At 43.4% G+C, this 56,545-nt stretch overlaps 2 protein-coding genes across 5 annotated transcripts; both read right to left on the reverse strand.

The window, feature by feature from the left end:
• Positions 1-15,607: 15,607 nt before the first annotated feature.
• Positions 15,608-24,418, reverse strand: LOC306916961 (uncharacterized protein). 2 transcript variants are annotated; one of them, XM_079495064.1, is made up of 6 exons: positions 24,263-24,418; positions 22,199-22,337; positions 20,420-20,562; positions 18,947-19,057; positions 17,336-17,458; positions 15,608-16,496 (listed from the first exon to the last, which is right to left on the reverse strand). In XM_079495064.1, exons 1-5 carry the CDS (start codon positions 24,312-24,314, stop codon positions 17,343-17,345), a joined length of 561 nt encoding a protein of 186 aa, XP_079351190.1. In that variant the 5' UTR covers positions 24,315-24,418; the 3' UTR covers positions 15,608-16,496; positions 17,336-17,342. The 2 variants fall into 2 exon arrangements, with proteins under 2 accessions (XP_079351190.1, XP_079351189.1); XM_079495063.1 differs by lacking the exon at positions 24,263-24,418 and adding an exon at positions 23,293-23,453.
• An 8,966-nt stretch (positions 24,419-33,384) lies between these two features.
• LOC306916940 (uncharacterized protein) lies at positions 33,385-54,312 on the reverse strand. 3 transcript variants are annotated; one of them, XM_079495041.1, is made up of 9 exons: positions 54,239-54,312; positions 54,072-54,153; positions 44,023-44,199; positions 40,753-40,880; positions 38,974-39,101; positions 38,221-38,357; positions 36,712-36,822; positions 35,083-35,205; positions 33,385-34,246 (listed from the first exon to the last, which is right to left on the reverse strand). In XM_079495041.1, the coding sequence occupies exons 4-8, from the start codon at positions 40,846-40,848 to the stop codon at positions 35,090-35,092; spliced, it is 588 nt and encodes a 195-aa protein (XP_079351167.1). In that variant the 5' UTR covers positions 40,849-40,880; positions 44,023-44,199; positions 54,072-54,153; positions 54,239-54,312; the 3' UTR covers positions 33,385-34,246; positions 35,083-35,089. The 3 variants fall into 3 exon arrangements, with proteins under 3 accessions (XP_079351167.1, XP_079351165.1, XP_079351166.1); XM_079495039.1 differs by lacking the exon at positions 54,072-54,153 and having other exon boundaries at positions 54,239-54,274; XM_079495040.1 differs by lacking the exons at positions 36,712-36,822; positions 54,072-54,153 and having other exon boundaries at positions 54,239-54,274.
• Between the last annotated feature and the right edge of the window lie 2,233 nt (positions 54,313-56,545).

Below are 56,545 nucleotides of genomic sequence, written 5' to 3' on the forward strand. Positions count from 1 at the left end.
TTCCTGTCAGCCTACTGTCTGTCCCTCGAAGGCGAAAGCCACAAAAAAAAAACATTCAAAAAAAATAATAATATGGCAGGGCTTGACATTAAAACCCATTTAGACCGTACGACGTGTGGGAACGTCATAACTACTCCAACCGACGGGGTGCTAGGACGTGTGTACATGTCCTAGGACGTCCTAGGACGTCCTAGGACATCCTAGGACATGGGACGTGTGTACACGTCCTAGCACATTTTTATTGATATCAAACGAGAGAAGAATATTCTGGGTTTTTTTCGTTTTTTTTAGTTGGCCTCCAAGGCCACCATACTCTTCGCACATCCGCGGCCCCGTTCACTTTCCTGTTTACCGCTGCAGAAAGAATCCCTCTTATTTGCTAATCTAGGGAGCTCTCAGTGGTTTTGATCAGATGGATATACTAAGCTCTTCATTTATGACTTCTGACCTGTGCTTCTCGGTCAAAATATGAACGCGAGTGATCATCGAGCGATTTTATCGTAATGATAGCGAGGTAAGCAAGCAAAAATATGTCTCACGATTTATGTCCGGAACGGAAGAGGGGGGCGGGGGCATATCTTCCCGGCACCCCAAGCTTTTATTTTGAAAGAAATCCCGGCGCTGATTGTGTTGAGGCAGTAATAAATCTTTCCGGACAAGTGCAATAATTGTACTCCTGATTTCACTTTTTGACTCCTATAGCAGCCAACGATATTGTCTGGCACTATTGTGGGGCCTTCCTATAATTATCACCTTCCCAATAGCGCTGGAATGTCTGTACATTTCATGTATTCCAAACACACAGCCATAGATCGGTTAGCAGACTGACCTCGTTGGCGTTTAAACTACACACGGCGTACAAACTGCGTGTCTATAGGCTACTACTAACACAGTAATTAATTCTCAACATTAGAGTCAGATATTGTCTTCTAGTGGTGGATGGAAAAACTTCATGAAGGCTTTAAGGTAGAAGTGTACCTGCGCAGGTTGTCGGGTCCCAGCGTGTACGGCCGCGAGTGAGGAGGGGTCCTCCGACGCACCGCCGCCCCCACGCCGTCTCTGGGCCGGACGCTGTCGGGAGGCGAGGGAGTCGAGGAGGAGACGGCGGAGGCGGCTGTCGCCATGGTTACCACCGCAGGGGAAGGAGGGGGAGGCGCGGGGGGGGGGGGGGGGGGGGGGGGAGAGTGCAATACAGGCAGCTGTGAAACCACCTCAGGGACTGGATGTCGGCCGATGGTGTTTCTCTAGGAGGACTGCTGCTGATTGTGTTTTCATGAAATAAAGACACTCAGGCTTTGTACAAGGGAGTGCGGATATTCCCTCCTTCCATTGATCTTCAAGAATCTGCACCCATCAGAAACTGTCAACTTGACTCCCTGAGTAGAACACGCCTTCACCTAGAACGCTTCTGTTGTAGGCCAATGGCTGACAGCTCCTCTGTGAGTGACAGCTCTCTGTGTGAGTGACAGCTCTCTGTGAGTGACAGCTCTCTGTGAGTGAAAGGTCTGTGTGTGAGTGACAGCTCTCTGTGAGTGACAGCTCTCTGTGTGAGTGACAGCTCTCTGTCAGTGACAGCTCTCTGTGAGCGAAAGGTCTGTGTGTGTGAGTGACAGCTCTCTGTGAGTGACAGGTCTGTGTGTGAGGGACAGCTCTCTGTGTGAGTGACAGCTCCTCTGTGAGTGACAGCTCTCTGTGAGTGACAGGTCTGTGTGTGAGTAGCCTGGAACTCACCTATGCTTTTTATGGCATAGGCAGCTCCCGGCAGGATCCGCCGGGAGAAACTATGCGCAGCTGCGTGACATGAGACTAATTACTTAGAGCGACAGAGAGAGAGAGGAGTGTGTGTGTGTGTACTGTACATGTGTGCGTGTGTGTCAATTTAACAAAGGTGCAGACGATCAGAAATCAGCAGAGAGTGAGCGATGTTTGCGCTACTCTATGCCGAATTGAAGTGGACTCGGACCCAGACTTTTTTTTTCTCCCTGGAAATAAAAACGTCTGGGTTTCCGAGGCTAGTATGTGAGTGACAGCTCTCTGTGAGTGACAGGTCTGTGTGTGAGTGACAGCTCTCTGTGAGTGACAGGTCTGTGTGAGTGACAGCTCACTATGAGTGACAGCGTCGACGAGCGCTTCCAAACCAAACTGAGGTCAGTTCACCCTGGCGTGTGGGCCGGGGTGCCGCCGAGCAAGGCACTTGATTCAGGACAACGTGGTTCTTCGGAAGAGAAGCGTCTTGGACTCCTCATGCATAGAAGGAAGCATGAGGTCAGTCCGTTGCTCCCCCCAGGTTGGCAGAGGGAGTTTTACATTAGATAATTAGACACTGGGGTGAAAAAAAAAAGGGTTACAAAAAATGGCCGTCCGAAGCATCGTTCAGTTTAGTTTCCTGTCCTTGAACAAGGCATTCCGTACGCTTCCTCTCTCTCTTCCTCTGTCTCCTCCCTCTCCAGAGTAACAGCGTCCTGTCTGCGTGTGACACAGCCTGGACGCTCATTTACCTGTCTGCGTGTGACACAGCCTGGACGCTCATTTACCTGTCTGCGTGTGACACAGCCTGGACGCTCATTTACCTCCCGTCAGTGAGCGGCCGTCACAGGGATAACCCTAACCCTAACCGTCACAGGGATATTGGTAACTCCGTCACAGGGATATCGGTAACTCCGTCACAGGGATATCGGTAACTCCGTCACAGGGATATCGGTAACTCCGTCACAGGGATATCGGTAACTCCGTCACAGGGATATCGGTAACTCCGTCACAGGGATATTGGTAACTCCGGCGTTACCTCGACCACAGTCTGCTGCACGCAGTCCGGAAAATACACGCCAACGGCGTCCGCTCCTAGTTAGTGAGCGCCCAACGCTTTGTCGAAGAGAGGCCACTGTGACAGGAGGAGGGTGGTCCACGCTGGTCCACGCTGGTCCACACTGGTCCACGGACCACACAGGACGCTGGCCGAGGGAGGGAGGCAGCACAGCTGCACAGGAGTAGAAGAAGGGACGATGGCAACAAGGAGAAAACAACGTCAGAAAGAGAGAACAAGGTGTTCACACACACCTCTCTCCTGACTCTGAGACCTGTACTGACTCTGTTCTCACAGTGAGAGAACAGGTGTTCTCACAGTGAGAGAACAGGTGTTCTCACAGTGAGAGAACAGGTGTCACAGTGAGAGAACAGGTGTTCACACAGTGAGAGAACAGGTGTCACAGTGAGAGAACAGATGTCACAGTGAGAGAACAGGTGTCACAGTGAGAGAACAGGTGTTCACACAGTGAGAGAACAGGTGTCACAGTGAGAGAACAGGTGTTCACAGTGAGAGAACAGGTGTTCACACAGTGAGAGAACAGGTGTTCACAGTGAGAGAACAGGTGTCACAGTGAGAGAACAGGTGTTCTCACAGTGAGAGAACAGGTGTTCTCACAGTGAGAGAACAGGTGTTCACACAGTGAGAGAACAGGTGTTCACACAGTGAGAGAACAGGTGTTCACAGTGAGAGAACAGGTGTTCACACAGTGAGAGAACAGGTGTTCTCACATGCTACAATCCTTTGAACATATCCGATCTACAAGCTCACAATGCATTGCACTGCGACGCATTGTGAGCTTGTAGATGAAATAGGGCTGAAGTGGTTAATGTTTGTTTTGTAGTAATAATCAAAATCTACAAAGTTACCTAGTAGCAACTAAAGCTGTCAAAGTTACCTAGTAGCAACTAAAGCTGTTAAATAAATGTAGTAAAAGTACAATATTTGCCTTTTGCCTCTGAGAGTAGATATTATATAGTAGATACTACTACTGCAGTAGAAGTAGAAGTACTCTGAGAGTAGATATTATATAGTAGATACTACTACTGCAGTAGAAGTAGAAGTACTCTGAGAGTAGATATTATATAGTAGATACTACTACTGCAGTAGAAGTAAAACTAGTGGAAATTGTAAATATTCCAGTAAAGTACAAATACCTCAAAAGTTGTACTTAGGTATTCAGTCCTTAAGTAATGTTACTTTCCACCACTGAGCATGTCACACGCACACGCACACACACACACACACACAGGTGAGTGACGCTGAGACTATACAGTCATCACCATATCATGTGAAAGCAGGGACTCACAGCTTCAAATGGACATATTGGTTGTTCAGTTTGACCCACCAGTTTTGGAGATATGGCTTATAGAGTAATGTCTTGCAGAGAAACAGCGAGTTGAGAAAACAGGCTTGAAAGGTTCACTTCTGTGGACTCTAACATTACACCTAGCTACATGTTTAAGCATTTATTTCATATTTACATGTCTTCTGTGGTCTCTAACATTACACCTAGCTACATGTTTAAGCATTTATTTCATATTTACATGTCTTCTGTGGACTCTAACATTACACCTAGCTACATGTTTTTAGCATTTATTTCAGACATGCTCTAGTATGTGAAGAGTCTGCCTGAGCTATTAACTCATTTTGGATAAAATATCAATAAATTCAGTTTTTCTCCTCTGGTGAAAAGCTGGAGGTTGCACGATGGCAGCTCTCAGTCAAATCAGGTCACATATCATCATATCATCATATAATAAATCACATCATGTCAGGTGGAAAGGAGCCCCAGAATGATCTGCATTTGGACCCCCCTCTGAAAATATTATAATAAATAGCTATTTTTCAATAGCTAAAGTATAACATAATGCTTAAAACACCAAAAGGGGTTCCTTCCTGTCCTGAATTGGTTAAGGATAAGGGGTTTAGCTGGTTAAGGATAAGGGGTTTAGCTGAATGGAAATCTCTTCAGTGAAAATATACACAGTATCCATCCAGCCTGATGGGTTTGAGTCCCGATCCTGACGAGGGGGTCTGTAGACTAATGCATATCAAACTGGGGGTCCTTAGACTAATGCATGTCAAACTGGGGGTCCGTGGACTAATGCATGTCAAACTGGGGGTCCGTGGACTAATGCATGTCAAACTGGGGGTCCTTAGACTAATGCATGTCAAACTGGGGGTCCGTGGACTAATGCATGTCAAACTGGGGGTCCTTAGACTAATGCATGTCAAACTGGGGGTCCTTAGACTAATGCATGTCAAACTGGGGGTCCGTGGACTAATGCATGTCAAACTGGGGGTCCTTAGACTAATGCATGTCAAACTGGGGGTCCTTAGACTAATGCATGTCAAACTGGGGGTCCGTAGACTAATGCATGTCAAACTGGGGGTCCGTAGACTAACGCATGTCAAACTGGGGGTCCTTAGACTAATGCATGTCAAACTGGGGGTCCTTAGACTAATGCATGTCAAACTGGGGGTCCGTGGACTAATGCATGTCAAACTGGGGGTCCTTAGACTAATGCATGTCAAACTGGGGGTCCTTAGACTAATGCATGTCAAACTGGGGGTCCTTAGACTAATGCATGTCAAACTGGGGGTCCGTGGACTAATGCATGTCAAACTGGGGGTCCTTAGACTAATGCATAGTCCTTGAAATATATAGTCCTTGGTTTCTGTTGTGTTTGAACAATAATAGCAATTCAAAACAGTTGTCCTCAAAACCACACCTCCAGTCGCTGTCATAAGAACGGGAGGTGCGCTCATGAACACGGCAGCAGAGCCTATTTGTGCACGGCTGCACGCGCACCTGCAGTCCATCAAGTATAATTTATGCTTCGTCCTGCGATGGTGTCGCGCACGCAGACCTCTACACTCACAACAGTCGCATCTGCGATGTGATGTGAGCTTGTAGATCAGCTGTTCTGTGCGCAACACTGTTGGGCTTTGAAGTATAAATGTCTCCTAGGGTGCATCTCACTAGCCAACTCACAAGAGGAGGTTGAATGGACTGAAACCAGCGCTCCCCAAAACAACAGGTTTGGAGATCTGTTGGGAATTGATTACATGAAACAGTCACCCGTGCACCCAGTCCCAATGTTTGTAAACAAATAATTGGTCTATACACAGTGTGAGCTTGTAGATCAGCAGTTTCCGCCTAGTTGGACGTGTCCACAATATCCATGTACGGACGCTAGCCGGGGTTCATTTGGTTAATAATACCTGAATAATGTAACGTGTGACGACGGTAGAGTAGCCAATCTCTCTCTCACCCTCAATGCACAGTGCACGCACGCACGCACACACACACGCACGCACACGCACGCACGCACGCACGCACATTCCAGAAATAGCCGTAGCGTGATGGCAGAACAATGAAGCTGTCCTGTCAGAAGGACAGCTTCCTGTCCCCCCCTCTGCTATCCTGATTCCTGAATCTTCCACAGTTCACATGCAGCCTTCTGGATACGTAGGGACGGGTCATGCTATGACAGAAATATGCAATGTGGCCCTCTGGAGTGAGTGTGGAACTATAGTGGCCCTCTGGAGTGAGTGTGGAACTATAGTGGCCCTCTGGAGTGAGTGTGGAACTATAGTGGCCCTCTGGAGTGAGTGTGGAACTATAGTGACCCTCTGGAGTGAGTGTGGAACTATAGTGACATGTACAAGTACACTCATTAGGCGGAATGTCCCATTTCAGGTTTTCAAATGTAGGCCTATAAAACAAATCGTTTTAAAATATCCAATCTACAAGTGCACATTGCGTTGCGATGATGCGACTCATTGTGAGCTTGTAGATCGGCTATTTTAAAATGGCCGAAATGTGTATTTAATGTATGTTTTGTAATAATAATCAAAATCTACAAAGTAACCAAAGTTGTCAAATAAATGTAGTGCAGTAAAAGTAGGCTACAATGTTTGCCTCTGAAATGTAGAGTAGAAGTACTCAACATTTGACATATTCAAGTTAAGTACAAATACCTCAAAATTGTATAAAAGCTAAAACATTCTCCTCACAGTGAATCTGCAGCACATCTTCAGTCACTAGTAGAGCACCACTTTCTTTCTTTCTTTCTTTCTTTCTTTCTTTCTTTCTTTCTCTTTACTGACAGAGCACAGAGAGCAGCAGACAGGCGTCATCAAAAGCCAATACAAAACAGGAGCAAAACAGGGACCCCCTGGAACTCCCTCAAGGACCCCTGGGGGTCCCCAGACCCCAGAGGAACCACTGAGCTGTACAGTACAGTAAATGGTGCATTTATATAGCGACTTTATCCAAGGCACTTTACATAGATTGTGCATTACATTCACACACACATTCACACACCGATGGCGGCGGAAACCATGCAAGGCACCAACCAGCACATCAGGAGCAATTAGGGGTTCAGTGTCTTGCTCAAGGACACTTCCACACTAACTCTGGGGGAGCCCGGGTTCGAGCTGGCAACCTTGCGGTTACCATCCAGCCACTCTACCCCTGAGCCACCGCCGCCCCGTACAGCACAGCACAGCACAGCACAGCACAGTAGGCTACAGTACAGTACAGTAACGGTTTAATCAGCTACAGTACAAATAAGATTCCAACCATAACAATGCGTCCTGTAATGGAAACAATAAGCCAAAATATGACAAATTAGGCAATGATGTCATTGCATAAGTAGCATAATTATGAATTATATTGATTGAAACCTTCATGTATTCTCGAAAAGACTATTGATATGTTCACCCTTATTTGCAATGCTGCCGAGATTAGCCTATACACACACGCACGCACGCACACGTTGCACACACACACACACACACACGCAAAATCAAAACAATTGGAACGTAAATAAAGCACAAAACCAAATCTACAATAATATACTGTACAGACACAGAAAGAGTGAAATAGAACAACGGAAAGTGAATAAAGTTGAAAACAGTTCCATATTGAGGAGGTTTAAATTAAGTCCTATATTCATATCAGGCTCCATCATCTCACTTACCGTAATAGAAGATTCTTCTCCAACAGCAGCGACCACTTGTTTCTGTCACTGTCTTTGATAAGGAGCTGATGGCGCTGGCTGGGAGTCCGCGGACCACCACATCACGGTGGGCCGTGGACGGACCGCACCGCGCCGGGCTCCGGAGCTCCGAGGCCGGGCAGCAGCTCCTCTACGTCCCGCTGTCAGCAGCCTAACTGTCGGATGGATGGAGGAGGAGGATCGCTCCTAGAACAGCCGCTGTGCTTCAAAATACTCCATTCTGTTGTTTAATAATAATAATAATAATAAGGTCCTGCTACATGATAGTCATCATAATGATCAATAATCAGTTTGTTTGATCGTCGAGTCTTTTCTTGTTGTTGTTTTGTTGGGGGGAAAAAGTGTTCATTTCTTATTTATTTTGCGGAGCAACATCCGCCCTGCCCGTTACGAGGCTTCCGCTGCCACCGGTGTGTGTGTGTGTGTGTGTGTGTGTGTGTGTGTGTGTGTGCGCGTGCGTGCGTGTGCGTGCGTGTGCGTGTGCGTGTGTGTTGTGGTTTTCAACCAGTGGTCCGTGGACCACCAGTGGTCCTTGAGGGGGTTCCAGGTGGTCCCCATGCAGCTAAATGATGGAGAGTTGGTAACCAAATGGACCCTTATTAGATATTTAACTCTTGATTGTGTAAAATGTTGTTAACCATCTGCATTAATTAATTTACCAGAAGTCGACGCAATTAGAGAATGTAGAATAATTGTTATTTTGATCAACGTTTGAAATGAAATGAAATGAAATGAAATCTATATTTACCCAGGGTATCTGGGCTAAGCTCAAGAACTTGTTTCCAGCCAGGCCCTGCTCATAGAACGCATTTCATCGTAGTGGTTGATGCCTTGTTCAAGGGCATTTCAGCGGTGGTAATTTTAACGTGTCGGACGGCTGGTTCGAACTGGGAACCTTCCGGTATCTAGACCGCGCCGCTATCCGTTCGGCCACCGCTGCCACGTTTGCCTGTTATCTCTCCTATTAAATGGTACCAACATCATGTTATCTCTCCTAATGGTACCAACATCATGTTATCTCCTAATGGTACCAACACCATGTTATCTCTCCTAATGGTACCAACACCATGTTATCTCTCCTAATGGTACCAACATCATGTTATCTCTCCTAATGGTACCAACCTCATGTTATCTCTCCTAATGGTACCGTACCAACATCATGTTATCTCTCCTAATGGTACCAACACCATGTTATCTCTCCTAATTGTACCAACACCATGTTATCTCTCCTAATGGTACCAACATCATGTTATCTCTCCTAATGTTACCGTACCAACATCATGTTATCTCTCCTAATGGTACCAACACCATGTTATCTCTCCTAATGGTACCAACACCATGTTATCTCTCCTAATGGTACCAACATCATGTTATCTCTCCTAGTGGTACCAACACCATGTTATCTCTCCTAATTGTACCAACATCATGTTATCTCTACTAATGGTACCATACCAACATCATGTTATCTCTCCTAATGGTACCAACATCATGTTATCTCTCCTAATGGTACCGTACCAACATCATGTTATCTCTCCTAATGGTACCAACATCATGTTATCTCTCCTAATGGTACCAACATCATGTTATCTCTCCTAATGGTACCAACACCATGTTATCTCTCCTAATTGTACCAACATCATGTTATCTCTACTAATGGTACCAACATCATGTTATCTCTCCTAATGGTACCAACACCATGTTATCTCTCCTAATGGTACCAACATCAATACAGCATGGAATTGTGGACAAGATCTGATCCAATAACAACAACAATATGCTTTAGTTTTGGGTCTGAGAGGCTAAATGTCATCAAATGGTGGTCCGTGGCTCAAATGGGTCTGAGAGGCTAAATGTCATCAAATGGTGGTCCGTGGCTCAAATGGGTCTGAGAGGCTAAATGTCATCAAACGGTGGTCCGTGGCTCAAATAAATGTCATCAAATGGTGGTCCGTGGCTCAGATGCCTTGATATGAAAAGGGTTGACAACCACTGGTGTTAAGGCGTCTATAAACCACTGGTGTAAGTTAAGTTAAGTTAAGGTGTAAGGTGTCTATACTGCTCAAAATAATAAAGGGGAATCTCAGTTCTTATATCTTCTGCTTATAGACGAGTCTGCAGAGCAGGGCCCTGTTAGGCAATCATAGCTGTGGTGTCAAATGAAGCACAGTTTGACACTGACACTGTGACAAAAAATAATCGATCTACAAGCTCACAACGTGCGAGGAAACCTATACAATATGCATAGTTCTATGGTTATAATTATATGAAGCTGTGAGGATCCTTATAACCTTATATAACTGTGAGAAACTACTGTTTTGTTGTTGTCAAACATTTCCATATCATCCTGAACATATTTCTGCTGTTAGTTTGAGACAGATTCACACACCAAGGATTGATTGATTGATGTATTTTTATTTTTATTTTTTTTACTACTACTAGTAGTAGTAGTAGTAGTAGTATGTATGTATTATTATTGTATGCTCTATTGATGAATTGAATATTAGGACCACAATGAAACAGTGTGTTATCCTTTCAGCCAAAGTGTCTCACTTTAAATCTGTGCTATTGTTTTTTTCAACCTAACTAAAAGAAATAGCTAAATAAACAAATTGACTAACTAATTTTAAATAATCCATTCATTAACATAATTTAATAATATTTACTTTCGCCCGGTACATTTATGAACCTTCGTATGACGGTGCAGAGCGCCGAAAATAGCAGATCTACAAGCCCCCTGTCGCGGATGCAACGCAACCTTTACACTGCTTTGAGCTGCGCTGTGATACAAAATGTACTGAAAAGTGGATAATAGCGCCATCTGGTGATAATAGCGCCATCCGCCTCCCGACCCCCGAAAATGATCTCGCTTTTATCTGAACTGTCAAAGCGCTTATTTAAATGGTGAATGATTAAGCCCCTTACGCCTATAGCCTGCTACAATTGCAAATAGGCAAGCTGTATGATTGTCATTGTCACTTGGAAATAAAGGCGTGCAGTCCATGTGCCTTTTTTTTTAAATAATATCACAGTGATTCTATAGGCATCTGATGTCACGCTCATGCCGCATGCGATGCGCTCCCAAATCATCTCACAAGTGCGCTCGCATAACAAGGCCAGTAAAGCACTGTTTGATTAAGCACAAACTAATACATTGTAAACATGTTATATTGTTTTTAATTGCGCGATTTTAATTACTTGTAAAGTTGGAAATCTCTCTTTTTCTTTTTACATGTATATACATACAGTTTTATATTAACATTTTAGGAGTGAAAACATATGTTTAGATGCCTGTGACAGCGTGTCAGCAGTTCAGACAATGCTGCTCCGCTGTTCTACGACAGAAAAACAGGTGAGGACAAAGCGTACGACAGCTCCCGACCAGACGTGAGTTTTGTCCTGGCTCAAGTTCAAAATCAAACGTTGGCGCAAATGGTAAATGCCGAAAATTGCGGTAATTTCGGCGTACACCCATATTTTGGCGTACGCACGGTTGATAAATGAGGGCCTAAGCCTCTAAAAACTACATGTTCCACAGACCACGGGACGCTAAAGAACTACATTTTAAACCTCTAAAAACTACATGTTCCATACACCACGAGACGCTAGGAGAACTACATTCCAAGTCTTTAAAAACTACATGTTCCATACACCACGGGAAGCACTAAACAACCTTTATTTATAACGGCGCCCTTCGTACTAGATGTGACTCAAAGAATCCGGTTCCGCAGCCAAACACCAAACGTGTTGATTAAACCACGGAAGGTCCAAAACAAAACCCATCATTTAGACATTTGAAACATTAAATTATTAAAACAAAATCCCCTCACCCCTCACCCCCCCCCCCCCCCTTAACCCCCAGTAAAAAATAAAATAAAAATGGTCTATAGAATGGTGAGGTCTATAGTAATGTAAAGCAGTGGTTCCCACACTTTTTCATCATTAGACCCGCGGACCCCCATTTGAAAATATATGCCAGGGACCCCCCCATAAGAGAAGATTTTTTACGGCTCTAGCAGTGGTTCTCAACTCGTTTAATTTCAAGGACCCCCAGTTTGACATGCATATTAGACTATGCTACGGACCCCCATTTAATGGCATTTTTTATCTCTGATACCTACCCCAATTTATATTGTCATGATTTTTAGTGAGGACCTATTATATGAAGATAGGTTGAAAAGTGAGAGGGTGTTGACCTGAGACCCATTCTAAAAAAAAGTATTCTAAATCAAAACAATGTTTCAATGTCAGTGCGGTGCTCAACCTTTTTCATGTCCCCCCAGAATTATCTGAATTTGGTTGCGAACCCCCATCTGAAAATATGTTGTTCCAGCTATTTTTCAATAGCTAAAGTAATTATAACATAATGCTTAAAACACCAAAGGGGTTCCCGTTCAGAATGGGTTAAAGGGCCACTTCACCCCTGTTGCAACCAGATCTTATTTGAATGATGTTTGGGAGACAAGAAACACTTTCCTGGGGGGTTTTATGTGGGTATTATGTGTTTTTAGATATTTCAGTATTTCAAAGTGTCCATGGGCTCCATGATGTCATGGACACTGGGATCACTTATGTCCTGGACTAGGCCAAGGTTAATTAAATAAGGTTAGGAAGCGAATACCGTACGGTGGACTCCATGTTGCTCCCTGGAAGGATAGAAACATGTACAGTTGAGACCGGGAAGTTGTACATGCACAAATCATAGATATGGCACAAATGGCCCAGCAGATGGCGTGATATGCCACTGAAAGCAGGGATGCTTGTACATATCATGTCACGTCATTGCATTTTACCTTTTATATTAAAGTTTTAACAGCGAGTGGATCAGTAAGTACCAGCATGGAGCATCACACAGACAGTAGTGTTGGTCGGATGTGACATATTTAGAAGCATCTCTCCTTTCACTGGCATCACGCCATTTGTTGGGCCATTTACAATATTTACAATGTAGGCATTTAGCTCTTAATCCAGAGCGATTTACAATAAGCAACAAAACAAAAAGCATGGCAATACATCACATACATAAAAAGTAGTTATCATGAAACATGCGTAAGCTAAGGGCGTAACATTGGGATATCTATTTAATGAAACTATATATAAACTATACATACTATACTATACATATACTATAAAGTGCTATGACTACATAAAAAGCAAGTCTGTATAAGTCTGTATAAAATGCTATCTAAGTATACATAAAGTTCTATCTAAGGGGCTAGGGTAAGTGCTACGGGCCATGGTGGAGTCTGAAGAGGTGGGTTTTCAGACTACAGCGGAAGATTGGGAGTGATGCTGCAGTTCTGATTGTGATGGGAAGTGCATTCCATAGTTTTGGAGCCAGAAGGGAGAAGAGTTTGGGACGTGTGGAGCGTTAATTTTGTGCATGTACAACTTCCTGGTCTCAATTGCGCATGTTTCTTTCCTTCCAGGGAGCAACATGGAGTCCAACGTACAGTCGATCGCTTCCTAACCATATTTAATTAACCTTGGACTAGCGGCTACATGTTGTCTCAGTAAAACAGCCCTCCCCCTATCCACAAGGAGGAGCAGTGGACCAAAGCATTATGGGAATTGTAGTCCAGGAAGGAAGTGAGCCCTGCAGTGTCCATGACTAGCCTGGCTAATAAGCCAGACTAATATCACACAACACTGTCGCGGTATATCAGTCTGGGCTGGCTCCACTTGGATTTCATTTCCCGGGGGGCGGGTTCAAACATTTTCTCTTTGACGCAATTGGTCAGAGCTACTGTCAGTCAAAAGTCTCAAGCATGGAACGTCACTGTACCAAAGCCCGCCCATATTGCATACCGTGTCCCGATTGGTCCGACCTGTTCTCGATTGTAGGAAAGAGGCGTGCTACTGAGCCTCGCCAGACCGAAATCCGCTGGTAGGCAACTTTTTTTTGCCAACGGCTGATTCGGTCTGGTTTATTAACCAGGCTAGTCCATGACACCATGGAGCCCATATGGACACTTTGAAATACTATACATATCTAAAAAAAAAAACACATAATACCCACGGAAAGTGTTTCTTGTCTCCTAAACGTCCTTAAAATAAGATCTGGTTGCAAAAGAGGTGAAGGTGAACTGACGTCGACCCGAAGGGGTCGAAAGGGGTCTCTTCAATAAACGTTTGGAGCACCAGACCGGTGTGGGACCTTCATCTACTCCTATTAACCCCTTTTGGTGTTCATAGCATTATGTTGTACTTTAGCTGTTGAAAAATAGCAGACCTACAAGCGCGGCACTCGGTGCCACGCTACGAGCTTGTAGGTCTGCTATTTTTGAAAAATTGTGAAAACGTGGTCCAAATCTTTGAATATATTCTTTCAGAGCGAACATTTTTAACTCAAATCTTTGCTTCTGGGAGGGGGGGTCCCTGGAACAACATGTTTTCAGATGAGGGTCAGCCGCCATTTACATATCATTTTTGGGGTCCTTGACATGACATAGTTTGAGAACCACTGACATAGAAACATAGGGGTTTTCAGAAAACTGTCAGGATTACCTAGGTTAACCTACCAGGCTTATGCTTATTTATGTATGTAGTAGGCTAGCCAATATATTTACAAAACAAGTTCACACACACACACACACAGACACACACACACACACACACACACACACACACACACACACACACACACACACGAGATGCTCACTTTAGGTCCTATCTCCTAATTATTACTAGTATACAATTTTAGCACCATAGATCAGTGCTTCCCACACTTGTTCATGTCAAGGACCCCCCATAAGAGAAGATTTGTACAGTTTAATTTCAAGGACCCCCCATAAGAGAAGATTTGTACGGCTCTAGCAGTGATTCTCAACCAGTTTAATTTCAAGGACCCCCCATAAGAGAAGATTTGTACGGCTCTAGCAGTGATTCTCAACCAGTTTAATTTCAAGGACCCCCCATAAGAGAATATTTGTACGGCTCTAGCAGTGATTCTCAACCAGTTTAATTTCAAGGACCCCCCATAAGAGAATATTTTTATGGCTCTAGCAGTGATTCTCAACCAGTTTAATTTCAAGGACCCCCCATAAGAGAATATTTTTATGGCTCTAGCAGTGATTCTCAACCAGTTTAATTTCAAGGACCCCCCATAACAGAATATCTTTACGGCTCTAGCAGTGATTCTCAACCAGTTTAATTTCAAGGACCCCCCCAGTTTTACATGCATTTAGGCTATGCGGACCACCCATTTAATGGCATTTCTATCTCTGAGACCCCAATTTATATTGTAAAATCAATGTTAATTTAACTCTGAGAGTGTACAGTACAAATGGAACCAAATGGTACACACCATTTGTACACACTCAGAGTTACAGACCCATAAGTGTCCATTTGGTTCAAAACTATCATTTAGCTGGGTATACCCCTGGAGCTCCCTCAAGGACCCCTGGGGGTCCCCGGACCCCACTTTGGGGTCTATATAGTTCTTTGACTATATAGAAGTGTCTATTTGTATGTCTCTAAATGTTTTGATGAATTGAACATGGTGGACCCTCTTGTAAACAAGTGTAATGCTTAATTGGGTCGTCCACTCACAGTTAACAGTCTTTGTATTAAGTTTGTGCTTGAAATGTACTGTAATTCTGCAAATTCTGCAAATTTCAATCAATCAATCAATCAATCAATGAGGCCTAAGTCTGAACTCAGTAACCTGATCTATAGCCACCCATAAGTCACATGTCAAACTGTCCAAAGAGTCTACTGCATGAAAAGCACTGGCATAATTACAGACAAAGAAAATACAGTATTGCCTTTTGGGATGCGTTTATTTAGACTAAAAACTACAACACAAGTTACAACAAATGTGTTTGTGTGTGTGTGTGTGTGTGTGACGTGTGTGTGACGCACGTCTATTCTACGTCCGAGCATAGACATGGTAACGCCCCGCCTGCCTCTGATTGGCCTACCGACACTGCCCGTCTTGCCTGTCCTCCGAGATGCAACGGTACTCCGTGGTGGGAAATAAGTGCAAGAGAATGGCAACACGCGACAGTAACTTATTTGTATTGTAACTTTAATTTTTGTCGAAGCGGCAACTGGCAAACTAATATTGTTTGTGCCGTTTGCTTTGATTGAATAATTGATTGAACACGTATGTACTATGATTTGATTTGGCTGTGTTCTAAATTAAAGTGTTAGTGTTGATTATCGTGTATCAATCTAATTATAGTAAACTAATACTATTATAACTAAAAAAGATAAAGATCAAGGTATTAATCTAATTATAGTAAATTAATACTGTTACACTAAAAAAGATAAAGATCAAGGGGAAAGAGACCCTTTTACAGTACAAAAATTATTCAAGTTTACACATATGTATACAAATAAACAGACCAACAGAATACACAATATTAGTATATTATTGCCTCTCCTACAAAAATAAAAGTTACTGTCGTGTGTGCCAAGCTGTCATTCTCGTACTTGCATTATTTATTTATTTCCCACCACGGAGTAACCTCGTGGCAGGCAGACTATCCAGCATGTATCTTCCACCTCAGAGGAAACTCTGGTAAGGCCGGCAGTGTCGGTAGGCCAATCAGAGGCAGGCGGAGCGTTGTGTGTGTGTGTGTGTGTGTGTGTGTGTGTGTGTGTGTGTGTGTGTGTGTGTGTGTGTGTGGATGATGGAGGTCTTCATCCAGCAGGATACACACCTGTAACAACAAACAATAAAACATCACATTATCACATTATTAATGAAATTATTAGGGATAGTTCAGATTTTCTTTTTAACTTAGGCTGTGTGAAATTCTTGCCATTAATATAGTGGTTGCAACTGTATTGATTGATTGCCCGAGTCGTGGGAGTTTTGGTCAATATTAAGTAGTCCTGGTCATTTTGTGGGGGGCACATGGAGGGGGCCACACAATAAAAGTAAATGAATCCACAAAACTAACTTTCTAAAATATTAGTGCAACTTTCGTTCATTTTTTACCCCTCTAAAACACAGAACTGTTTTGTGTGTGCATCACTACGCCCAAAAAGTAGTTCTGTGTGATAGAGGGGTCAAAGTTGAACGGAAGTTGCGCTAATATTTTAGAAATAGGTCCACAATACAAATGACGTTAGTTTTGTGGATTAATGTACTTTTACTGCGTGACCCCCACACAATGACCGGAACTACTTAATATTGACCAAAACCAGAGCAGAACTCCCACCACGGGACTCGGGGGGAATCAATTAATACAGTTGCAACCACTATATCAATGGCAAGTATTTCATACAGCTTAAGTTAAAAAGATCTGAACTATCCCTTTAATAAAGTAAAACATGCATTGACACAACTTCTAATAAATCAATGTCACTGATTTTAATTGCAAAAACAAAAGTTACTAAGGCCTCATTCACACATACCACACACCAATCAAGCAAATGTTTGGCATTTCTTTTTTTTTCAGGCCACCACAATGCTTTTCCAATGGGAGTCACATGGTTCGATCAAACATTTGTCAACTAGTAAAAATCACTAGAAGTGGACGCCCATCTGTCTGACCTTTGACCTAGCATATTCCTTTGTTGTCCAGGAACTTGACCTTGTCTCTTGGGATGTCGTCGTCCAGCAAGACGTGAGCCACGAACATGTCCTTCACGGCATCACTCACAGTGGGGGTGCGGCCTGCAATACGCACAATAAGCTCCTCCTCCTTTACATACGTATATCCAGAGCATATCTTTACCCATTTTGGGCGGGAACCCCTTTTGGTGTTAGCATTATGTTATGCTTTAGCTATTGAAAAATAGCAGATCTACAAGCTCATAGCTCGCCACCGAGTGGCGCGCTACGAGCTATGTAGGTCTGCTATTTTTGAAAAATCGAAGAACGACTGACATAGAAACATAGCTTTTTCAGAAAACTGTCAGTATTTAGAAGACATTTTTAGAATCTGATCTCAGGTCAAAATGGGTTAAAGGACATCTCCACCACTTTTCAATATCTTCATATAATACAGGGGTGGGCAACTTTGACGATGGCGAGGGCCAATATATTTCCACACTCACTCCAGAGGGCCAATATATTTCCACACTCACTCCAGAGGGGCCACAGTGCATATTACTGTCGTAACAAAAATGATCTACAAGCTCAAAACGCGTCGCATTGCGACACGTCTTGAGCTTGTAGATCAGCTATTTTTGCTATATTTGAATTGAAATTTGTTGCTATTTTTTTAATTGGAATCCTGAAAAGTAACCTTTTTTATTGAATTTCAAATGCATTTAGTTATAGTTATGTTAACTTTATGAACTGTTAACATACCGGTAACTACATTGGACACAAAAAGACAATAACATTTTAATACTAGTCATTAAGTACTAGTCATTTAATACTAGTCATGAAGTAATTAAAGCAGGTTTGGAATTGTAACAGCTGAAATCAATACTATTAACATGCAGGCCGCATTAAGTGAAGGTTGCCCACCCCTGATATAATAGGTCCTCACTGCTGTTTTCGCTATTTTTTGTCCAAAAGTGCCCTCCTAAAGGGATAGTTCAGATTGTTTTAACTTAAGCTGTATGAAATACCAATAATATAGTGGTTGCAACTGTGTTAATTGATTGCCCGAGTCCCGTGGTGGGAGTTCTGCTCCGGTTTTGGTGAAATATTAAGTAGTTCCGGTCATTTTGTTGGGGGGGCTTCAGGGGGCCACGCATTAAAAGTAAATTAATCCACAATACTAACGTCAATTAATTTACTTTTACTGCGTGGCCCCCTGTGCCCCGCCCCCCCCCCCCCCCCACCCACCACAAAATGACCGGAACTACTTCATATTGACCAAAACCAGAGCAGAACTCCCACCACGGGACTCGGGCAATCAATTAATACAGTTGCAACCACTATATGAATGGCAGGTGTTAGCATTATGTTATGCTTTAGCTATTGAAAAATAGCAGATCTACAAGCTTGTAGGTCTGCTATTTTTGAAAAATCGAAGAACCACTGACATAGAAACAGGATGTAGAAGACATTTTTTAGAATCTGATCTCAGGTCAAAATGTTTTTTTTGTAAAAAAAAATCTGAACTATCCCTTTAACGGGATTTGGGCCCCTGCCTCTCCGACACTCTCTGCACGTCCCTGCATGGTCAGAGGGCAAAGGTCAACTCACTGTAGAGCTCGTCGATGAAGTCGTCGTCAGCCGCGTCATCGACGGCAGTGTGGATCACAGCGTAGCCGAGGGCGGGGCTGTACTGCTTCACGACCACCGCGTAGCTCTTGGCTGTTCAACACACACACGCACACGCACGCAGTGGTGGAAAAAGTACTCAATTGTTTTACTTAAGTAAAAGTACCAATACTGCAATTTAGAACTACTTTGTTACAAGTAAAAGTACGGAATTGAAAATGTACTTGAGTAAAAGTACAAAAGTATCGGCATCAAAATGTATTTAAAGTACTAAAGTATTCATATTGCAGAATGTCCCATTTCACAAGTTCAAAATGTGTAGAAAATCTATTGAAAATAGCTGATCTACAAGCTCTCAATGCGTCGCGTTGCGACGCATTGTGAGCTTGTAGATCGGCTATTTTCAAATGGCCAAAATGTATAGGGTTGAAGTGGTTAATGTATGTTTTCTAATCAAAATTAAAATCGCCAAAGTAACTAGTAACTAAAGTTTTCCAATAATTGTAGTGAAGTAAAAGTGCAAATTTTGTCTCCGAGATGTAGTGGAGTAGAAGTAAAAGTACTGGAAATTGGAAATACTCAAGTATTGTACTTAAGTACAGTACTTAAGTAAAAGTACTTAGTTACTTTCCACCACTGCACATATTCAGTAGGTGCACGATTATGAAATTATGACCGATAACCTTTTTCACATGAAGTGCCATGTTTTCATTTGTGTGATAGTCAGTGTGCCATAAAATTATGACTGTCCATATAGGATACATATAACAAGCTTAGAAATATTTTCAGGATGTAATGATCATTAAACTCAGAGCAATAACCCACCTAATCCCTCCTCAGTCATGAGTTAGAAGTTTGAATGAATGTACAATTATGTGCAGGATGTAAATTATCATGTAATTTGTAGATGCGAATGGACTTAATTTAACTGACTACACTTTTTTGGAATATTTAATTTTAAAAGAAAAACCTTCTCTCTCTCACACTTATGCCAGTGTGCCAGTGATCACCCTCCCCTGTGCCAATGTTGGCACCCGTGCCTAAGGTTGCCTACCCCTGGGCTACAGTACAGTATGTTCAATGGCAGCTCAAACAAAAATAGTCGTAACTCGCTCAAATCTGGACAGATTTACAAACGGCTTGGTTTATTACAAACGTTGTCAACGTGGCTATGATTCAAATCAGGACGCTTATCTGCTTAATGTTATTTTTTTTATATGAACGTCATATAAAAACATAAATCTGCATGTTGATATCAATCAACTCAGTGCATACATAACTGGAGGTTAACGGTTAGTTAGGTAAAATTCAGTGCACGTAACCGATGATCCCAGAGCTCTCTGTATGTGCGCTCTCTCTCTCTGTGTGTGTGTGTGTGTGTGTGTGTGTGTGTGTGTGTGTGTGTGTGTGTGTGTGCGTGCGTGCGTGCGTGCGTGCGTGCGTGGGCGTACTCACGTCGGATGTGATAAGTGAAGCGGCCAGCTGTGGTTCTATCCTTAAGAAAGACTTGACTATGGCTTTTGCAGCTGGGACCTGCACTACGATGAAAACTGAATGAAATAAAAAGGCAAACCCACCATCTAGAAGATATACGGACACTAGAGAGAGAGAGAGAGAGAGAGAGAGAGAGAGAGAGACTGTAGTCATCCATTATTAAATCCCACGCCCACATTTTTCCGTGCACATTTGAGCACATGAATGGCACATTTTTGGCTGAATAGACCTTTAGCTAAGCCCCGCCCCCTCTGCCCATTGGTTGGACACTTTCCAGCCGGGCTCATTCATATACACTAGTATACACATTAAATACTGGTTCGTTTTTTTGGAACCAGAACCTTCAAAATCTCTTCCAAATCCGTCAACAAGGCCTGCCGTATAACCCATTTTGACCTGAGATCAGATTCTAAAAATGTCTTCTACATCCTGACAGTTTTCTGAAAATGTTTTCTGAAAATGTTTCCATGTCAGTCGTTCTTCGATTTTTCAAAAATAGCAGACCTACAAGCTCGTAGCGCGGCACTCGGTGCCGCGCTACGAGCTTGTAGATCTGCTATTTAAAACCTTTGCTTCTGTAGAACGCCACAACGGTAAGGCCTTCCGGTCTGATTTACGGATATGTTATAGAGCTCCACGAGACGCACGCGTGGAACTGTAGTACGTCCTCGGGCGACCTTTCTAGTCGACATGGCGCGCGCGAACGTTCCACTACACCGAGTGGCGCGCTACGAGCTTGTAGATCTGCTATTTAAAACCTTTGCTTCTGTAGAACGCCACAACGGTAAGGCCTTCCGGTCTGATTTACGGATATGTTATAGAGCTCCACGAGACGCACGCGTGGAACTGTAGTACGTCCTCGGGCGACCTTTCTAGTCGACATGGCGCGCGCGAACGTTCCACTACACCGAGTGGCGCGCTACGAGCTTGTAGATCTGCTATTTAAAACCTTTGCTTCTGTAGAACGCCACAACGGTAAGGCCTTCCGGTCTGATTTACGGATATGTTATAGAGCTCCACGAGACGCACGCGTGGAACTGTAGTACGTCCTCGGGCGACCTTTCTAGTCGACATGGCGCGCGCGAACGTTCCACTACACCGAGTGGCGCGCTACGAGCTTGTAGATCTGCTATTTAAAACCTTTGCTTCTGTAGAACGCCACAACGGTAAGGCCTTCCGGTCTGATTTACGGATATGTTATAGAGCTCCACGAGACGCACGCGTGGAACTGTAGTACGTCCTCGGGCGACCTTTCTAGTCGACATGGCGCGCGCGAACGTTCCACTACACCGAGTGGCGCGCTACGAGCTTGTAGATCTGCTATTTAAAACCTTTGCTTCTGTAGAACGCCACAACGGTAAGGCCTTCCGGTCTGATTTACGGATATGTTATAGAGCTCCACGAGACGCACGCGTGGAACTGTAGTACGTCCTCGGGCGACCTTTCTAGTCGACATGGCGCGCGCGAACGTTCCACTACACCGAGTGGCGCGCTACGAGCTTGTAGATCTGCTATTTAAAACCTTTGCTTCTGTAGAACGCCACAACGGTAAGGCCTTCCGGTCTGATTTTCATATGTTATAGAGCCCAGCAACACCGGCCGACACCTCCAAGGCTTCCTGGGTGATGGCGAGGAGGAGGAGGGCTGCCACGTCACCTCACAGTCCAACTGTCTGTATGTACGCCTCTGCTGTGCCTGAGGGAGGCACGCGCGCACACACACGCACGCGCACACACTCACCTGCCCAGGCCATTGATGCCAGACGACCCTCGGGCCAGGCACTGCAGCCTCAGCCTCTCCACGGGATCTGAACTCACACACAGACGTCTCTTGGCGTCCAGCGCCATCTCTCGGTCGTGCCTCGACGTCCTGGCCATGGCTGAACACACAGAGCACATTAATATAATGTGTAACATTATAGTGGATGCAGTTAGCTTAATGCTAATTCCGATTAGCATAGTTAGCTTCTTATCCATGCTACTGGTTTAGCACAATACAAACTCGGACTCATTACATAACATGCAAATCACACCACCACTCAATATAAAAATAAAACGTTGTCTTATAAAGCAGCATATATGTTGGAGAGGATTTGAAAGGACTGTAATATATGGACTAGTTCTGTGTTAGTTGTAAGTCATTCGCCCCCGGGGCGTCGGTCAGAACACAATGGACAGGAGAGTGAAGGGGGTTTATGGTAGTTTACTGTATAGTTGTAGGCACAGGCATACAGGCATGGCAATGTGGTGGTATACAGCACTGAGTGCGTGTCAATGTGGTTTCTGCAATAAATACAGACACAAACAATAATAAGTATGAGTACAGAATTACCATACACTATAACAGGATACTGGAGCACATTAATATCATCATAACATTAGTACACACTACACCTTTCTATGTAAGCTGCCCAATAAGATCAACCATGTATCAATGACTCCATTAATAAGTCTCTGCGGCCCAAATCTGCACTAAATTGGCTTAATTGAACATCAAAGGGCCGACCGCAGCTGCGGGACGTTGCACAATGGCGGCGCCCGTGATATACACATGACCAAACAATTCACAGACCTAACGTGCTGAACACGGAGCTTAACATATACATACACGTCGGTTCTTCCTAAATGCACTCTCCTACATGTTACGGAAACATAGGGAAATATAATGAAGTGACGTGCCGAAGGCACGCAATGTAGGACATTGAATGAAGGAACCAAGTAATCAATCACTGTCACTCAAACCAGCGACGGACTAAACACACAGAAACAGCGGTGACTAAACAGCATACAGAGATGACAATCAGCAGGCATCACTGAACTAAATAATACACTTACAGTAGTCAAAGACGCACACTGGCACTGCAGTGCTGCACAATGAAGAAAGAATTAGGAGACGAGTGAACTTGTGAGACTTGCATTCACCGCTCCGCTCTGACTGGAATAATGACACACAATGCATTGCGCACTTAGGCTGAGCTCACACCTTTCATGCAATTCTCGTGCTCGTTGGATGCTCGTTGGGTAGTGTCATGGCCGCCCAATGTATTTCCAATGGAGGTCACATGGTTTGACACAACATTGTGTTGTGTGAGGGGGAGGGGCGCACGACTGCGCCCCTCCCCCTCACACAACACAATGTTGGGTCAAACCATGTGACCTCCATTGGAAATGCATTGGGCCGCTGGGCGGCCATGACACAACACCCAACGAGCACAGAGAATTGCATGAACCGTGTGAGTGCACCCTTAAGGTGGCAGGTACATGTTGCGCTGAACAGTTCTTAAGGTGGTAATCTTTGGAACCTTTCTAACAATATACTTTGTTTACATTCAGACCCATGGCTTTGTACAACTACTGGCCAAAGTTGAAGTTCATATAGTTGTAAAACATTCACCATAAAAGCCAAAATCGCGACAGAGTCAGCTATTCATTCATTACTAACTATTTCACAGACCTTGATGTGACTGTTAGCTGTGATAAAAGTAAACAAAGTGATGATGAATGACACGACACGAAACACACACACGTAGGATGTAGCTCTTCTCACAACATTGACGACACAGGTCGGTTCTTTATAAACGGGCATTTATTGGGCATTCTTCTCATCCCTATGCTGTTCCATGCCGTGAGAACTATGTTCACACAAAATAATAAACACATAAACAATCAACAAATTACGTCGCAATACATAATATTGATCAAACAAAGAAATACAAAACATGTAGAAATGCGCGATGCGCAGGTGAACGTGTCCGTCAAAACACCACAATACAACACAACAAAGATAACTCTCAAATAATAATACCTCGTTGGCCGCTTGTTGTGTAAAGAGGTTCTTGATGCTTCTTGAGTTTCATACAGTCCTTTGAATGTCCTTTTGACCGTGTTTAATAACTTTAAACAGTTCAAACACACTACTCTGCTGCGAGTGTGCTTCCTTGTGCAGACCAGAGTCTGAATGAGTGAGAGAAATGTTTGTACCACCTGTGTGCAATGCCAGGCAATCATGCATCAATCAGTCAATCAATCATGGTCCAGTGTTGCTACTGACAGACAGGGAACTTGGTTCTGCCTCAGAAAGTTATCATCACAAAATGTTTACATTTTTAACCTCATATGAAATCAATTATGAACCACATATTTATTATTGTATCATGACATTATTATGAATTATGCTTTATGAACTTATGACCATGAATTGTTGTATTTTAGCTATTTTAGTCTTTTTAAAGTAAGCATTTTAATAGCAGCACTTACATAGGAAGTCAGAGAAACGAATCAAAGAAAAGACCGTCATCTGCCAGTGGAATTCAGAACAGCGCCACAGCCCATCCACATGTATGAAGGCATATGCCTCTCCCCTCCTCTCCTCTCCTCTCTTTTTGAATGAACAGACAAAACACAAAACACAACATGTTCATTAATGTTATTCTTCACAAACTAGACATTTTATTCATATTTAGAAAATGCAGAATCCAATGGCGTCGGTCTGGGCTCTCCACGCCGTTTGCAAAGGTCAATGGTCAGCAAAAAGACTGCCTCCTCTCTCCCCTCTCTCCACAGAAGTGAAAACAGACAAAACACACCTTTAAAATATGTTCCCTAACCCTATTCTTCGCAAACGAGACATTTTATTCATATTTAGAGCGTCCCAAATTCAATGGGGCCGGTCTCGACTTTCCAGGACGTTTGCAAAGGTCCATGGTCAGCAAAAAGACTGCAACGGTGACCCTTTGGGCCAAATTCTTAAAAAAACGGGGTGATATATATTTTTAAAAATATGTAAGAACCTCCAATATCCATATTCAGGACATGTCGAATCCAATGGAACCGGTCTCGAATTTCCACGACGTTTGCAAAGGTCAAAGGTCAGCCGAAAGACTGCCACGGTGACCTTTGGGCCAAATGCCTTAACAATTAAGTGATAGATATTTTTTTAAATATGTAACACCCCCGAATATCCATATTCAGGCCATGGCGAATAAAATGGCGTTGGTCTCGATTTTGTGGGACTCTTACAAGCGTCCGATAAAGGGAACTACACTGCAATGCTAGGCCTCGGGTCAGATTTGAGGTTCCCAAGGTCGCAGAAAAAAACTCAGACCATCACGAAGATCGGCTCGTCGCCGCGATCGCAGAGGTGTTCGGCCCATCCCGAACAGACTTACGATCGTCGTCGTAGGCGCGCGTGAACGTCAAACTTTGCTTCACTGGAACGCCACGACGGTGAGGCCTTCCGGGATGATTTTCGGATATGTTATAGAGCTCCCGGAGACGCACGCATGGATCTATAGAACGTCCTCGGGCGACCTTTCTAAGAGGCACGGTCTCGTTTCACTTTTTCAGCCAGGACGCTGTTAGAGTCTATGGGTCTATGACGTGTCTGCATGCACAGAGCCAAAGTGAAGGACGTTTTGTACGACTGTCGGAGGCGTACGTCCGAGACACCTAACCGTTCGTCTCGGCTGGCTCTCCGACATATCCGAACGTCGGACCGTGATGTTTTATCGTTGGCGCGGTGTAGCGCGTCAAAGTCGGCAATTTGTAGGCGTTCGTTCAAGGCTACCGCCGCGGCCGTATGTCCGTTTGGCCCGAAACCTATACGGCTGCGATCGGGGCCGCGACCCGGCCGCGGTGATGGTCTCGGATTTGTTCTGCGACTTTCGCGTCAAAGTCGCAAATTTCGAGGCTTTCGTGCAGGGCTACTGTCGCGACCGTATGTCCGTTTGGCCCAAACCCTATACGGCTGCGATCGGGGCCGCGACCCGGTTGCGGTGATGGTCTCGGATTTGTTCTGTCGAATTTCGCGACTTTTCTCGCTAACTTACTTTGTGGGAGCAGTTAGGGGAGTGGTATGCAAATGAAGGGAGTGGTATGCAAATAAAGGGGAGTGGTATGTAAATGAAGGTGCGTGGTATGCAAATTAAGGGGCATGGTTCCGGCTACTTTGTGGGATTATCTTATGCAAATGAAGGTGCGTGGTATGCAAATGAAGGGGCATGGTTCCGGCTACTTTGTGGGATTATTTTATGCAAATGAAGGTGCGTGGTATGCAAATTAAGGTGCGTGGTATGCAAATGAAGGGGAGTGGTATGCAAATGAAGGGGAGTGGTATGCAAATGAAGGGGCATGGTATGCAAATGAAGGGGAGTGGTATGCAAATGAAGGGCGTGTTTCGGCTACTTTGTGGGATCGGCTTATGCAAATGAAGGGGCGTGGTATGCAAATGAAGGGGCGTGGTATGCAAATGAAGGGGCGTGGTATGCAAATGAAGGGGCGTAGTATGCAAATGAAGGTGCGTGGTATGTAAATGAAGGGGAGTGGTATGCAAATGAAGGGCGTGTTTCGGCTACTTTGTGGGATCGGCTTATGCAAATGAAGGGGCGTAGTATGCAAATGAAGGTGCGTGGTATGCAAATGAAGGGGCGTGGTATGCAAATGAAGGGGCATGGTTCCGGCTACTTTGTGGGATTATCTTATGCAAATGAAGGTGCGTGGTATGCAAATGAAGGTGCGTGGTATGCAAATGAAGGGGAGTGGTATGCAAATGAAGGGCGTGTTTCGGCTACTTTGTGGGATCGGCTTATGCAAATGAAGGGGCGTAGTATGCAAATGAAGGTGCGTGGTATGCAAATGAAGGGGCGTGGTATGCAAATGAAGGGGCATGGTTCCGGCTACTTTGTGGGATTATCTTATGCAAATGAAGGTGCGTGGTATGCAAATGAAGGTGCGTGGTATGCAAATGAAGGGGAGTGGCATGCAAATGAAGGGGAGTGGTATGCAAATGAAGGGCGTGTTTCGGCTACTTTGTGGGATCGGCTTATGCAAATGAAGGGGCGTGGTTCCGGCTACTTTGTGGGAGCGGTTCATGCAAATGAAGGGGCGTGGTTCCCGCTACTTTGTGGGAGTGGGTTATGAAAATTTGAAGGGCGTTGTTTCGGCTACTTTGTGGGTGAGGGCTATGCAAATTAGTGGGTGTCGCTTATGCAAATTAGTGGGTGTTGCCACGCCCTTCATTTGCATACCACACACCTTCATTTGCATACCATGCCCCTTCATGTGCATACCATGCACCTTCATTTGCATACCACTCCCCTTCATTTGCATGCCACGCACCTTCATTTGCATAAACTAATCCCACAAAGTAGCCGGAACCATGCCCCTTCATTTGCATACCACGCACCTTCATTTGCATACCATGCACCTTCATTTGCATAAACTAATTCCACAAAGTAGCCGGAACCACGCCCCTTCATTTGCATAAGCCACTCCCACAAAGTAGTCGAAACCACACCCACAAAGCAGGTGGGACGCAGCCCACTAATTTGCATAAGCAAAATGTGAGGTGTGTGAAATGCCCCCGGAAATATGATCCATCCATCATCCATCCATCCATCCATCCATCCATCCATCCATCCATCCATCCATCCATCCATCCATTTATGTATGTATGTATGTATGTATGTATGTATGTATGTATGTATGTATGTATGTATGTATTTATTTATTTATTTATTTATTTATTTATTTATTTATTTATTTATTTATTTATTCATTCATTCATTCATTCATTCATTCATTCATTCCCCCCGGAAATAAATAAATAAACAAGGATAATCATCCATCCATGTGTGACGATTGTTTGACACACATCATGTCAAGTCATGTCTGTCTATAGCAAGAGGTGGGGGGGGGGGGCGCCAAAGCATATTTTAGACTGATTCAGTATCGACCATATTAAGCCAGGTATCACGGCAGACAGCACTAATATAATAAACAAACGTGAACGGAGCACTGCTGCCAACATAGTACACGCATATAGTGGCCATACTGGCATACTCACCATAGCCTGGTCAAGGTTTCCCCTTGGTGGACGTGACATTTCCAACTATTGCCACCGCGAGAGCCCCGGGAGCGCGTCCGGGACGGCGGCCCGGTTCGAACGAGATTCCCCCCGTCCGAAACGGACAAGGGACGGCCGAGATAGGGCCGGGGACCCCCGCGGACCCCCTCCGCGGACCCCCGGCGGACCCCCTCCGCGGACCCCCGGCGGACCCCCTCCGCGGACCCCCGGCGGACCCCCTCCGTGGACCCCCGGCGGACCCCCGGCCCTATGGAGGGGCCGGGATTGATTTATCCTTAGTCCTTAGTCCTTGTCTTGACTTTTGACTTGTTGACTAAAAGGTCAAGTGATTTATCTCAGTCCTTTGACTAAAAGGTAAAGTGTGATTTATTTGGATTTATCCTTATTATTGTGAAAGATGTCCCCCAAATGTAAATTATTAATTTATTATTATTATTTTAATAATTATTATAAATGTGCAAAAAATATATATATAATTTATTTTACATGATTTCCTCTGATGAGTCCTAGTAGTAAAAAGTAGTAGTAAGGTTGAAATCGTTTTTTTGCAAGTAGAAATTAATCCGGGTTTTACAGGGTTAGACATTCATTCATTCATTCATTCATTCCCCCCGGAAATAAATAAATAAACACGGCTAATCATCCATCCATGTGTGACAATTGTTTGACACACATCATGTCATGTCATGTCTATCTATAGCAAGAGGTGGAATTGACGTCAGATCTTCTACACAAAGCAAAACAAAAGGGAGCAGTGCACCACCCTGTGGCAACAACTGGCACTGCTGACTGTTACAAATTGACAGAGTGGATTATCTTGGATTACGTCCGCCAACATACATTCCAATAGTACATTTACTTGACCAAAAGGTAAAGTGTGATTTATTTTTGATTTATTTATTCTGGATTCCAATAGTACATTTACTTGACCAAAAGGTAAAGTGTGATTTATTTTGATTTATTTATTCTGGATTCCAATAGTACATTTACTTGACCAAAAGGTAAAGTGTGATTTATTTTGATTTATTTATTCTGGATCCTTAGTCCTTGGTCCGAGGTCACGAATCTTGACTTGTCTCGAACCAGCATCCTCTCACACCATCAGCAACTGCCAGAACCACTGAGCCATCGTGGAATACTCTTAAACATGGATTTTGGGTCATTTTATCTTTTAGTTTTTTTGGAAGAAAAAAGTATTTTACCAATGCAAAGGGTGAAATATTGTCATAATGTACGTTGTGTTTGTTTTGGAAAGGAAAAAGGGTTTTAATGTACTTTTTTACTGACGTTAGGGTAGAGTTTGTTTTAACAGTACAGGACTCTCTCTCTCACACACACACCAGAGACTGGCAGCTGATTGGCTCATTCAGGGTTGCCAGGTTGGTGGCTGTCAGGTTGTCTAATGCCTGCTGTATTGTGTGTGTGTGTGTGTGTGTGTGTGTGTGTGTGTGTGTGTGTGTGTGTGTGTGTGTGTGTGTGTGTGTGTGTGTGTGTGTGTGTGTGTGTGTGTGTGTGTGTGTAAAAGTATTCTAAATCAAAACAATGTTTCAATGTCAGTGCGGTGCTCAACCTTTTTCATGTCACCCCCAGAATTATCTGAATTTGGTTGCGAACCCCCATCTGAAAATATGTTGTTCCAGCTATTTTTCAATAGCTAAAGTAATTATAACATAATGCTTAAAACACCAAAGGGGTTCCCGTTCAGAATGGGTTAAAGGGCCACTTCACCCCTGTTGCAACCAGATCTTATTTGAATGATGTTTGGGAGACAAGAAACACTTTCCTGGGGGTTTTTATGTGGGTATTATGTGTTTTTAGATATTTCAGTATTTCAAAGTGTCCATGGGCTCCATGATGTCATGGACACTGGGATCACTTATGTCCTGGACTAGGCCAAGGTTAATTAAATAAGGTTAGGAAGCGAATACCGTACGGTGGACTCCATGTTGCTCCCTGGAAGGATAGAAACATGTACAGTTCAGACCGGGAAGTTGTACATGCACCGTGCACAAATCATAGATATGGCACAAATGGCCCAGCAGATGGCGTGATATGCCACTGAAAGCAGGGATGCTTGTACATATCATGTCACGTCATTGCATTTTACCTTTTATATTAAAGTTTTAACAGCGAGTGGATCAGTAAGTCCCAGCATGGAGCATCACACAGACAGTAGTGTTGGTCGGATGTGACATATTTAGAAGCATCTCTCCTTTCACTGGCATCACGCCATTTGTTGGGCCATTTACAATATTTACAATGTAGGCATTTAGCTCTTAATCCAGAGCGATTTACAATAAGCAACAAAACAAAAAGCATGGCAATACATCACATACATAAAAAGTAGTTATCATGAAACATGCGTAAGCTAAGGGCGTAACATTGGGATATCTATTTAATGAAACTATATATAAACTATACATACTATACTATACATATACTATAAAGTGCTATGACTACATAAAAAGCAAGTCTGTATAAGTCTGTATAAAATGCTATCTAAGTATACATAAAGTTCTATCTAAGGGGCTAGGGTAAGTGCTACGGGCCATGGTGGAGTCTGAAGAGGTGGGTTTTCAGACTACAGCGGAAGATTGGGAGTGATGCTGCAGTTCTGATTGTGATGGGAAGTGCATTCCATAGTTTTGGAGCCAGAAGGGAGAAGAGTTTGGGACGTGTGGAGCGTTAATTTTGTGCATGTACAACTTCCTGGTCTCAATTGCGCATGTTTCTTTCCTTCCAGGGAGCAACATGGAGTCCAACGTACAGTCGATCGCTTCCTAACCATATTTAATTAACCTTGGACTAGCGGCTACATGTTGTCTCAGTAAAACAGCCCTCCCCCTATCCACAAGGAGGAGCAGTGGACCAAAGCATTATGGGAATTGTAGTCCAGGAAGGAAGTGAGCCCTGCAGTGTCCATGACACCATGGAGCCCATATGGACACTTTGAAATACTATACATATCTAAAAAAAAAAAAACACATAATACCCACGGAAAGTGTTTCTTGTCTCCTAAACGTCCTTAAAATAAGATCTGGTTGCAAAAGAGGTGAAGGTGAACTGACGTCGACCCGAAGGGGTCGAAAGGGGTCTCTTCAATAAACGTTTGGAGCACCAGACCGGTGTGGGACCTTCATCTACTCCTATTAACCCCTTTTGGTGTTCATAGCATTATGTTGTACTTTAGCTGTTGAAAAATAGCAGACCTACAAGCGCGGCACTCGGTGCCACGCTACGAGCTTGTAGGTCTGCTATTTTTGAAAAATTGTGAAAACGTGGTCCAAATCTTTGAATATATTCTTTCAGAGCGAACATTTTTAACTCAAATCTTTGCTTCTGGGAGGGGGGGTCCCTGGAACAACATGTTTTCAGATGAGGGTCAGCCGCCATTTACATATCATTTTTGGGGTCCTTGACATGACATAGTTTGAGAACCACTGACATAGAAACATAGGGGTTTTCAGAAAACTGTCAGGATTACCTAGGTTAACCTACCAGGCTTATGCTTATTTATGTATGTAGTAGGCTAGCCAATATATTTACAAAACAAGTTCACACACACACACACACACAGACACACAGACACACACACACACACACACACACACACACACACACACACACACACACACACACACACACACACACACACACACACACACGAGATGCTCACTTTAGGTCCTATCTCCTAATTATTACTAGTATACAATTTTAGCACCATAGATCAGTGCTTCCCACACTTGTTCATGTCAAGGACCCCCCATAAGAGAAGATTTGTACAGTTTAATTTCAAGGACCCCCCATAAGAGAAGATTTGTACGGCTCTAGCAGTGATTCTCAACCAGTTTAATTTCAAGGACCCCCCATAAGAGAATATTTGTACGGCTCTAGCAGTGATTCTCAACCAGTTTAATTTCAAGGACCCCCCATAAGAGAATATTTTTATGGCTCTAGCAGTGATTCTCAACCAGTTTAATTTCAAGGACCCCCCATAAGAGAATATTTTTATGGCTCTAGCAGTGATTCTCAACCAGTTTAATTTCAAGGACCCCCCATAACAGAATATTTTTACGGCTCTAGCAGTGATTCTCAACCAGTTTAATTTCAAGGACCCCCCCAGTTTTACATGCATTTAGGCTATGCGGACCACCCATTTAATGGCATTTCTATCTCTGAGACCCCAATTTATATTGTAAAATCAATGTTAATTTAACTCTGAGAGTGTACAGTACAAATGGAACCAAATGGTACACACCATTTGTACACACTCAGAGTTACAGCCCCATAAGTGTCCATTTGGTTCAAAACTATCATTTAGCTGGGTATACCCCTGGAGCTCCCTCAAGGACCCATGGGGGTCCCCGGACCCCACTTTGGGAACCTCCATAGAACACATTGATGAAGTAAAAATGCGAGAATGATGCAACTCCACGCCCCAAATAACAGTCACACAATAAGGCCTCATTCACACGTATCAAACACCAATCAAGCAAATGTTTGGTCTTTTTTTTTAGGCCAGCACAATGCTTTTCCAATGGGAGTCACATGGTTTGACCAAACATTTGTGTTTGATTGCCGATTGTTGGTGGTGTTCTGACATGTTCAAACATTTGCTTGATTGGTGTTTGATACGTGATACGCCCCCCTTTTTCCCCTCACTGCATATGTTTCTTTTCCCTTTTTACCTCCTTTATGATGAATTCCTGTTCTGTTCTTTGACTATATAGAAGTGTCTATTTGTATGTCTCTAAATGTTTTGATGAATTGAACATGGTGGACCCTCTTGTAAACAAGTGTAATGCTTAATTGGGTCGTCCACTCACAGTTAACAGTCTTTGTATTGAGTTTGTGCTTGAAATGTACTGTAATTCTGCAAACTGTTAATACATATTTCAATCAATCAATCAATCAATCAATGAGGCCTAAGTCTGAACTCAGTAACCTGATCTATAGCCACCCATAAGTCACATGTCAAACTGTCCAAAGAGTCTACTGCATGAAAAGCACTGGCATAATTACAGACAAAGAAAATACAGTATTGCCTTTTGGGATGCGTTTATTTAGACTAAAAACTACAACACAAGTTACAACAAATGTGTGTGTGTGTGTGTGTGTGTGACGTGTGTGTGACGCACGTCTATTCTACGTCCGAGCATAGACATGGTAACGCCCCGCCTGCCTCTGATTGGCCTACCGACACTGCCCGTCTTGCCTGTCCTCCGAGATGCAACGGTACTCCGTGGTGGGAAATAAGTGCAAGAGAATGGCAACACGCGACAGTAACTTATTTGTATTGTAACTTTAATTTTTGTAGAAGCGGCAACTGGCAAACTAATATTGTTTGTGCCGTTTGCTTTGATTGAATAATTGATTGAACACGTATGTACTATGATTTGATTTGGCTGTGTTCTAAATTAAAGTGTTAGTGTTGATTATCGTGTATCAATCTAATTATAGTAAACTAATACTATTATACTAAAAAAGATAAAGATCAAGGTATTAATCTAATTATAGTAAATTAATACTGTTACACTAAAAAAGATAAAGATCAAGGGGAAAGAGACCCTTTTACAGTACAAAAATTATTCAAGTTTACACATATGTACAGTATACAAATAAACAGACCAACAGAATACACAATATTAGTTTGCCTCTCCTACAAAAATAAAAGTTACTGTCGTGTGTGCCAAGCTGTCATTCTCGTACTTGCATTATTTATTTATTTCCCACCACGGAGTAACCTCGTGGCAGGCAGACTATCCAGCATGTATCTTCCACCTCAGAGGAAACTCTGGTAAGGCCGGCAGTGTCGGTAGGCCAATCAGAGGCAGGCGGAGCGTTGTGTGTGTGTGTGTGTGTGTGTGTGTGTGTGTGTGTGTGTGTGTGTGGATGATGGAGGTCTTCATCCAGCAGGATACACACCTGTAACAACAAACAATAAAACATCACATTATCACATTATTAATGAAATTATTAGGGATAGTTCAGATTTTCTTTTTAACTTAGGCTGTGTGAAATTCTTGCCATTAATATAGTGGTTGCAACTGTATTGATTGATTGCCCGAGTCGTGGGAGTTTTGGTCAATATTAAGGTCATTTTGTGGGGGGCACATGGAGGGGGCCACACAATAAAAGTAAATGAATCCACAAAACTAACTTTCTAAAATATTAGTGCAACTTTCGTTCATTTTTTACCCCTCTAAAACACAGAACTGTTTTGTGTGTGCATCACTACGCCCAAAAAGTAGTTCTGTGTGATAGAGGGGTCAAAGTTGAACGGAAGTTGCGCTAATATTTTAGAAATAGGTCCACAATACAAATGACGTTAGTTTTGTGGATTAATATACTTTTACTGCGTGGCCCCAGTGACCCCCACAAAATGACCGGAACTACTTAATATTGACCAAAACCAGAGCAGAACTCCCACCACGGGACTCGGGGGAATCAATTAATACAGTTGCAACCACTATATCAATGGCAAGTATTTCATACAGCTTAAGTTAAAAAAATCTGAACTATCCCTTTAATAAAGTAAAACATGCATTGACACAACTTCTAATAAATCAATGTCAATTTTAATTGCAAAAACAAAAGTTACTAAGGCCTCATTCACACATACCACACACCAATCAAGCAAATGTTTGGCATTTCTTTTTTTTTTAGGCCACCACAATGCTTTTCCAATGGGAGTCACATGGTTCGATCAAACATTTGTCAACTAGTAAAAATCACTAGAAGTGGACGCCCATCTGTCTGACCTTTGACCTAGCATATTCCTTTGTTGTCCAGGAACTTGACCTTGTCTCTTGGGATGTCGTCGTCCAGCAAGACGTGAGCCACGAACATGTCCTTCACGGCATCACTCACAGTGGGGGTGCGGCCTGCAATACGCACAATAAGCTCCTCCTCCTTTACATACGTATATCCAGAGCATATCTTTACCCATTTTGGGCGGGAACCCCTTTTGGTGTTAGCATTATGTTATGCTTTAGCTATTGAAAAATAGCAGATCTACAAGCTCATAGCGCGCCACCGAGTGGCGCGCTACGAGCTATGTAGGTCTGCTATTTTTGAAAAATCGAAGAACGACTGACATAGAAACATAGCTTTTTCAGAATTTAGAAGACATTTTTAGAATCTGATCTCAGGTCAAAATGGGTTAAAGGACATCTCCACCACTTTTCAATATCTTCATATAATACAGGGGTGGGCAACTTTGACGATGGCGAGGGCCAATATATTTCCACACTCACTCCAGAGGGCCAATATATTTCCACACTCACTCCAGAGGGGCCACAGTGCATATTACTGTCGTAACAAAAATAGCCGATTTGCAAGCTGATCTACAAGCTCAAAACGCGTCGCATTGCGACACGTCTTGAGCTTGTAGATCAGCTATTTTTGCTATATTTGAATTGAAAACCTGAATAATTTGTTGCTATTTTTTTAATTGGAATCCTGAAAAGTAACCTTTTTTATTGAATTTCAAATGCATTTAGTTATAGTTATGTTAACTTTATGAACTGTTAACATACCGGTAACTACATTGGACACAAAAAGACAATAACATTTTAATACTAGTCATTAAGTACTAGTCATTTAATACTAGTCATGAAGTAATTAAAGCAGGTTTGGAATTGTAACAGCTGAAATCAATACTATAATACTTAACATGCAGGCCGCATTAAGTGAAGGTTGCCCACCCCTGATATAATAGGTCCTCACTGCTGTTTTCGCTATTTTTTGTCCAAAAGTGCCCTCCTAAAGGGATAGTTCAGATTGTTTTAACTTAAGCTGTATGAAATACCAATAATATAGTGGTTGCAACTGTATTAATTGATTGCCCGAGTCCCGTGGTGGGAGTTCTGCTCCGGTTTTGGTGAAATATTAAGTAGTTCCGGTCATTTTGTTGGGGGGGCTTCAGGGGGCCACGCATTAAAAGTAAATTAATCCACAATACTAACGTCAATTAATTTACTTTTACTGCGTGGCCCCCTGTGCCCCCCCCCCCCCCCCCCCCCCACCACAAAATGACCGGAACTACTTCATATTGACCAAAACCAGAGCAGAACTCCCACCACGGGACTCGGGCAATCAATTAATACAGTTGCAACCACTATATGAATGGCAGGTGTTAGCATTATGTTATGCTTTAGCTATTGAAAAATAGCAGATCTACAAGCTTGTAGGTCTGCTATTTTTGAAAAATCGATGAACCACTGACATAGAAACAGGATGTAGAAGACATTTTTTAGAATCTGATCTCAGGTCAAAATGTTTTTTTTGTAAAAAAAAATCTGAACTATCCCTTTAACGGGATTTGGGCCCCTGCCTCTCCGACACTCTCTGCACGTCCCTGCATGGTCAGAGGGCAAAGGTCAACTCACTGTAGAGCTCGTCGATGAAGTCGTCGTCAGCCGCGTCATCGACGGCGGTGTGGATCACAGCGTAGCCGAGGGCGGGGCTGTACTGCTTCACGACCACCGCGTAGCTCTTGGCTGTTCAACACACACACGCACGCAGTGGTGGAAAAAGTACTCAATTGTTTTACTTAAGTAAAAGTACCAATACTGCAATTTAGAACTACTTTGTTACAAGTAAAAGTACGGAATTGAAAATGTACTCGAGTAAAAGTACAAAAGTATCGGCATCAAAATGTATTTAAAGTACTAAAAGTAAAAGTATTCATATTGCAGAATGTCCCATTTCACAAGTTCAAAATGTGTAGAAAATCTATTGAAAATAGCTGATCTACAAGCTCTCAATGCGTCGCGTTGCGACGCATTGTGAGCTTGTAGATCGGCTATTTTCAAATGGCCAAAATGTATAGGGTTGAAGTGGTTAATGTATGTTTTCTAATCAAAATTAAAATCGCCAAAGTAACTAGTAACTAAAGTTTTCCAATAATTGTAGTGAAGTAAAAGTGCAAATTTTGTCTCCGAGATGTAGTGGAGTAGAAGTAAAAGTACTGGAAATTGGAAATACTCAAGTGAAGTACAAATACCTCAAAATTGTACTTAAGTACAGTACTTAAGTAAAAGTACTTAGTTACTTTCCACCACTGCACATATTCAGTAGGTGCACGATTATGAAATTATGACCGATAACCTTTTTCACATGAAGTGCCATGTTTTCATTTGTGTGATAGTCAGTGTGCCATAAAATTATGACTGTCCATATAGGATACATATAACAAGCTTAGAAATATTTTCAGGATGTAATGATCATTAAACTCAGAGCAATAACCCACCTAATCCCTCCTCAGTCATGAGTTAGAAGTTTGAATGAATGTACAATTATGTGCAGGATGTAAATTATCATGTAATTTGTAGATGCGAATGGACTTAATTTAACTGACTACACTTTTTTGGAATATTTAATTTTAAAAGAAAAACCTTCTCTCTCTCACACTTATGCCAGTGTGCCAGTGATCACCCTCCCCTGTGCCAATGTTGGCACCCGTGCCTAAGGTTGCCTACCCCTGGGCTACAGTACAGTATGTTCAATGGCAGCTCAAACAAAAATAGACGTAGCTCGCTCAAATCTGGACAGATTTACAAACGGCTTGGTTTATTACAAACGTTGTCAACGTGGCTATGATTCAAATCAGGACGCTTATCTGCTTAATGTTATTTTTTTTATATGAACGTCATATAAAAACATAAATCTGCATGTTGATATCAATCAACTCAGTGCATACATAACTGGAGGTTAACGGTTAGTTAGGTAAAATTCAGTGCACGTAACCGATGATCCCAGAGCTCTCTGTATGTGCGCTCTCTCTCTCTCTGTGTGTGTGTGTGTGTGTGTGTGTGTGTGTGTGTGTGTGTGTGTGTGCGTGCGTGCGTGCGTGCGTGCGTGCGTGCGTGCGTGCGTGCGTGTGTGGGCGTACTCACGTCGGATGTGATAAGTGAAGCGGCCAGCTGTGGTTCTATCCTTAAGAAAGACTTGACTATGGCTTTTGCAGCTGGGACCTGCACTACGATGAAAACTGAATGAAAAATCAAACCACCATCTAGAAGATATACGGACACTAGAGAGAGAGAGAGAGAGAGAGAGACTGTAGTCATCCATTATTAAATCCCACGCCCACATTTTTCCGTGCACATTTGAGCACATGAATGGCACATTTTTGGCTGAATAGACCTTTAGCTAAGCCCCGCCCCCTCTGCCCATTGGTTGGACACTTTCCAGCCGGGCTCATTCATATACACTAGTATACACATTAAATACTGGTTCGTTTTTTTGGAACCAGAACCTTCAAAATCTCTTCCAAAGGCCTGCCGTATAACCCATTTTGACCTGAGATCAGATTCTAAAAATGTCTTCTACATCCTGACAGTTTTCTGAAAATGTTTTCTGAAAATGTTTCCATGTCAGTCGTTCTTCGATTTTTCAAAAATAGCAGACCTACAAGCTCGTAGCGCGGCACCGAGTGCCGCGCTACGAGCTTGTAGATCTGCTATTTTTCAATAGCTAAAGCATAACATAATACTAACACCAAAAGGGGTTCCCACCCAAAATGTACTGGAAAATAAATGTGTGTGACATTTCTGCGTGACATGCACGATTTAGACAGACAGACAGACAGACAGACAGACAGACAGACAGACAGACAGACAGACAGACAGACAGACAGACAGACTCACTATGGAACGCTGAAGAGGGCGTTGAGTTTGCTGGACGTCGACATCACCTTGATGGTGGTCACTTCTGAGCGGGTGAACGCCGCCCAGCTGTGGGTGGCCACGCCCACTACGTACCACGTACCGTCCATCTGAGAGAGAGAGACAGACAGACAGACAGAGACAGAGACAGACAGACAGACAGACAGACAGACAGACAGACAGACAGACAGACAGACAGACAGACAGACAGACAGACAGACAGACAGACAGACAGACAGACAGAGACAATTGGGGTATTTACTTAAAGGACAACTTTAGTTTTTTTCAACCAAGGTTCATGTTTTAGGTTGTTATTAGAGAAACTAAAAGATTAGTGTTATTATTTTTTCATTTGCTGCTTTCTTTCGTTTTAGGGATTTTAGCTGTTTTTGACAGGGGGTGGGGGCATTCGAGCATGGGGCTAAATATGTATTTTTTTACAACATTTTATAGCGATTTATTTTTTAATTATTTACTATAGTCCTAATAAACCCCAGGAAATTTCATCTGGCCACAAAATATCACAGGATCTACTGAATGTGTCAAACTGACATTGAGCCTATGACACACAGTGTGGCTTCCCCCCAGTAGGCTACCTTCACATTCATTAGATCCTGTGATTTTTTTGTGGCCAGATGTAATTTCATATGGTGACGTTACCGCCACCATCAGGACTGAGTGTCCAATACTATAGTCTTGCCCCGTGAAAATGAGATAGTGTATATAGTGTATATAGTGTATATCGCAGATTTTTCTTTTGGCATTAAAATTATGAATTAAAAATATGAATATTTGTCACTGAAAAGCTGCTATTGGGAGTGACTAGAAAAGTCGCAATTTTGAAAAATTGTAAAGTGGTTTCCGCAGTCAAAATTCTGCCTGTGGATAGGTCCGGAGATCATGTGTACCGATTTCTGTGAGATTTGGACAAAATCTGTAGGCAGAGGAGCAAAAAAGTGTGTTTTGAAGAAGATTCTAAATGGCGGAAAAGCTATCCTAACGCTAACGTTTTGATTTTACGACCTACGGTTCAAGAGTTATAAGCCAAAAAGTAAAGTGGCCTGTTATGACCGATATAATTATAAGTCAATTAATTTTAGTAATTATTATGAACCTCCCCTTCAAGTTTTGTAACTATAGCCCTTACGGTCTCTGAGGAAAAAACACTTGAATGTGAGTATTTGCATTTTCCCAATCAATGGGGAAATTTAATGCACAGATAAATTAATATCAATCTGATTGGTAGAAAAAGCCTTCTAGCCGTGGTTCAAACGAGCACCACTCCACACCTAATAAAAACAAAGAATTCAGCTGCTCTGTTTTCCCAGAGCGCAGCAAACTCGGTGGCTAGGCTAGCTAGTTTCTTGGGACATTTGTGGTCGTAGTGACTACATCTGTCATTAAAAAAAAATTCAGCGATTTTCTTAGTTTTAAGGGTAACTGTTGTATAATTGCAATATTACACGAGAGGGTGTGGTTTAACGTGATTATTGCCACTTCAGTGATGCTTGCGTAACTCGACTACATCTCGTTCCTGCCCACATCACGGTCGTGGCAATAATCACGTTAAACCACACCCTCTCGTGTATATTGCTCTCCAATATTGCTTAATTAAACTATACAACATATGTCTTAGCAATGAGCAAGCACACGATTCTCGAAGAAAGCCGGTCGATTTAACGTATGGCTTGAATGTGTACCATCAAAACTGTGGAACAAGAAATAATGACATGAAATGAAATGAAATAAAACGAAACTAACCCCATGCTCCTTGTAGTTGTCAGCAGGTTGAGGACTGCAGGTAACCATGGTAACCAGCAGAGCAGAGAGCACCAACATCACAGGAGTGGACATCATGACTGGAGCTAGAAGAGGGTCTGTGTGTGTGTCTGAGAGAGAGAGAGAAGGTGGACAGAACAGTGGAGTCAACCCCCTTATATATCTCCCAAAGTCCCTCCTCTCCCTTCTACATGCACATGCAGTGTGCACGTGATGTATACGTGCACGTGCATGCACACACACACACACGCCCGCACACGCCCACACACACACACACACACACACAAATCTATCTAAGTGATAAGATAGATTGTGAGTAGAGATGACAGTGCCAAGGGATTTAGTGTATAGGGAGAAGAGGAGGGGACCAAGAACAGATCCCTGTGGGACCCCAGTTAGGAGGGTTCGGGGGGGATGATAGCACACCTTTCCAAGAAACCTGGTAGGTCTGGTCGATTAGGTAGGAGGAGAACCACTTTAGTGCCGTCCCGCCGATGCCTAGATCAGCTAGGGTGTCTAGCTAGTCTAGGAGCAGCTGGTGGTTCACTGTGTCAAATGCTGCTGATAGGTCTAGAACAGTGGTGGGCAACTGTGACGATGGAGATGGCCACTATAGTTCCACACTCACTCCAGAGGGGCCACAGTGCATATTACTGTTGTAGCAAAAATAGCCGATTTACAAGCTCAAAACGTGTCGCAATGCGACGCGTTTTGAGCTCCACTATGAGCTCCACTAATAACTATTAACTAGAAAACACTGTTCCTGCAGTGTGGCAATGTGAGCAATCTACTCTTGCTTGGCCTTCCTGCTATTGCAGTTATTGAAGTGCATCAAATTAATGCACATCTCTCTCTCTCTCTGCATGTCCGCAGCAACAAACAAAAAAACTATTGGTGAAAATGTCCACCACAACATTGTGATGATCAGGGGTCATCAACCTGTCCGTACATGGACAAGCGTGTCAATCTATGACATATGGTTTAAACACAGCTGTGCCAAGATGAGAATCCATCATTTATACTATTACATTTACCGTATTTTAGCTTCCCGTCGCTACGGCAACACTTTGCTTCCACGTTGTGACTTTATCGATATCCAAAAAATCGTAGTGGCATGCCAAGATTATAAATAAATAATCCTGGCATGTCCTTCATCAATCACTCTTCATGTAGGCCTACCTATCTGTTTTGTCTCTCAAGTTTCCTTGTTCCAGACAGTGTTCTATTGGCAATTTATCCTTGACGTTCCTGTGAGAAGTATTTGACATGCAATTATTACGTCTAATACATCAAATCTAGTTTAGCTTGTAGGGTGTGTGTTGTTTTTTTCAATTTGCATGCCGTGGACTTTCTCATCAACAGAGGAAACCACAACCATTTAAGCTACCTTGCCAAACCAAACACATGGTTAGCTGGTAGAACTTGATCTGATGAAAACATCCATCACGAGGTGCCATGGTGATGCTGTCAAGCTGTCATAATATGCATGCAGCACATCTTTATGGCTGAGGAATGAGGAAAGTGCATCGTTTGGGTTCAATGTCATTGTCACCGTAGGAGCAATTTTTTTCTCTTCCTTCTCCCGTGACCGACAACCCCCCCCCCCCCTAAAATAGGAGTATGAATCGGCCCTTAGCTGACCCTCTGCAGTTGCTTTTTCTCTCTAATTGCAGTTGTTCCTCATGTGTGCGTGCAAGTTGACCCCAGGAAGATATTGACATTGAGAGACATTGCTGAATAGAAGCCTGGAATTGAACCTGAGACCTCTGGGTTCTGCGTGTAGAAGTGTCTTGAGACGACTTGTTATATGACATTTAATTACAATTCAATTTAACTGGGTTCCAAGGCGGGCTCTCTCATCACTAAAATCTGGCCGCACCTTGTGCCACACAAGTTGTTTTGAATGGTGTGTGTGTGTGTGTGTGTGTGTGTGTGTGTGTGTGTGTGTGAGTGAGAGAGAGAGAGTGTACTTTTTTCGATTGATTAATTTAAGATTTATTGATTTATCATACGCAAGTAGGCTATGCAAGTATGAGAACTATAGTATATAGAAGTATATAGCTAGAAGTGTATATTTGTACGTCTCTAAAAATATTTTGAAAATAGCAGATCTACAAGTGTCCTCAGCCCCTCCTGCAATATAGGCAGCTCAATACCTCAGATTAAGACAATACAACAAAATATGTAAATAATAATGTACCATTTATCATTTCATTGATTGGCTGAGCAGAATTTTTTGAGTAATTTAGACCCACCGCACCTGAGCATCATTGCTGTTGGTCAAAGAAGAGAAAACTGAACTGGGATAAGGAACATTCGGCACTTGCACTTAACATTCTCTTGCACATACTAGGCCCAACACAAAACCAGCAATAAAAAAAATGTTTAGGAGTAATATAAACATGTTATTTTGTTTCTTGCAACAATTTTCTTCATTTTGTTGAGGAAATGCAGAGCCAGATCACTCATAGCATCTCTGAGGATAGAATTCTGGATGAGCATTTTGTACAAAACGGGCTACTCCTGAAAACTTTGGAAGGCAATCTTAGCTAATCAGTGTAGAATCTGAGAAATCCAACAGGCTCGTCTTGATCACATGACTACAGAGATCATGTGTACCGATTTGCGTGAGATTTAGATGAAATCTGTGCGACTAACATAAACAATGTGTTTTGCAGAAATCGGCCTCATGGATCGGCTATTTTTGCTATATTTGAAATGAAAACCTGAATAATTTTTTGCTATTTTTGAATTTGAATCCTGAAAAGTAACCTTTTTATTGAATTTCAAATGCATTTAGTTATAGTTATGTTAACCTTATGAACTGTTAACATACCGGTAACTACATTGGGCACAAAAAGACAATAACATTTTAATACTAGTACTAGTACTAGTCATGTAATACTAGTCATGAAGTAATTAAAGCGGGTTTGGAACAGCTGAAATCAATACTATATCAGTATTCTGATATTAACATGCGGGCCGCATTAAGTGAAGGTGGGGGCCGCAAGTGGCCCCCGGGCCGCCAGTTTCCCACCCCTGGTCTAGAATAATCAGGACTGCAGAGTGGGAAGCAGCCTGGGCAGCATGTAGTGCTTCTGTGACTACAAGCAGTGCAGTTTCTGTGGAGTGGGCCTTTTTGAATCCGGACTGGTTGGGATCCAGCAGGTTGTTCTGTGAGAGATGGGGAGAGAGAGCTGGTTTTGAGACAACACGTTCAATACTTTTAGAAAGAAAGGAAAGGAGTGATACCGGTCTGTAGTTCTTCACATGATGCAGGTGGGACCCAGCCTGAGGTTACTGAGGTGTTGATGATGGAGGTGATGAAGGGGAGCAAATCAGGTGCGATGGTCTGGAAGATCGGAGACGGGACGGGGTCGAGAGGACAGGTGGTAGGTCTAGTAGATGTCACTAGTTTTAGGACCTCGTCTGGGGAGAGAGGAGAGAAGGAGGACATGCATGGTATGTTGGGGTTAGTGTTGGTTGAGTCAGATGCCACTTTATGGGGGAGGGGGGGAAAGGAGCTGCTGATATCAGCAACCTTCTTCTCAAAGTAGTTGACAAAAACATCAGCAGTGAGGGATGAAGGTTGAGTGGGGGGAGGGGGTTTGCAACTGTTCTCTACAGTTGCACCGCGCAACTGTAGAGAACAGTTGCACCGCTCACTTCACAGGGGTGTGATTTTTATTATTACAGTAGAAGTTTACAGACCAAACTGTAAATAAAAGGTTTACATGACTTTCTGTCTCAGTCCGTATATAGCGAGCTGTAGTGAATAAGTACAGAACAGTTGCAACGCTCACTTCACAGGGGTGTGATTTTTATTATTACAGTAGAAGTTTACAGACCAAACTGTAAATAAAAGGTTTACATGACTTTCTGCCTTTCCGTATATAGCGAGCTGTATTGAATAAGCAGAGAACAGAATATGGGACAGAGTTGCACCACTCACTTCACATGGGTGTGATTTTTATTATTACTACAGTAGAAGTTTTTTTCTTATGAAAGCAGAGTCTTCTGTTTCATACGGTATATAGTATTTATATGTCGCTATAGGCGTTATTTTGTGAATATTGAGGAGTTCACGTCCATGTCTTCTCTGAAGTTATCTGGTGGGCACAAGCTGCATTCAATAACCAATTACTGTCTAACTGTACATGGGATCAATGTTTACTCTTTTCCAAAAGTACACATTCAGGGCTTTCATTCGGTGTATAGGATGTATAGGATATTTATTGGGTTCAATTTTATATCTGCCTGTCAATGTCTCTGACTTTAAACCATCCATAACTCTGCTCGCTGTTCAAGATAACCACTTCCAGGCAAATGCAGGTGTTGCAAAAAGGTCAATATCTCCAGAATGGAACATGGTAAAATCAAAACAAGTTCAGCTTTCTTTTGATGTATGCGTGTGATTCTCGCTATAAGAGAACATTTTGCTGTGGGCCCCCGAACAAGGCCTTTGTGCAATGTTAAACGGTAGCAACATCAAAATAGGCCTGCCGAGATCCTGTAGCAATCAAAGTGTTAATATCAATGGTCTTTTGTCAGGTGTGTGCTGTGAACAACAAGGAACAAGGAACACTGACAAATGATAGTCTGGGGAAATACCCACATTATCAATACAAATGTAACCAGAGAAGCAAGGTAAAAAATACAAAATAAATAATAAAAATACAAGGAACAAAATACAAGGAACAAGGAAACTTTAAAAGTTTCTTCCCCGACTGTGCATGCGGTAGAATTCTCAGGGAGATTAAGATTAATTGGAGTTGTGCATGCTTCCTTGATTTACGAGTGGCAAATGTTTTCTTTCTGGCCTTGACAGCCCATACATCCAAACAGAAAAGGCATTAAACTCACTTTGTCACTCGATTTGGCACTCACTTTATTATGCATGTGCAAATGAGAACACATCACACCCATCCTCCGCTCACTTCACTGGCTCCTCGTCGCATTCCGGACACAATACAAAATATCGCTGCTCACCCACCAATGCATCCTCGGAAACGCCCCCCCTCTACCTCAAAGAATTAGTCTCCCTGAAACCCTCGACCCGCACCCTCCGCTCATCAAACACATACTGCCTCAACCCCGTCACGGCCAACCTGCGCACCATGGGTGACAGACAGGGCCTTCTGCACAGCTGCCCCTGAACTGTGGAATACCCTCCCCGCACACTTGAGAGCGCCACAGTCAATCGGCTGCTTCAAGAGAGGACTAAAGACCTACCTTTTTAATAAGGCCTTCCCCCAAACCCACTGATTTTATTCCCTGACCTCATGTTCAATAACTGTCGTTTTTTTCTTGATGCTAAACTGTGTGCTTTTAATCGTGTAATGTTCTTTTCTTTTCTTTTTCCTACTGTTTTTATATTTTTGCCCAATGCCTACTGTAGCACTTTGAGATTCTGAGGAATGTAAAGTGCATTATAAATAAAATCCATTATTATTATTATTAAGTAAAATATCCTACTATAAATGTGCCACGACTCTGTCTGTCTGTCTGTCTGCGTGCGTGCGTGTGTGTACGGTTGTAATGCACGTAACTCGAGAACCGCTTGCCCCACCGACTTCAAATTCGACACACGCGTTGGCAGCACACGATACCCGATGATGAAACAATACACTGCCTTAAAGAACATTTCCGTGAGTGCTGGTTGACAGCCGGAATGTAGACGGCACCCGGGAGCAGTATGGGTTGGCGCCCCAGACTGTGTCTTCGCGTGAGGAGGAGGCCCAACACGATAAGGCCTCAAGCCGCAAGCGGAGCCTGCAGCACCACCGTTTCCCTGGCGGTGGAGCCTGCAGCACCACCGTTTCCCTGCCGGTGGAGCCTGCAGAACCACCGTTTCCCTGCCGGTGGAGCCTGCAGAACCACTGTTTCCCTGCCGGTGGAGCCTGCAGAACCACTGTTTCCCTGCCGGTGGAGCCTGCAGAACCACCGTTTCCCTGCCGGTAGAGCCTGCAGAACCACCGTTCCCCTGCCGGTGGAGCCTGCAGAACCACCGTTTCCCTGCCGGTGGAGCCTGCAGAACCACCGTTCCCCTGCCGGTGGAGCCTGCAGAACCACCGTTTCCCTGCCGGTGGAGCCTGCAGAACCACCGTTTCCCTGGCGGTGGAGCCTGCAGAACCACCGTTTCCCTGGCGGTGGAGCCTGCAGAACCACCGTTTCCCTGCCGGTGGAGCCTGCAGAACCTTCTTCATAATGTAAATAATATCCCAAGCGGCACACTTTACTACTTATTTCGATGGAAATAATTAGCACAACACCCCATAGCCCCATTGAATTCCCATTCAATTCAATGCAATTCATTGAGGGCTTATGGTAGGGGAAATAGCCAATAAGGAGTTTTTGCACAAAAAAACACCTGGATCTCTTTGGTGGGGACGTAACAACTACAAAGAAAGGTAAGAAAGGTAAAAAAAATAAAAGCCTTCTAGCATGGAATTCTCCTTTAATAGTGTGAGATTTATAGATTTTGGGGCATAAATAATATATTAGAAGCTTTTTTATCAAGAATTGATCAATGTCACCAAAAGGGCACATTGCTGTCCAGAGGGCAAAGGGCAGGTGCTCTAGCACCACCTAGTGTCTACCTGTGCACGCCACTGCCGGTAGTGCATTACATTCACCCATTCGCACACCGATGGCGGCGGAAGCACCAACCAGCACATCAGGAGCAATTTGGGGTTCAGTGTCTTGCCCAAGGACACTTCGACATGTGGACAGGAGGAGGAGGAGCAGGTATTCGAACCGCCGACCCATGGATCATTGGACGACCTGCTCTACCTCCTGAGCCACAGTCACCCCAATGTTTGCAGCACACACACACACACACACACACACACACACACACACACACACACACACACACACACACACACACACACACACACACACACACACACACACACACACACACACACACACACACACACACACACACACACACACACACACACACACACACACACACAGTAGCCAGCCATCATCTGCCAGCCAGATTAAGTTTGTCTCAATTGTGGGAGGACTTTGACAATTGTGTAACTCAGCCTTTTTACACATTACCAAATGTAACAAGACGAGCAAGGTAAAAAAAAAGAAATACAAGGAACAAGGAACTGACACAAAAAAATGCAAATGTTCATAAAACAATAGAGGCTACCGACCGTGAACCCGGAAAAATGCTCAGACAGATTAAGAATTGCATGCTTCCTTGATTTAGATGCGTGTTGTTGACAAGTGTCTTCTTTCTGGCCTTGACAGCCCATACATCCAAACAGAAAAGTCCCATCGGATTGTATTAAACGACATTAAACTCACTTTGCCACTCGATTTGGCACTCACTTTATTATGCATGCACATACCCTCCATTCAGGTACGAAGCTGCGGGCCGTATAAGATTTGTCCCAGGGCCTCATTTGGTCACACTTTGGACACCCCTGAGGGATGAACTCAACACGTAGCCTATCTGGAATGCATCCTTCTATGCTTGCGCCCTCCAAAACAGGTGTCAAGTACCCCCCCCCCCCCCCCCCCCCCCCCATTTTCACTTGCTGAAAATAGCCGATCTACAAGCTCACAACAAGCTGTAGATCTGCTATTTTCAGCATGCAACGAAGCGTAAAATGACTTAAGGGCCTTGCAAACGGTGAGCGATAAAACGCACCTATAGTTCATTTTCAATGAGACCTGCGTTTTTGCTCGGAGAAGTCGCGGTGCGACAACAACGCATGCGTATTCACGTGAACGCGGTCCCGTGAATTTGTTGCACGCGTGCTCGTTACGCGCACACGCCCCCCCGCGACTCACCAGACCTGGATTCTGTTTCGCTTTTTGTTTTTACGCTTGCGTTGTCGCGCCGCTCTTCAATAGACCTGGATGAGACCTGTGTTGATCCACACCTTCTTCAACAGACCTGGAGGAGACCTGTGTTGATCCAGACCTTCTTCAACAGACCTGGAGGAGACCTGTGTTGATCCAGGCAACAACGCCTGGGGTACTTGAGGGAGTTCCAGGGGGTCCCCACTCCCCAGCTAAATGATAGTTTGGAACCAAATGGACCCTTACGGGTCTGTAACTCAGAGTGTACAAAATGGAACCAAACTCTGAACTCCTCTGAACTGAACTGAACTACTCTGAACTCTGAACTTAACTCTGAACTGAACTGAACTCTGAACTGAACTGAACTATGAACTGAACTCTGAACTGAACTCTGAACTGAACTGAACTCTGAACTCTGAACTGAACTCTGAACTGAACTCTGACCCAGCTAAATTATAGTTTGGAACCAAATGGACCCTTACGGGTCTGTAACCAAAGATGGTTTATGTATGAAGATGGGCCAACTTCATTGGAGCCACTAGAGGCGAAATGGTACACAAAGCCTACAAATGGTCTCCTAAATATAGTAGGCGTGGTTTGCTTCTCCCCGACCTCCACCCTCCCCCCCTGACAACAACACTGTTTCCACACTCAGTCTAGTAGGTGGCGGTAATGCACCATTTAGGTTTGCCGACCGCCATGAAACCCGATAGAAGAAGAAGACAACAACACTGACAAGTCATTTAACAAAGTACATTGAAAACAACTGACAAGGTGTACTTTTGAAATAGTCGTTTTAGTTTCTCGAAGTCCTCCAACCATATAAATTCATGATTTGGATCTATCTCATTAAAAAGTCTCTCCCTAATAGAGTTGTAGAATGGACAATAAAAATTTCCTTTAGATCACACAGACTACATAATCTATCCTCCTCAACCGTGCCTACATATCTGCCTGTCTCAATATGCAGACCAAGTATGCCAGCTCTAATTTGGGCACATAAGGATCATTTCTAATCGTTTTAAATATGTCCATTCATTTCACATTAGCCTATAATATTCACATATTATCATCTTAAATATGGGGTCAGAGCCCCCTATGTGTTGTCCGTGAAATTGCAGATGGACAGAGAGAGGCTTCCGGACTCATCTCAAATCTCGCGAGAGTTTGTTGCTGGGATAAAGAAATGTCATTAACAAAGTAGATTTTCTCCTGGTTTGTCTCGCTAAAAGAAGCCATTTTACTATGAATATCTTGTAAATATTGTGTGCCTTGTGATGATTTGGTCCAGTATTTAGTTCAGTGACCATGGAGTTAAGGAATGGTTCAGAAGCTGTGTTCACGTTCACTCTCCCATTGGAAATGAATAGACTCCAACATTCTTCCTGTCTCCTAATAATGTTACCGCCCACCTCACGCAGATACAGGAAGTAAGCAAAGTTGGCCTCTCTTGCTAATTCTCCTCTTGGCTGTAACTCAGAGTGTACAAAATGGAACCAAACTCTGAACTCCTCTGAACTGAACTGAACTCTGAACTGAACTGAACTCTGAACTGAACTGAACTCTAAACTGAACTCTAAACTGAACTCTAAACTGAACTCTGAACTGAACTGAACTCTGAACTGAACTGAACTCTGAACTGAACTCTGAACTGAACTGAACTCTGAACTGAACTCTGAACTGAACTGAACTGAACTGAACTGAACTCTGAACTGAACTGAACTCTGAACTGAACTCTGAACTGAACTCTGAACTCTGAACTGAACTCTGAACTCTGAACTGAACTCTGAACTGAACTCTGAACTGAACTCTGAACTGAACTCTGAACTCTGAACTGAACTCTGAACTGAACTCTGAACTCTGAACTGAACTGAACTCTGAACTGAACTGAACTGAACTGAACTCTGAACTGAACTCTGAACTGAACTCTGAACTCTGAACACTGAACTCTGAACTCTGAACTCTGAACTGAACTGAACTGAACTGAACTGAACTCTGAACTGAACTGAACTCTGAACTCTGAACTGAACTCTGAACTCTGAACTGAACTCTGAACTGAACTCTGAACTGAACTCTGAACTGAACTGAACTGAACTGAACTCTGAACTGAACTGAACTCTGAACTCTGAACTGAACTCTGAACTGAACTCTGAACTGAACCGAACTCTGAACTGAACTCTACTGAACTGAACTCTTCTGGAACCACAAGAGTGTCACAATGATCACGTGACTGCCACGGTCTCTGCTGTCACTCCAGTGATGAGATAGAGCAGGCCGGGTTCTGAAACCAGATATAATCATTAAATACAAAAGATTACACATCATGATGCACCACCATACTATCTATAAAATGTCAAAGGCAATATATCCATAACCAATATAGCCAAATTCTCTCTTCCTCCCTTCCCTGGCTTCCTTATTGACCGCCTCCAGCACAGAGACTGGCTAGCTGCGACAGAGCAGATCAGAGGCAGGAACGTATGGGACGCGCAGCTAGCCAGTCTCGGTGCGGGAGGCGGTACAATGGGAAGTCAATAAGGAAGTCAAGGAAGGGAGGAAGAGAGAATTTCAGAGCAGCCAAAACTGGAGAAGAAAAAAAGATTAAAAATACTTAACAGCATCGGCGCTTAATGCTATTTCTCCCACGTTTCCGTTGTCTCCTATAGCAGTTTTATGCATCTTTGAAACATCTCACCGACACTCAAGCGGAACGCAGAGCGGCGTGAACGGAGCGTATGTACTGATCTGTCTACCATAGAGTGGAATAAATACTCAGGGACCCTACGGGGAAGCGATGAAAAGAGCTTAACCGAGGTCCCGAGAGGGGCTAGGCCAAAGGATACATGCACACAGCCATAGATATATATAAGAAAGCTAGATGGCTCACCCGCGCTCTGGCCAATGGAGAGCGACATTGCTACGTGGCGGCCATCTTACCTCAGGTACACATAACATTGTGTCTATGGGGCATGTACTCTTAAATAACCACAACTTGCTCAATTTTCAACCGATTTTCAAACGGTTTGGTTTGTTATAAATGTCAGAGACGTCCGCATACTTATATGCTTTTATACGACGTTCATATTAAAAAAAACTAAATTAAGCAGATAAGCATCCTGAATCATAGCCACGTTGACAACGTTTGTAATTAACCAACCCGTTTGTAAATCCGTCAATATTTGAGCGAGTTATGACTGTTTTTGTTTGAGCTGCCATTGAACATACTGTACTGTAGCCCCGAAGTAAGATGGCCGCCGGGTGAAGACGTCAGAAACTACGCCTTAAGCCATCTAGACTTTATATATATCTATGCACACATCTACACACAGGCAGTCTCCTCAAAGGCTACATGCACACAGCTACACACAGGCAGTCTCCTCAAAGGCTACATGCACACAGCTACACACAGGCAGTCTCCTCAAAGGCTACATGCACACAGCTACACACAGGCAGTCTCCTCAAAGGCTACATGCACACAGCTACACACAGGCAGTCTCCTCACAGGCTACATGCACACCGCTACACACAGGCAGTCTCCTCAAAGGCTACATGCACACAGCTACACACAGGCAGTCTCCTCAAAGGCTACATGCACACAGCTACACACAGGCAGTCTCCTCAAAGGCTACATGCACACCGCTACACACAGGCAGTCTCCTCAAAGGCTACATGCACACAGCTACACACAGGCAGTCTCCTCAAAGGCTACATGCACACAGCTACACACAGGCAGTCTCCTCAAAGGCTACATGCACACAGCTACACACAGGCAGTCTCCTCACAGGCTACATGCACACCGCTACACACAGGCAGTCTCCTCAAAGGCTACATGCAGACAGCTACACACAGGCAGTCTCCTCAAAGGCTACATGCACACAGCTACACACAGGCAGTCTCCTCAAAGGCTACATGCACACAGCTACACACAGGCAGTCTCCTCACAGGCTACATGCACACAGCTACACACAGGCAGTCTCCTCAATGGCTACATGCACACAGCTACACACAGGCAGTCTCCTCAAAGGCTACATGCACACAGCTACACACAGGCAGTCTCCTCACAGGCTACATGCACACAGCTACACACAGGCAGTCTCCTCAAAGGCTACATGCACACAGCTACACACAGGCAGAATAGGCCCCAGTCTCCACCTGTAGCTGTGGTAACGACAAAGCACTGAGAAAACTGTTGCGCCTTTCTTCGTCCTTTTTTCCCAAACTTGACTACGGTAGCGGTGGTCTCAAAAACATAAGGGAAACTTTGACAGAAAAAGACAAGCTCACCGTATAAAAAAAAATAGAAGTAAAACTCCTTTAGGCTGAGACTTAAGAAAACATTTTTTCTTTTATTGTATCATGCTCATAAAGTGCTCTGTGCTCAAAGTGCAATTAAAAAGCAAACGTTTCGACTGCACTGACGAAGGTCTTAGGACCGAAACGTTTATGAGCATGATAAAATAAAATAAAAACTATTTTCTTAAGTTTCAGCCTAAGGAGTTTTACTTCTATGTTTTATGCTGTGGTAACGACGACATCATAGGTTAATAATAATAATGGATTGCATTTCTATAGTGCTTTTCTATGCACTACGTGCTTACTCAGAACGCTTTACAACGGTCCATTCATTCATACATTGGGAGGTGAAGCGGCGAACAGTCGACGCCAGCGTCCTCACTTCCCGCATTCACACACCGACGGTGGCGAGCTCACACCGACCGACTCATTGGAGGCAACGTTCAGTGTCTTGCCCCAAGGATTGATTGATTGAAATATTTATTAACAGTTTGCAGAATTACAGTACATTTCAAGCACAAACTCAATACAAAGACTGTTAACTGTGAGTGGACAACCCAATTAAGCATTACACAAGAGGGTCCACCTTGTTCAATTCATCAAAACATTTAGAGACGTACAAATAGACACTTCTATATAGTCAAAAAACAGAACAGGAATTCATCATAAAAGGAGGTAAAATGGGAAAAGAAACATATACAGTGAGGGGGAAAAGGGGTGGGCGGTTGGGGGGGGGAATTCAGATTTTACGGGGGCCAGTTTCGAATTGCAGCCGTCCGTAGGTGCCCTTTGAGAGCGGTTTTGAAGGAGTCAAGGGATTTGCATGTCTTAATGACTGTTGGTAGGGCGTTCCACATTTTGGTGGCATAGGAGCGAAAAGAATTTAGTTCCTTGTTTGTGCAGAAACTGGGTTGTACATGGTTCGTTGCACTCCCTCTGGGAGGACACTTCGACATGTGGACAGGAGGAGGAGGAGCCGGGATTCGAACCGCCGACCCACGGATCAGTGGACGACCTGCTCTACCTCCTGAGACACAGCCGCCCATACAGGTTACACAATGTTACACAATACACATGCAGATCAAATGCAACAGCACACACACACACACACACACACACACACACACACAATTTCTTTGCTCAGCTTTGCAGCAAACACATTGTATAATAATAATACTCACATTGCTCCAGTTTAACATTTCATTTCAGGACAGGTAAACATGCATCCTCACGACAACCTGCAGCACCAAACGTGGCACAGACCTGACAATATAAAAACACTCTACATTGTAGACCATACAAGATAACAGTACAAAATTAAGATACAAACACAAGCAAACAGGCTTACCATTATTGACAGGTCGGCACTCAAACAAAAACATCACCTGTCTCGACAACTTACTACCAGCAATGTTGTTTTGAGTGAGGCCCCACAGATTTCAGACCTGCTACGTGCCTGTTCAGAAAAATATACCATGTCAATTATGTCATTTTTACCTCTGTCTCCCTCTAGGGGCTACATATAGTTAATACATCACCGTTTGAAAAGTGTTTCTGACAGACAGACTAGGGCCCTCATTTATCAATCGAGTGTAAAATCTGCCCCAAATTCGAGTGTAGGATTCGTAGTACACCCACGTCGGGTCGGCATTTACAAAGTGATCGCAGACAGCTGTTTCTTCCTTAATTTCGTTCGGACGTTTATAAATGTGACGGCTGAAATCTATCTGGCACGCCCTATGAAATCAAGCCTCGCCCTCGTTTTTGCGACATGAACAACTGCAATACGACCTGGAAACCATGGATACAGGAAAAACGTACTGCCCGCCTCACCCCCCTCTCTCATACACACACACACACACACACACACACACACACACACAACTTGCAAGCCCAACTAACTGGTGTGTTGTATCTTAAATAAATAAAGAACGAACACCTGCATGAATTAAATAATTCCCTCTCACCTGTTTCCCTCTCACCTCGCTTGCCTTTCTGTCATGTCCACGCACGCACGCACGCACCTCAAGGCTACATGACACATCGCATCGCCATGAATGGAATACGTTTGTAGGCCTATAATAATTTTACCCATTCGTGCGCAGTGCACGGCGAAGGCGATCAGTGAGACTGCGCACTGCTGTGATAAGTCCTGTGGGTGAGTCAGTGATGCCTGCATGAGAGATAGGCTACCATGTCGTCAAGGCAGTCATAATCAACGTTTATGGAGTGATTTGATCATTGATGAACGAATCATAAACATATGGATGAAGGTTTGCATGTGTGCCGGTATGTGCTGGCCTGGGCTGGCGACGCACGCCTCCCGACCCCCGAAAATGATCTCGCTTTTATCTGAACTGTCAAAGCGCTTATTTAAATGGTGAATGATTAAGCCCCTTACGCCTATAGCCTGCTACAATTGCAAATAGGCAAGCTGTATGATTGTCATTGTCACTTGGAAATAAAGGCGTGCAGTCCATGTGCCTTTTTTTTAAATAATATCACAGTGATTCTATAGGCATCTGATGTCACGCTCATGCCGCATGCGATGCGCTCCCAAATCATCTCACAAGTGCGCTCGCATAACAAGGCCAGTAAAGCACTGTTTGATTAAGCACAAACTAATACATTGTAAACATGTTATATTGTTTTTAAATTGCGCGATTTTAATTACTTGTAAAGTTGGAAATCTCTCTTTTTCTTTTTCTTTTTACATGTATATACATACAGTTTTATATTAACATTTTAGGAGTGAAAACATATGTTTAGATGCCTGTGACAGCGTGTCAGCAGTTCAGACAATGCTGCTCCGCTGTTCTACGACAGAAAAACAGGTGAGGACAAAGCGTACGACAGCTCCCGACCAGACGTGAGTTTTGTCCTGGCTGAAGTTCAAAATCAAACGTTGGCGCAAATGGTAAATGCCGAAAATTGCGGTAATTTCGGCGTACACCCATATTTTGGCGTACGCACGGTTGATAAATGAGGGCCAAAGTGCCCAGCTCAGCTCCACATGAACACGGGTGATACAATGTATTTACCTACCTCCAGCAGGTGGCGTAGTTGTGCAGACCTCTGGGGATCTCATGGTTACTTTGATTGATTGAATTTTGATTGAAATATTTATTAACAGTTTGCAGAATTACAGTACATTTCAAGCACAAACTCAATACAAAGACTGTTAACTGTGAGTGGACGTTGTTTACAAGAGGGTCCACCTTGTTCAATTCATTAAAACATTTAGAGACGTACAAATAGACACTTCTATATATAGTCAAAGAACAGAACAGGAATTCATCATAAATACTGGGCACTGTTGATTGATTGATTGATTGATTGATTGATTAATTGATTGATTATTCACGGTTTACAGTTCAAGTTTACATCATGGTCCTCCATGTTCAATCCATCAGAACATTTAAAGACAGATAAACACTTCTATGGAGAAAAGAAAGACAGATAAATCATCACAGACAGTTCAGTTGAAGAAGGAAAAAATCACACCCGTCTGGGGTGAGCGGCGCTCTTATCATCATACATCATCTCATTCCGGCCAATCACAATTTGCGTCCTCACTTTTCTGCCCTCCCTTCTTTTATCTTCAATATGTACTTTTGGCTCAGCCAATCAAATCATCGCTATATGGCACAGGTTC

The sequence above is a fragment of the Electrona antarctica genome, assembly GCF_951216825.1.
Source record: "Electrona antarctica genome assembly, chromosome: 24".
Classification (NCBI taxonomy): Eukaryota; Metazoa; Chordata; class Actinopteri; order Myctophiformes; family Myctophidae; genus Electrona; species Electrona antarctica.

Excerpts from the sequence above, each read along its gene's own strand:
- LOC306916961 (XM_079495063.1), bottom strand. The coding sequence starts at position 23,416 with ATGCATTGTGTGTCATTATTCCAGTCAGAGCGGAGCGGTGAATGCAAG. Across the intron at positions 19,058-20,419 it reads CTTCACTTATCACATCCGAC|CCAAGAGCTACGCGGTGGTC; the intron begins GTGAGTACGCCC and ends TGTGTTGAACAG. Across the intron at positions 17,459-18,946 it reads CTTCATCGACGAGCTCTACA|GCCGCACCCCCACTGTGAGT; the intron begins GTGAGTTGACCT and ends TGCGTATTGCAG.
- LOC306916940 (XM_079495039.1), bottom strand. The coding sequence starts at position 54,272 with ATGTTTTTGTTTGAGTGCCGACCTGTCAATAATG. Across the intron at positions 40,881-44,022 it reads ATGTGAAGAACTACAGACCG|ACACACACACAGACCCTCTT; the intron begins GTATCACTCCTT and ends TCTCTCTCTCAG. Across the intron at positions 35,206-36,711 it reads CTTCATCGACGAGCTCTACA|GCCGCACCCCCACTGTGAGT; the intron begins GTGAGTTGACCT and ends TGCGTATTGCAG.